The sequence below is a fragment of the Aquarana catesbeiana genome, linkage group LG01, assembly GCF_042186555.1.
Source record: "Aquarana catesbeiana isolate 2022-GZ linkage group LG01, ASM4218655v1, whole genome shotgun sequence".
Lineage (NCBI taxonomy): Eukaryota > Metazoa > Chordata > Amphibia > Anura > Ranidae > Aquarana > Aquarana catesbeiana.
In genome coordinates this window covers 27,622,643-27,694,731 of record NC_133324.1, presented here as the reverse complement: position 1 = coordinate 27,694,731, position 72,089 = coordinate 27,622,643, and the positions used below count along the sequence as shown (strand labels likewise).

The 72,089-nt window shown below is 41.3% G+C and overlaps 1 protein-coding gene across 1 annotated transcript; it reads right to left on the bottom strand.

The window, feature by feature from the left end:
- Positions 1-20,422: 20,422 nt before the first annotated feature.
- Positions 20,423-60,869, bottom strand: LOC141137215 (vomeronasal type-2 receptor 26-like). Its single transcript, XM_073624570.1, has 5 exons — positions 60,576-60,869; positions 55,240-55,329; positions 40,032-40,253; positions 29,699-29,822; positions 20,423-21,315 (listed from the first exon to the last, which is right to left on the bottom strand). The coding sequence occupies exons 1-5, from the start codon at positions 60,867-60,869 to the stop codon at positions 20,423-20,425; spliced, it is 1,623 nt and encodes a 540-aa protein (XP_073480671.1).
- Between the last annotated feature and the right edge of the window lie 11,220 nt (positions 60,870-72,089).

Here is a 72,089-nt window from a genome sequence, read left to right as displayed (position 1 = left end):
TCATGGCCCATAATTCACTGCGCCATCACAGTGCATTGCTGGCTGATGGTTGGCCAAGCATGCACTATGACCCGCATGCTTGGCCAATCACATCGCCGTCTGTACAGAGAGCTGTAATTGGCCAAAGCTAGGGTGGCTTTGGCCAATTATGGCTCAGGGGGTTTAGTACATGCCCCACACTATATAAGGCCACCTGCGTGGCGGCCTTGTGTAGTGTGTTTCGGTGGAGAGAGATAGACATATATATATATATATATATATATATATATATATATATATATATATTGTATTCAGTTTAGCTAGATATGTTCCTGTTATTCTCTTCCTACTGACAGGCAGGCAGGTGTTTTTACAGTATTTACAGTTAGTGTAGTGCGTCCTCTTCACAGTGTGCACCTAAAGCTACCTGAAGAAAATTGGTGGTGTTCTTCTGGTCCTATTAGTACCACAGGCAGGCAGCTACAGTATTTTAAGTTAGTGTACTGTGTCCTCTGCACAGTGTGCACCTAAAGCTACTTGAAGAAAATTGCTGGTGTTCTTCTGATCCTATTAGTATGACAGGCAGGCAGCTATAGTATTTACAGTTAGTGTACTGTGTCCTCTGCACAGTGTGCACCTAAAGCTTCCTGAAGAAAATTGGTGGTATTCTTCTGATCCTAATAGTACCACAGGCAGGCAGCTACAGTATTTACAGTTAGTGTACTGTGTCCTCTGCACAGTGTGCACCTAAAGCTACCTGAAGAAAATTGGTGGTGTTCTTCTGATCCTATTAGTACCACAGGCAGGCAGCTACAGTATTTATAGTTAGGGTACTGTGTTCTCTGCACAGTGTGCACCTAAAGCTACCTGAAGAAAATTGGTGGTGTTCTTCTGATCCTATTAGTACCACAGGCAGGCAGCTGCAGTATTTACAGTTAGGGTACTGTGTTCTCTGCACAGTGTGCACCTAAAGCTACCTGAAGAAAATTGGTGGTGTTCTTCTGATCCTATTACTACCACAGGCAGGCAGCTGCAGTATTTACAGTTAGTATACTGTGTCCTCTGCACAGTGTGCACCTAAAGCTACCTGAAGACAATTGCTGTTGTTCTTATCCTATTAATACCACAGGCAGGCAGCTGCAGTATTTACAGTTAGTGTACTGTGTCCTCTGCACAGTGTGCACCTAAAGCTACCTGAAGACAATTGCTGGTGTTCTCATACTAATAATACTACAGGCAGGCAGTTGATTCTACTAGTTGCAGGTTCAGTATAGATATATACATCCCAGCTTTGTGCAGCTACATCTCACTGCAGGCCATTAGTAGGTCTGGAAGGCCAACAAGGAGAGGCAGACAGTCACAAGCCAATAAAACAGGGCAAGCAGGCTCTATGTCTAGAGGCAACAGTGCTGGTCGTGGAGACGGTGCATCCTCATCAGCATGTGGCCGTGGGACACACTTTAGATAAAATAAGTGCAGCGCAAAAGAATATTAATAATCGTGGAGTATTGAATAATCTAATAAATCCTAAGAGATAACAAAAGTCCTTAAATATGAAATGGTGAAAGTAGCAGATAACTCTCTTCTGGGGAAACTGGTAACAAACTTAAATCCATGCGGTAAATGTGGAAAGCGCTTACCAGATCCAATTGACCCCTTGATTATAGGGGGTCCGAAACAGCCTGTGTATTGATGTTTGGTTGTGGTATGATCCTTGGCGGTACATGTGTCTAAGCCCAGCAGTCTGCCACGGACCCATTTATGCTGTTTCGGACCCCCTATAATCAAGGGGTCAATTGGATCTGGTAAGCGCAATCTCTTTCCACATTTACCGCATGGATTTAAGTTTGTTACCAGTTTCCCCAGAAGAGAGTTATCTGCTACTTTCACCATTTCATATTTAAGGACTTTTGTTATCTCTTAGGATTTATTAGATTATTCAATACTCCATGATTATTAATATTCTTTTGCGCTGCACTTATTTTATCTATTGTATGTCACTGAGGTTGGTGTTATCCTCCTAGTGTTCAGCCTGCATATTGTTCTTTCACATTTGGTTTGCGCTGATTGTTTTTTCATTTTATCGTGGGACACACTTGCCCTTTTTTTCCGCAGCTGAACGTGTTGAACCGCAACATGCGGAAGACTTGGTAAAGTGGATGACCAAGCCATCCTCATCCTCCTCATCCTCTCTCATCCAGGCTCAGGGTACTTTGTCTGGCAAAGCAGCTGCCAACGCGGCCTCTTCCCTTGGCTCAATGGCATCAGTTACTCCTTTCCTAGCCCCACCATATCCTCCTGAGGAGTCCCCCAAACTGTTTAACCACAGTGTTGGGTACATGCTCCAGGAGGATGGCCAGGATTTTGAAGGCTCCAATGATGGTACCCAGCTAGAGGAAGGCAGTAATGTGAGCCCAGACAGAGGGGGTGCCCAAGAAGGACACCAATCTGGCAGTCATGTTCCCCCAGCTACAGCATACTGCCAGCTTTGCTCCAGTGATGAGGGAGGGGATGATGAGGTCACTGACTCCACGTGGGTGATTGATAGGAGAGAGGAGGAAGAGGAGGCACATCTCCAATGAGGCAAGATGCCCTCCAGGGGCCAGCTTAAGGGCAGCACACCGACTGCATGTGCAGGGCTCTCCATTCTCTGCGCGTTATTCCAAAAGATCTTTGGTGTGGTCCTTTTTTGAGACGAGTGCATCAGATCCCACTGCTGCTATTTGCTACATATGTCTCAAGCATATCTTGCGTCACCAAAACATCACCCGCTCTGGCACCACATGCTTGGCCAGACATATGTCGACCTGCCTTGCAGTTCGTTGGCAAGTGTACCTAAAAGACCCACACTACACAGAACACAGAACAAAGTGGACCTCTCCTTGCTCCTCAGCTGGGATCTCCAACCCCACTATACCTTCAGTCCTCTCTGAAACCTGCACTGAGAGGAATGAAGGTGTAGAATTAGGTGTGTAACAGCCAAGTACTTGTGGGCAATCTGCTTTCGGTACACCGACATCAGATTGTACCTGGCAAATTTCCCTGCCCCAGCTGCTGCACCACCAAAGAAGTTTGCTCCCAGCAATACACATGCCAAGCGGTTGAATGCTAGCTTGGCAAAATTGCTAGCACTTCAACTGCTGCCTTTTCAGTTGGTAGACTCTGCCCCCTTCCATGAGTTTGTGGAATGTGCGGTTCCTCAGTGGCAGGTTCCCAAACGCCACTTTTTCCGGCTCTCTACCAACATGTGGAAGGCAATGTCTTGGCCTTTCACCGTGCACTGGGTGACTCTTCTGGCAACTGGGAAGGATGCAGGACAGGGTGCAGTAGTGTTGGAGGTTGTTCCGCCACCATGCCTCCAAAATTCTACTAGTGGTGATTCTGCCACACCTCTCTCCTCCACCCCCTCCTCTTCTTCTTCCTCCATGGCCTCTTCCTGTGCTGATTTGCCCTTGGAACCAGAGGTGCTCCGTAGGCGTTCAAGGGGCTACGCAAGCATGCAGGCAAAAAGATGCCATGCGGTGCTTGAGCTGGTGTGCTTGGGGGACAGAAGCCACACTGAGGCAGAGATTCTGTCAGCTCTGCAGGGGCAGGTTCAGAGGTGGTTGATGCCATGCCAGCTTAAGCCAGGTAAGGTGTTTTGTGACAATGGCAGAAACCTCCTCTCCGCCCTTCGACAGGGACAACTAACCCATGTGCCCTGTTTGGATCACGCTCTTAACTTGGTGGTGCAGCGGTTCTTGGGCAGGTACCCGGGCTTACAGGATGTCCTGAGGCAGGCCAGGAAAGTCTGTGTGCATTTCCGCAGGTCGTATAATGCCAGTGCTCGGCTGGCTGACCTCCAAAAGAAATTTAACCTGCCCAAGAACCGCCTAATCTATGACATGCCCACCAGGTGGAACTCAACGTTGGCCATGCTGCAGCAGCTGCACATGCAGCAGAGGGCCATCGATGTGTACTTATGCCACTATGGCACCAGGACAGGGTCAGGGGAGCTTGTTTTTTCCCCATGCCAGTGGGCTATGATCAGGGATGCATGCACTGTCCTGTCACTATTTTAATGGAGGCCACGAGGACGGTGAGCAGTGACAGTGCATGCATCAGTGACACTGTCCCTCTTGTCTTCCTGTTGGAGCACACATTGCTTGGAATAATGGACAGGGCACTTGAGGCAGAACAGAGGGAGGAAGAGGAGGACTTCCTTACCTCTCAAGGACCCCTTTATCCAGGGGATCATTTACAGTCCGAAGAAACATATGGACTTGTACGTGGCTGGGAGGAGGTGGCTGGGGATCATGTCGTCCTTAGTGACACAGAGAACTCTGAACCAAATGCCTCAGCAAACCTACGTTGCATGGCCTCCCTGATCCTGCAAAGCCTGCAGAAGGATCCTCGTATTCGTGGTATCAAGGGGAGGGATGATTACTGGCTGACAACCCTCCTCGATCCACTTTACCTCAATTTTCATGCTGATGGCTTGTAAGAACATTTTTGGTTCTGGGAATCGCCACCAGTGGCCAAGGCCCAATTTTTCTGCCCCTGTTTAATGGGAGCGTGTAATTTCAATTTTTGCTGCAGTACTTTGCATCAGGGCTCATTCCTGCGCTCCAACTATAGCATCTGTGAGAGGTTGCAGTGTTGTGGCACCTGTGCCTTAGGCCCAATTTTTCTGCCCCTGTTCAACAGGGACATGTAATTACAACTCTTGATCTAATATTTCACAGCAAGGCCCATTCCTGCGCCCATCAAAAGTAACTGTGAGGGCTTACAGTGTTGTGGCAACACCAACACCTAAGGCCCCAATTTCTGCAGAGTATATAGGGCAGGCCCCTACTTTCAAACATTCAACTTACAAACTACTCCTACTTGCAAATGGAAGGAGACAACAGGAAGTGAGATGAAATCTACCTCTAGGAAGGGAAATTCTCTCCTGTAATGCCCCGTACACACGGTCGGACTTTGTTCAGACATTCCGACAACAAAATCCTAGGATTTTTTTCGACGGATGTTGGCTCAAACTTGTCTTGCATACACATGGTCACACAAAGTTGTTGGAAAATCCGATCGTTCTGAACGCTGTGACGTAAAACACGTACGTCGGGACTATAAACGGGGCAGTGGCCAATAGCTTTCATCTCTTTATTTATTCTGAGCATGCGTGGCACTTTGTCCGTCGGATTTGTGTACACACGATCGGAAAATTTTATAGCCTGCTCTCAAACTTTGTGTGTCGGAAAATCCGATGATGTCTGATGGAGCCCACACACGGTCGGAATTTCCGACAACACGCTCCGATCGGACATTTTCCAACGGAAATTCCGACCGTGTGTATGGGGCATTAGAGTTAATATGGGAAAGATGTGTCTTCTCTTCACTGATGCTTTATCACCAATCCTTGTTTCACTAAAACCCCCAAATTTTCCAAAAACATTTGTTATTGGGACAGAAAGTGAGGTGAAATCTTCTGAAGAGGTGCACAGACAGCAAAATAAATGTTACAGGGGTGATAACTCTTCCCTGTGTTTTCCAAAAAGCTTAAAAATAGATTTTTTGGCTGGAGCTACACTTTAAAAATGTACCAGTTCAAAATTAGAAACAGATTCTACTTTTACTGTTTAGAGTATATAGGGCCTGGGGGCCCCTCGCCTTTCCTCTTTTTAATTTGGGTGCGGGGTTTCCCTTAATATCCATACAAGACCCAAAGGGCCTGGTAAAGGACTGGGGGGGTACCCATGCCGTTTGTCTCACTGATTTTCATCCATATTGCCGGGACCCGACATTACATTAAAGCCGCAAGCAGTTTTAAATTACTTTTATGCCTTTAAAAATGTAATTTTGTGCAGGGACTGTTCTAAGCACGGGAAACACGCGCCACTTTACAGGCATACTATAGACACCCCCCAGGTATGATATTTAAAGGAATATTTCACTTTTTTTTCACTTTAAGCATCATTAAATACACTGCTCCCGAAAAAACAGCTGTTTTAAAAACTTTTTTTGCATTGATACATGTCCCCTGGGGCAGGACCCGGGTCCCCAAACCCTTTTTAAGACAATAACTTGCATATTAGCCTTTAAAATTAGCACTATTGATTTTGAATGTTCGAGTTTCATAGACTATAATGGAGTTCTAAAGTTCGTGCGAACTTTCGGTCTATTCACAGGTTCCGGTGCGAACCGAACTGGGGGGTGTTCAGCTCATCCCTACTAATAACTATAGAACATGTAAAGGCTGCCATTAAGGATTTAAAAATAAATAAAAGGCCAGGCCCAGATGGATATACAGCACTATATTATCGCACTTTTGTAGACGTTATTTCCCCTATGTTGGCAGATGCATTTAATAATATACTGGACAAAAAATCTTTTAGACAAGAATCCTTGATGGTAATCATTTGTATTATTATGAAACCCAACTCAGATGAGACTTCCTGTTCTAATTACCGTCCAATTTCTATGTTAAATACTGATATCAAAATTTTAGCAAAAATTTTAGGGTCCCGTCTTAATAAAATTATTGGATCATTGATACTTCGTGACCAAGTGGGCTTTATGCCTAAACGTCACTCAGGAGATAATGTGCGCAGAGCAACCCTTCTAGCTTATATTGCAAAAACATGGCGCATTCCCACATGCTTTCTATCATTAGACATCAAAAAAGCATTTGATTCCATTTCTTGACCATATCTGAATTACACATTAAAAAATGGGGTTTTGGTCCTAATTATATAAATTGGATTATGGCATTATATAACAAACCACAGGCTTCTGTCAAATATGCAGGATATAAGTCAGATTCGTTTAACATCGAAAGAGGCACAGGACAGGGATGCCCACTTTTCCCTCTATTATTTGCATTTCTAATTGAACCACTTGCACAAACAATAAGATCTAATCCTACCATAACAGGTATTGAAGTAGGTGGTTACCAACACAAAATTTGTTTGCAGATGATATGTAATTATTTCTCTCTTCCCCACAGATTTCGGGCCCCAACCTTATTCCAATACTTAATGAATTTGCTACTTTTTCTGGCCTCTCCATCAACCCTAAAAAATACCTAGCCTTAAATATACCCCTTTCAGACTTGGAATTAACCTCAGCAAAACAGGGACTCCCATTTACTTGGAACGAAAAGTCAATCCCATATTTAGGAATTAATCTTTCAGCATCCCTATCAGATCTTTTCTCACTCAATTACCCCTCAATTTTAAAATCTATAACAAATTTGTTGAAATCTTGGTCCTACCTTCCGTTATCGTGGTTTAGAAGAATAAATGCCATCAAATTGACAATACTTCCCAAAATATTATATTTATTTAGAGTTTTGCCAATTCCAATCCCTGCATATTTCTTGAGAATTATACAGAAAAGAACATTGTCATTTGTGTGGGATACTTCTAAACCACGAATACAACAATACATAGTTAGTCAGGTTGAAAAAAGACACAAGTCCATCCAGTTCAACCTTAAAAACAATAAATAAATAAAATAAAAAAATATCTTACAATCCAATATACCCAATTTTATACCCTCAGTTGATCCAGAGGAAGGCAAAAAACCCCAGCAGAGCATGCTCCAATTTGCTACAGCAGGGGGAAAAAAAAATCCTTCCTGATCCCCCAAGAGGCAATCAGATTTTCCCTGGATCAACTTTACCTATAAATGTTAGTACCCAGTTATATTATGTACGGTACATTTAGGAAAGTATCCAGGCCTTTCTTAAAGCAATCTACTGAGCTGGCCAGAACCACCTCTGGCGGGAGTCTATTCCACATTTTCACAGCTCTTACTGTGAAGAAACCTTTCCATATTTGGAGATGAAATCTCTTTTGCTCTTGATGTAAAGAGTGCCCCCGTGTTCACTGTGTTGACCGTAAAGAGAATAACTCAACACCAAGTTCACTATATGGACTCCTTATATATTTGAACATGTTGATCATATCCCTCCTTATTCTCCTCTTCTCAAGAGTGAATACATTTAGTTCCTCTAATCTTTCCTCATAGCTGAGCTCCTCCATGCTTCTTATCAGTTTCTCTGCACGTTGTCCAGTTCCCCGGTATCCTATTTGAGAACTGGTGCCAAAAACTGAACTGCATATTCCAGATGAGGCCTTACTAATGATTTGAACAGGAGCATAATTATATCTCTCTCTCTGGAGTCCATAACTCTCTTAATACAAGAAAGGACTTTGCTCGCTTTGGAAACCGCAGCTTGGCATTGCATGCTATTATTGAGCTTATGATCTAACAAAACCCCCAGATCCTTCTCCACTACGGATTCCCCCAGTTGTACTCCCCCTAGCATGTATGATGCATGCATATTCTTAGCCCCCAAGTGCATAACTTTACATTTCTCAACATTAAACCTCATCTGCCACATAGTTGCCCAATTAGACAGTGCATTGAGGTCGGCTTGTAAATTGGAGACATCCTGTAAGGACGTTATGCCACTGCATAGCTTGGTGTCATCTGCAAAGACAGAAATGTTAGTTTTGATCCCAGACCCTATATCATTTATAAAGGTATTAAAAAGTAAGGGTCCCAGCACTGAACCTCTGGGTATACCACTGATAAACTTAGACCATTCAGAGTACGAATCATTAACCACTACTCTCTGAATTCTGTCTTTTAGCCAGTTTTCTATCTATTTACAAACTGATATTTCCAAGCCTGTAGACTTTACCTTACATATGAGCCGCATGTGGGGAACTGTGTCAAACGCTTTTGCAAAATCCAAGTATACCACATTCACAGCCACCCCTCTGTCCAAGGTTTTACTTACCTCTTCATAAAAAGAAATCAGGTTTGTCTGACAACTTCTGTCTTTCATGAACCCATGCTGTCTGTTGCTTAAAATGTTTTTTTTTCCAGCAAGAACTTGTCTATGTGGTATTTTATTAAACGCTCCAGTATCTTCCCAACTATAGAAGTTAAACTAATGGGTCTATAGTTACTTGGTAAAGACTTTGATCCCTTTTTAAATATAGGCACCTCGTTCGCCCTGCACCAATCCAGTGGTACTATTCCCGTCATTAATGAGTCCCTAAAAATTAGATACAATGGCTTTGAAATTACAGAGCTCAATTCTTTTAGGATTTGTGGGTGGATGCCATCAGATCTAGGTGCTTTATCCACCTTTATTCTGTCTAAATATTTCTGGACCATATCACTTTTGAGCTATTGTGGGTCATTCAGGGCTGTGTCACTACCACCCCCATTATGGACATAAGCTCCCCCATGCTCCTTTGTATGCACAGAGCTGAAGAAAGTATTTAATAAATTTGCCTTCTCTTTGTCCCCAGTCACCCACTCTAGATTATTTTGTAAAGGGCCTACATGCTCAGACCTGGCCTTTTTACTATTAATATATTTGAATAATTTTTTGGGGTGTGTCCTACTACCTTTTGCAATCTGTCATTCGTTTTGAATTTTTGCATCCTTGATTTCCTTTTTACATATTCTGTTAAATTCTTTGTAACATTTAAATGACACTAGTGTTCCTTCATTTTTATATTTTTTAAAAATGAAGGAACACGGGAATACACGTTATTTCTCCCCAAAATAAACAATTAATTAATTAATATTAATAATTTGGGATTTCCTAATTTTGCAAATTATTATAAGGCAGCTCATTTAGCCAGCCTTACTAAATATCAAGCAAACTATGAAATTCCTTTATGAGTGCTTATCGAAGCAGCAGATTGTGACCCACTTTCAATATCTAATATACTTTGGATCTCTCCAAAAGATTGTAAAGAACTACAAAATGCTATTACTAAGCATTATCTCTCTCTTTGGGATAAAATCAAAACTGTTAGCCACCTACAATCACTACACAATCCTTTTCTTTCATTTTATAAAAACCCAGCTTTTTATCCAGCATGGGTTTCACCTAAATCTTTCAAAGAGTGGGTATCCCTTGATCTCTTGACGATGCATACATTCGTAAATTCTTCAACCTTTATCCTTTTTCTTTCTTTTTTTTTTAATCCTCTGGCCTGCCCCAATCAGAGTTATTTAGGTATTTACAAAAAAAACATTTTTTCACACCCTTTCTAAATTCGGATACCCCCCTTAATGGATTGACTAGCTTTGAAAATATTTGTAAAAATGCCCCACATTCCAGAGATATAATATCACTATTATATTCTCAGATATTAGTGCATCCCAATTCAGAAAAACCTTCATATGTACAGAAATAGGAGATAGACCTGGAAGTACCATTCGAAAATACAGATTGGAATCAAATCTGGTCGGTAACTGAGGCAACCTCCCCCAATGTATTGGCGGAAGAGACAAATTATAAAGTTTTAACTAGATGGTACCTTGTACCTACTAGAGTAGCCAAATATACACAAAATTTTTCTGCTCATTGTTTACGTGGTTGTTCGGATTTGGGCACATACTTTCACACATGGTGAATATGCCCTAAAGCTCAAATCTTTTGGAAGAAATATTTAATATGGCGTAAAAATTATTTAAAAGTGAAATCCCTCTAGATCCAGTAATGGCTCTTCTTAATCTGAAACTGGAAATTTTAACACATTCTCAATTCAATTTATTGATTCAGCTTTTTACAGCAGCCAATTAAACACTGGCAAAGGCTTGGAGAACTCCGGATTTGGTAATTGATGAAACAGTGATTAGAATGAACAATACTATGTCTCATGCTAAATTAATAGCTCTTGAAACAAACATGATTCCTAATTTTGAAAAAATTTGGCAGCCATGGACAGATCATTTTTTACCCCTAACATTTGATAAACAAATGCCATTGCCATGGCAGTTGATTATGAAGATATCATCCTGAATGCCTTTGTTTCAGTAATAGTGATGACTCTTGGCTCGATCTCGCAGATTCCTTTTTCTCCTCTTTTCTCTCTTCTCTTTTCCTTTTCTTTTTTCTTTTCTTTTTTCTTTTTTTCTCTCTACTACTATACTCACATTTAATTATTAAAACATATGTACAATTTGTTTTTTACATATATTGCGTTATTAAGATCACACTTGGTAACGTAAGATCTTTAATTAGAATATCCTTTAAGATATTTAGGTATTATTAATTAAGGTTTTATTAATAACTCAGCATTTGTTTTTTTTATTTTTTATTTGAACTTAGACTGTAATAGTACTGCTTTTGGATATATGTGAGTGAACTTTATCACTCTGACTGTATATTCTTTATTCTGTCTAAATTGTCTAACAACTGAATACATAATAAAATATTTTGACAAGGAAAAAAAAAAAAAAAGAATTTCAAAGGGAGAATAACTTTTCTTGTTAATTGGGGTCATTCCTACCTCTGCTAGAATTGCAGGCAGCACCCTTTTCCAGTTGGTATAAGTTCCACCTGTAGCCATCCTGACCATATCTTTTATTGTTCTATTCATTCTTTCTACAATTCCTGAACTTTAGCAGGGCCATTGTCTGAGTTGATCCGTAGTGGGCATCCCCATCGAGGAATGATCTCCTGAATGAGGATTGTTACCACTGTTTGAGCGTCTTCTCTTGTAGTTATAAATGTTTCTATCCATCTTGAGAACATATCTACTATTACAAGTAAATATTACTGCCTTTTACCTAATTTTTGCATGTGGGTGAAATTAATCTGTAAATGAGTAAATGGTGTAGATGGATACAGTGGGAACGGAAAGTATTCAGACCCCCTTACATTTTTCACTATTTGTTATATTGCAGCCATTTGCTAAAATCATTTAAGTTCATTTTTTTCCTCATTAATGTACACACAGCACCCCATATTGACATAAAAACACAGAATGGTTGACATGTTTTCAGATTTATTAAAAAAGAAAAACTGAAATATCACATGGTCCTAAGTATTCACACCCTTTGCTCAGTATTTAGTAGAAGCACCCTTTTGATCTAATACAGCCATGAGTCTTTTTGGGAAAGATGCAACAAATATTTCACACCTGGATTTGTGGATCCTCTGCCATTCCTCCTTGCAGATCCTCTCCAGTTCTGTCAGTAATTTGATGCTCAATTGGGTTTAAGTCAGGGATCTGGCTGGGCCATTCAAGAACAGCCACAGAGTTGTTGTGAAGCCACTCCTTCATTATAGCTGTGTGCTTAGGGTCCTTGTCTTGTTGGAAGGTAAACCTTCGGCCCAGTCTGAGGTCCTGAGCACTCTGGAGAAGGTTTTCGTCCAAGATATCCCTGTACTTGGCCACATTCGTCTTTCCCTCAATTGCAACCAGTCGTCCTGTCCCTGCAGCTGAAAAACACCCCCACAGCATGATGCTGCCACCACCATGCTTCACTGTTGGGACTGTATTATACAGGTGATGAGCAGTGCCTGGTTTTCTCCACTCATACCGCTTAGAATTAAGGCCAAAAAAGTTCTATCTTGGTCTCATCAGACCAAAGAATCTTATTTCTCACCATCTTGGAGTCCTTCAGGTGTTTTTAGCAAACTCCATGCTGGCTTTCATGTGTATTGCACTGAGGAGAGGCTTCTGTCGGACCACTCTGCCATAAGGCCCTGACTGGTGGAGGGCTGCAGTGATGGTTGACTTTCTACAACTTTCTCCCATCTCCCGACTGCATCTCTGGAGCTAAGCCACAGTGATCTTTGGGTTCTTCTTTACCTCTCTCACCAAGGCTCTTCTCCCCCGATAGGTCAGTTTGGCCAGACAGCCAGCTCTAGGAAGGGTTCTGGTTGTCCCAAACATCTTCCATTTAAGGATTATGGAGGCCACTGTGCTCTTAGGAACCTTAAGTGCAGCAGAATTTTTTTGTAACCTTGGCCAGATCTGTCTCTGAGCTCTTCAGGCAGTTCCTTTTACCTCATAATTCTCATTTGCTCTGACATGCACTGTCAGCTGTAAAGTCTTATATAGACAGGTGTGTGGCTTTCCTAATCAAGTCCAATCAGTATAATCAAACACAGCTGGACTCAAATGAAGGTGTAGAACCATCTCAAGGATGATCAGAAGAAATGGACAGCACCTGAGTTAAATATATGAGTGTCATAGCAAAGGGTCTGAATACTTAGGACCATGTGATATTTCAGTTTCTCTTTTTTTATTAATCTGCAAAAATGTCAACAATTCTGTGTTTTTCTGTCAATATTGGCTGCTGTGTGTGCAAAAATGAGGAAAAAAAATGAACTTAAATGATTTCAGCAAATTGCTGCAATATAACAAAGAGTGAAAAATTTAAGAGGGTCTGTTCATGTTTTGCCTTGTGTGGATTTATCGGGTTGTTCTGGATGGATGTGATGCATCTAGAGACATATGATTTTACAAGAGAGGAAAGACCTGAGATGAAAAAATCTTTATCCAGTAATTCACATGTCATTTGCCAGCCTCTGTGTCCCACCCCATGATATTGTGAAATGAATAATGGGGCACTAGCTACAGATATACATGGTCTCCCCTCTTGGCAGACAAGCCCAAACTCTGGACTTTTCTGCACACCTGCAATATTCCATTGTTTTATGTCAGTTTCAGTGGCATATGCTTGTAAGTTTGAGAGTGTTTGGTCAAGTAAAGGTATTTCAGGGGCTAGAGTAGGCATTTGGAGGGTAGCTACATGTTGAAAATCCACTTCCTTAGTCACTTTGTCTGCAAGGGCATTTCCTTTTGCAATAATATCCTGCTAGCCCATATGTGCCTTACAATGCAATATTGCAATAGCTTTTGGTAACTGAATAGCTTCCAGTAGACTAGATTCAAGTGTAGAATGGGAAATTGATTCCCCATCAGCTGCAATGTATCCCCTTCTCTTCCATATGACTCCAAAATCGTGGGCAACACCGAATGTGTATTTGGAGTCTGTGTAAATGTTTACATCTTGGCTCTCAAAAAGTTGGCATGCTCTGGTGAGGGCAATTATTTCAACTGAAATGGGACTGGATTTGCCTCGAGTACAATTGCAGGGAGCTGGACCACAGCATATCCAGCATGATAAGTATGGTCATTTGGTCTTGAGCAAGACCCATCTACAAACACATTTTGAGCTCCCAGAATTGCACATATCTTCCCTGGGTGAGCTTTATAGCTTCAATACATTCATGTTGTGGGACTACCTCATCCTCCCCATTTTTAAGTCCTAAGAGAGCATTCAAGATTGGGTCTGAGCCTGAGGTGGGGAGGCATATTTTATTTCCAAATTTGGGTTTGAGAGCAAAATTACCCCATACCCACTTAGCCTCTGTGTGGACATATGTTGAGTGTGGATGTTTTTTAGGAGGACGGACACATTATGGGTGGTGTGTAGAGTAGTTGGGTGAACTAAAGTGAAAGATGTGGCCATTTCCACAACCATAGCACAGGATGCAAGAGCTCTTAGACACACATACCCTGAACCGTCATAGGCAACACTCTTGAGAAAAAGGCGATAGGGCGCAGTTTGCCCCATGTTCTTGTGCTAGGACTCCCGCCATGGTTTTACAGTTGTCCCTGGCAAATCGGTGAAACCCTTTGCTATACTCAGTGAGGCCAAGACCAGGAGCTGTTATCACAGATGTTTTAAGGTATACAAAGGCATTGTACATGCCTTTGTACATTGTACAATCTGGCATGTCAGTACCTGTGGTTTGTCTCAAAATGTTATCATAGTAGGAACAGTCAGGTATCCATTGGCAACAGTAACCAATCATGTCAAGGAAGGACAGCATATCCTTCTTGGTCTGTGGGTGGGCTAGACCCACAAGAGCCGTAGCTCTCTTGTGACTGACTTTCCTTTCACCTTTTGTGGTTGTAAAACCAAGGTATTCAACAGTTTCTTAACACCATTGAAGTTTCTTTTTGGAAACTTTATGACCATTATCTGCCAACCAATGTAGCAGATCTAGATCATCCTCCTTGTAGGCTACTTGGCTTGGGCTACATAACAATAAATCAGCAACATATTGGAGTAGGACATAACCATGAAGGGGAGTCCGGGACCGCAATGTGGCCTGGAGCACAGTTGAGTAGACTACAGGAAAGTCAACATAACATAACCCTGGGACATCCTACACCATGTCATTTGGAGATTTCAAAAACAAAAAGCGAGAATGGGCTATGTCTCTCTTCGTCCACAGGAATGGAAAAAAATGCATTTGTAAGGTCAATAACAAAAAATATTCTGCATCAGATGGTATGGAGGTAAGGAGGGATGGCACATCAGGCACTATAGGAGCTATGGGGACAATTAAATTGTTAACGGCCCTAAGATCTTGTACAAATCTATAGGAGCCTTCCGGCTTCTTTACAGGGTCAATTGGTGTATTCCATTTACATCCAATCATTTCCTTCACTACCCCTTGTTTCAGGAAGTCTTCTATCGTGGGAACAATCCCATATTCTTTTTCTTTAGAAAATGGATATTGTTTATGATTGGTTGGGCCCCAGGTTTTAATGTGGCTTTGTAGGGGGTACATGAGATGAGCCCAACATCTAGGCTATTTATAGACCGAACTTTATGATTGGGACCAGGCAGGTCACCATCATCAGATTCTGAAAAGAAAAATTGCCTTTGAATGGAAATCTTTTTAGAATGCATTATGATTCCTCCTTCCTCTGTCATTTTCATAACTATTCTAAGTTTGCTCAAAAGGTCTCTTCCCAAAAGATTAACAGGGCAATTTGGGATAATTCTGAAAGAGTGTTTAAATACTGTTTGGTCACCATATGAGGGATCTATGACTGTTAAGTTTGGTGTTTTCCAGGTTTTGGTAAATATCCCATTAATTCCCATTGAAGGCTCAGCATTTGTGGTTTCACCATTATAAAACTCCTCACTCAGGGTGCTCCTTGTGGCCCCTGAATCTAGGAGAAATGGTACTTCCATTCCATTCACATGCAACATGATGATTGGCTGTTCTGCATTGTATCATTACCAGGGTTGGTTTGCTGTTGTTGAACTCCTCCCTGGAAATGTGTACCGGAATCTTCGGTATCTCAAAACATCCACTGCATCCTTCTCTGTGACTGTTTTCTGGAATTCTGGTATGGTCTTTGTAGGCCAATCAGAAATCATTTGTTTAACCATTAGAAAAAGGGGGGACACAGGGAAGAAGGAAAGATGCTGCTCACCCCTGATGATTGAAGCCAAAAAAGAAAAAGACAAATTCCCCACTTGGGGTTTTTAGGCAGCGAAATGAGAAGGTAAAAAGCCAATTTATAAAAATGTATCTTTATTGTACAAAAAACTTAACACACTGGTTAAAAAAATGAGCTCCCATGGGGTATATAAAAATGCATGACACTCAACACAATACACTGTCTATAAAGTTTATGACAACATGACATGTGCGTTGACTAGGCAATAATAGAGTGGATCTGACGCGTTTCGACCTGTTGAAGGTCTTCTTCAAAGGTCAATTTGCTAAAATTATATCAAAAAATGCATGTGTCAGAAGAAGTCAGTGATCATTGGAAACAAATACATAACATATCAATACAGCATATTTACCCAGTAATGAGTGTTCTAGGCCCAGGAGCTTCTTGTTGGGTAGATCCCTTTAAAATCAGAAGATTGTCTGCTCGCCTTCCCCCAAAGGCCTCGTGGCATCACCCGCCACAGCCCCCGCCACCAGGGGAGGAAATCCCAAAGGGATGTGGCTTACAAGAGGTCACACTGGGGGTGATTCACAGTGTGACCTCTTGTAAGCCACATCCCTTTGGGATTTCCTCCCCTGGTGGCGGGGGCTGTGGCGGGTGATGCCACGAGGCCTTTGGGGGAAGGCGAGCAGACAATCTTCTGATTTTAAAGGGATCTACCCAACAAGAAGCTCCTGGGCCTAGAACACTCATTACTGGGTAAATATGCTGTATTGATATGTTATGTATTTGTTTCCAATGATCACTGACTTCTTCTGACACATGCATTTTTTGATATAATTTTAGCAAATTGACCTTTGAAGAAGACCTTCAACAGGTCGAAACGCGTCAGGTCCACTCTATTATTGCCTAGTCAACGCACATGTCATGTTGTCATAAACTTTATAGACAGTGTATTGTGTTGAGTGTCATGCATTTTTATATACCCCATGGGAGCTCATTTTTTTAACCAGTGTGTTAAGTTTTTTGTACAATAAAGATACATTTTTATAAATTGGCTTTTTACCTTCTCATTTCGCTGCCTAAAAACCCCAAGTGGGGAATTTGTCTTTTTCTTTTTTGGCTTCAATCATCAGGGGTGAGCAGCATCTTTCCTTCTTCCCTGTGTCCCCCCTTTTTCTAATGGTTAAACAAATGATTTCTGATTGGCCTACAAAGACCATACCAGAATTCCAGAAAACAGTCACAGAGAAGGATGCAGTGGATGTTTTGAGATACCGAAGATTCCGGTACACATTTCCAGGGAGGAGTTCAACAACAGCAAACCAACCCTGGTAATGATACAATGCAGAACAGCCAATCATCATGTTGCATGTGAATGGAATGGAAGTACCATTTCTCCTAGATTCAGGGGCCACAAGGAGCACCCTGAGTGAGGAGTTTTATAATGGTGAAACCACAAATGCTGAGCCTTCAATGGGAATTAATGGGATATTTACCAAAACCTGGAAAACACCAAACTTAACAGTCATAGATCCCTCATATGTATTGATATGTTATGTATTTGTTTCCAATGATCACTGACTTCTTCTGACACATGCATTTTTTGATATAATTTTAGCAAATTGACCTTTGAAGAAGACCTTGAACAGGTCGAAACGCGTCAGTTCCACTCTATTATTGCCTAGTCAACGCACATGTCATGTTGTCATAAACTTTATAGACAGTGTATTGTGTTGAGTGTCATGCATTTTTATATACCCCATGGGAGCTCATTTTTTTAACCAGTGTGTTAAGTTTTTTGTACAATAAAGATACATTTTTATAAATTGGCTTTTTACCTTCTCATTTCGCTGCCTAAAAACCCCAAGTGGGGAATTTGTCTTTTTCTTATTTGTTTAACCATTAACCCATGTTGTGGTTTTAGGCTACTAATGAAAGTCTGAATCATCAAACTATGCATATCTGGTAGTATTGATAATCCGGCTTCCTGCATCCACACATTCATAAATCTCTTCCAAAATTCTAAAACACTTCCCCCTGACTTTTGTTTACAAGCTATGGCAGTAGGAAGGGAAGTTCTGTTTTTAAAGGCATTTTTTAATTCCGCTTCTAATTTATTCCACATGGTAGTTCTCCCTTGTTCAGTATTAAGCTAGTACGTATCGGCTTTTACTGTCTGTGGGTCTTAGATATAATTTATGGATGCTACTTTAGGCCAATCAAATGTGGATGTGTATCCAATGACACCATCTACAATTAATCGCATATCTTCCTGTGTATAATTTCTTCCTTTACAAACCTTTTTCAAATAGGACAAGGTTGCAGAGGCAGACTGAGTTGGTTTTGGACAATGTTTAACAATGCAGTTGATATCTTCAATATCAATCACCTTTTTTAACGTCATTTCCTATAGTCATAAAAGGATGGTACTAAGTTCCTTCTATCTCATCATCATCTAGACTCCTCTGTCTATTTGGTCAATTTCTTAGTTACATTTGGCTACCCTGTGGGTGTGCAAGTGGGGTATTCATGATAGCAGATCCTACAAGTGTTAATCCTCATGGAAATATTTCTCTTACAGGGCTATCCACTTGTTCCTCCTGACCAGAACTTTGGATCCAGGTGGAAAGGTAGTTGATGAAGAAACAGGGAATCAGAACCTCACGAAGCACCGCCTTGAGGTGAGCCTCCAGGAGTTCCCAAAACAGGACTTTGTGATACGGGATCTGGTTGGGTGACCACAGGAGCTCTCTGAGGTGGTGTGCCAGATGTGGGCGCTCCGCCTACTGGTACTCCTCCTCCCTGAGGAGGTGGTTGTGGTGGGGCTTGGGTTATTTGTTGTACAGCATAATGTCTGGCCAGTAAGTCTATTTCCTCTTTAGTTAAACTGGGGTATGCTTTATTATAAGCTGGGGGAGGAGGGTGAGGAGGACCCTGAACAGTAGCAGACATAGGTACATAGGGAAAAAGGGGTGCTGTAGGACTGGGTCTTCTGACCTTCGCCTCTTGGGAGTGCTTCAGGTCGCATTCCTCTTTGGTTATACAATTTTTGGCCTTTTTTTGTTTCTTATTGTCCCTCTGGAACAAATAAGGTGCATATTGTAGCCAATTTTCACCACCCTTACTTATGTATTTCATGTCCCACTGTGGGTCTCCCTCAAACCATGGAAAAGCTTTCTTATCTCAAATACATAAACCTTTTGCCATATCCATGTGAAACTTATTATTTACACCATCTCTGGGGAAAGGGTCTGTACTAACCAAAGCTTCTGTCCACCCCGCCAAATTAGAAACCCAAGGATTTATGAATTCATAATAAGTACCAAAAATTCTAGCAACGTAATCTTTACAATTTTCCCCGGGATTGGGAGGTTCTTTACTATGTTCTTGACCCATATTAAAACAGTGACAGTGAGAAAATGTCTGTCTTACCTTACAGATCTACTGACAATTAGAGCATGTCTGTCTTGCCTTACAGACTTACTGACAATGAGAGTATGTCTGTCTTACCTTACAGACCTCTTTCTACCACATAAACAAATTCTCGTATACTTCTTATATTTCTTATACTTTATGCAAAAGAAAAAAAAGTGAAAGTAGGTTGGGTCACTGAAGTATAATCTTTATTAATTATTTCAGCTCCTTCCCAAAAGGACTGCACAGTACTGTATTATTAATTTTAAAAGACCTCCTAAAAAATCCCCTATACACCAAGGCGTAGTTCGTATCCCTCTTCTATATAAATTTAGTTTGAGGTGAAGGCAAAAAGAAACAGTGTGTCTAAAAGACAAAAGGATCCTTCTTACCAAAGGTGATTATTTCATGCCACCGCTGCCACCATCTGAAGAGGAAACAGTCAATATAACCACCCAGGTGTACTCTTTAGGTAATGCAGGAATAACTTTTCAGTGACCCATCAGATCTGAGAGAGACTTAATGATTACACATGGAGAGTTTGCTGAATGTTGATCAGAGTGTCTCTAGTTTATTGAACACAAAATGCAGAGTATTTATGTAGATGCAAAAGGAAAAAGGTAGGGGCTAGGAGGGACTTCCCGTATGTTATCAGAATAAGACACAAGTCATCTCTAGCAAACATCTGTTTCCATTCTGATCATGCATATTCTCAATAACGTATTTTACAGTTAGGACAGGAAACTTATTCTTAGGCTCTGTCTTAAACCACAAACCACAAGTCTCTTGTAAGTGAGAAACAGATGTTTGTCTACAGATAAGGACATATGTCTTCACAGAAACAGGAAGCTTGTTCCAGGAGATGGCTTAACCACAAATAACTGACAAAATCTTACTTCTATGTAAACCAAAGATGAGTCTTGCTAAAAACTCATATATACATATTTATAAAAACATAGTGAAATCTTTCTAAAGAAAAAGAATTGTGTTATACATTCTCTTACACATACATATTAGCGAATAACTATTTTTGTGTTCAGGTCGGGTCTGAACAGAATTATGTAACATTTTGGGAAAAATATACAGCAAAGAAGTCCAGAACTTGATGCTATTATAGCAAAAACCTCCACAGCCACCATGTATTTCCCTCTGGTGCTCAGATAGGCTGGGATCATGGAAATCCAGACACTACAGAACACCAGCATGCTGAAGGTGATGTACTGGGCCTCATTAAAATTGTCTGGTAATTTCCTGGCTAAAAAAGCGATATTGAAACTCACAGCTGCCAGAAGCCCCATATATCCCAGGACAGAGTAGAAGCTGATAACTGAACCCTCATTACACTGAATGATGATCTTTCCCTGGTAAGAGTGAGTGTCCTGATCCTGGAAGGGAGGAGAGATAGACAACCAAGTGACACAGATTATTACTTGAACCAGTGAGAAGACACAAATGATAAAACTGGGCAGTTTGGATCCCATCCATTTCCTCCAGGTACTTCCAGGTTTGGTGGCTTTAAAAGCAATACACACCATGATACTTTTGGCAAGTAGAGAAGAGATGGCAACTGAAAAGAAGACACCAAAAGTGGTTACACGAAACATGCAGGTTACATCTACTGGATGGCCGAGGAACAAGAAAACACAGAGGAAGCTCAGCATGATGGAGACCAGGAGAAGATAGCTCAGGTCCCGGTTATTAGCTTTAACAATGGGGGTGTCCTGGTAATGTATAAATATTGCCAATATTAAACCAGTCAGGAGACAACAGAAGATGGAGACAGCTGAAAATAGTGCAACAATGGTATCATCAGTGTAGGAGAGAAATTCCACCACTCTTGGAACACACCGATCCTTCTTCTCATTTAGCCATTCATCATCAGGACATTTCATGCAGTTTTCACTGTCTGCAGGAAGCATAATACAAAAACAATATGCATCTATATCAGAGCTTCTGAGAAGATTAATTGTCCTGTGTTGTCTCACTGCTAGCAATAGGATTTCCATTAGTGCATTGGGGGAGACTTAAGCCTAGTACACACTGAAAGAAACCTGAAGAGCTCCGGAGGATCTGCTGTACTAACAATGCAATGTTAGTGCAGTGATCTCCCCTGCTGAGCATTTGTGTTCTGACAGGTAGACAGCCCCCTGCCAGAACACTCCGGTCAGTGCTCTCATCCATTACGGTCATGCCTGTTCTACAGAAACTGGCCAAATAGCAGCCTTCTGTTGCACTTGCTGCCTTACATATGGCCAAATGCTGGACAGTTTTTATTGGACCGGCTGATGCCACCTGACATGCGGCCTGTATAAATTGGCCTTAAAGAAAATATAATACATTTTATTAACCTATCATGCAGTTGAACTCCTATATGTAGAGACTTTCCATTGGCAAGTGCAAAAAATAAAAAAAATAAATGTTGGTGCCATGAGGATACAATAAAGAGTGAAAAGAAAAGGAAAGCACAAGAAATGTGTTATAGGCAGAAATGCGATAATGCAGTTTCAGTTTAAATTACCTGAAAACCCTGACAATGCTTTGCTACTTTTTGGTATGTTAAATATTCCATCTGGAAACATTTAGTTGTATTTGTTCAATAAGTGCAAAAAAAATCTGTTAATCATGATCCTGTGTAATCACAGCACAGTCTACAGTAATTAGCCCTCCTAGTTCTTATCTTGAATCTACCGAGTTATTCGTTTAGAATAGTTTAGCAAAAGAGAACTGGACAGAGCTGACACCATTAAATCCACAAAGTGTGGTGTGTTGTCAGCCCACAACAGGAATTAAAGTGGTTCTAAAGGCAGAATCCTCATTGTGGGAGCCATTGGCTATTGGGGGCACTCAGCACTTCGGTGTGTCAAATTTTGGCAACCGATTGAATGTTCTCTTTTTATCATCAGTTGATGTTTGGCCCTATGTTCAGAAGTACAGTATATGTTATAATGAACCTATGGGATGCTATATGATGCAGTGAAATAAGTAAGATTTATGTGTTGAATGTGTGAGAATTGGCATCAAATGGTAGAGCTTTACAGGACACCACCACTCGCTTTTCTTGCCCAATTTTATTAAAAGAAAGTTCAGCGTTCCAGAAAAACAAAACAACAAGTTTCCCTCACAGGGATTTTCAGAAATTCACTCTTGCAAAGAAATAGACAACACCGCCTCTCTGGCCTTCCATGTCAGGCCCTCGTCTGGCTCCTACAGACTGTCTCACAGTACCCCTCAGTACCTTGATCCATAAACTTGCTGCTCTGGCTTCCATCTGTAATCCTGCATGGAGACCTCCTCTGTCTGCCTGGTGGAGCCCAGAACCACAGTCAGGTCACTACTAAAAGCCCAGCACATGCCTCACCAATTAATGTGCTGGCTGTACATAAAACCTGGGCACAGGATTGTAGATTTCATCCCACCGGATTACTTCGGAGTTCCAAGGCTCCAGGTCCCAAAATGGACTTTAACAAACACTGAGAAAACTGAAAAGCCAGTTTCCTTTGCTTGACAAAAGCTCCTTGGAGCCCCTCAACCCGCCTGGTTGAGAATCCTGGGTCATAATCTCTTTCTAGACAATGGCAATGCTCTGCCACAAATGTTACAATTGAGAATCTGCTATTTGTATTAGAGATTTTTTTTTAGTGGAGGAGTCCCTGATAGTCTTCATATGCAGTTCACATGAATGCCAGGAAAGACCTATAATAAGAGTCCTGTATGTAAATATATTTATATCTGACAAAGTTCATCTGTTGAACCTGAACACCCATTGAAATCAATAGGAGCTGAATCTGTCAAGTCAAACATGCCCATTTTCTAGGATTATAGGCTAGGGCTTGTCAACAAAATAGCATGGGGGTGGGCAATGCCTTGGGGGGCATGTACCGTGTTTAACCTCTTGCCGACCAGACGCTGCCCTTATACTGTGGCAGGTCGGCTCTCCTGTGCAAAACGACGTACCCGTACATGTGAGATTGCTGGCACATGCACACCCTGCTGGGGGGGCAAAACTCCTTTTTAACCACTTGCTTACTGGGCATCTATAACCCCTTCCTTCCCAAGCCAATTTTAAGCTTTCAGTGCTCTCACACTTTGAATGACAATTGCGCGGTCATGCCACACTGTACCCAAATTAAATTGTCAACATTTTTTTCACATAAATAGAGTTTTCTTTTGGTGGTATTTAATCACCACTGGGGTTTTTATTTTTTGCTAAACAAACAAAAAAAGACCGTAAATTAAAAAAGAAAAAAAAAATTTCAGATTTTGTTATAAAATTTTGCAAACAGGTAATTTTTCTCCTTCACTGATGGGCACTGATGAGGTGGTACTTATGGGCACTGATGGGCTGCACTGATGGGAACTGATGGGTGGCACTGATGGGCACTGATGAGGCGGCACTGGTGAGCACTGATCAGGAGACACTGATGAGGCTGCACTGATGGGTGGCACTGATGAGCACTGTTAGGCATCACTGATGAGTACTGATAGGTGGCACTTGTGGGCACTAATAGGTAGCACTGCACTGGTGGACACTAATTAGCAGTACTGATGGGCACTGATTTGCAGAAGTTGGTTAAAGGTTTGCCTCTTTTCTTCATGCTGACAGCATGAAGAAAAAAAAAGACCGGCTTCTGTTTACTACAGTGGTCAGCTGTCATTGGCTAAAGGGGCCCACTGTGATTGGACACTTATGCGCTCCTGGCATTTAAAGCCCATGCTGTAGCCGTCTTTTGGCTATAGCACAGGCCCAATGTGGAGCTTCTTCTTTTATGGGGATTACAGCCATACCTGGATATTATCATGAATTATCAAGAATTACACCCCATGTCTTTAATCTGGAGTGGAGCTTGCGGGAGAGCCCTGAGAATAACTTGGCCAGGGTGTGAGGCCACATGCCTAATTGACCTCTCTTTAATTAGAGTGTCCACCAAATCTGGTAAGCCCGCATCTTATTTAAGGTGGTGATGGCACGATCTGGAGACCCTATTGGTTATTTTATGCTTTCTATCTTCATTTGATTACTTATGAAGAGGCCATGGCTACCTGGAGGAGAGGGAGAGGAAAGGGAAAACTGATGTGGTTACTGGATTTGGAAATGTTTACCTCATTGTCGCCATCTCCCTTTTGTCTCTACACATGTTGGGAGTGAGGATTGGGGAGCACCATCCATCTAACATTGTGGGATCACGCCATTAATTGGGATTGGAGTCTCCTTCTTGCTGCTGATTTTCGAATTATACCTCAAGCGAGTGTGATCTCTATGATCTGAGATCATATCAGTCCCGTAAGAGTCGTGTGTTTTATGTGATGGAAGATTTTTTCTAAAAGCACCCATTTCTTGTCTTGTCCAAGACACGTTTTGAACACTGCATATTTACTTCAAAAATGAATCCTTTGGGTTTGGATACCAAGAAGTTTTTTTGAAACTGTCACATATTCCATGGACTTCATCTGTTTGTATATATATATATATATTTTTTTTTTGCTGGATCATGATTTTCTTACATTGAATTGTTGCTAATATTGATTCGGATACACTGTTTAAGTATTGTGTATACACATATTGGTACTTCAGAGGAGCGCCCCAGCTTTTTATCTTTATTTTGTATTGAGCCTTCTGATCGGACTCACTGGGTTGCAACCTTCTTTATCCTTTGAATCATGAGTTGTTTTGTTAATAATTTGTATTATTCACTTTTTGAGAGGTGATGGGATCAGCGTAGGGTTTCTTTATTATATAAATATATATACAGAGGATTTGTTTCAATCTTACGCAAACTGTCCTTTTTCTTTGAGAACTTTATCAGCATATCAGCAAAGAATAGTTGAATGTGAGTGGGGGGAGGTATAGATTAAAGTTGTGTACAGTTGGAGGGTATCATCCTTGTTTTAAATATATTGGGAACAGAAAGAGCAAGTAGGACTTTAAGTATCCCTCCAAAGTACACACAAGTACAAAATTATATATAAAAATACAAAATATTTTATCAGTTATTTGACAATAAAAAATGTATCAAAACATAAAACATATGAAAAATGAGCTTGCATATTGACTCTACCAAATATAGCCACCATGAAGTTGCATGGTATATGATCGAGAAATAGGATAGAGGTCTATTCATTTCGCGGAGTACCGCTTCTTCGGGACCACCTAGCTCTTGAGGATCCATAGAGGTTGTTTCTTTTCAGTGTTTGTGAAAGTGCAAGGGCAAATGCACATATGAGTCTCACCGGCCCGTGGCAGAGTGATCTACCCCAGAGAGGGCACCAAAGGGAGCATACAACTGCTGTCTAGAAGATCGTCAAAGACAAACAATACCACTTCAATCTGTAATGTCCAAAGTCAGAATGAACAAAAAATGAAATGGATTGGATAGGGATAACCCTATCCCTCTTTAACCAGCAGCATAAAGGGGTCCACATGGTATGGTAAATCTATTTATCATATCACGTTGACCACTTTATGCTGCAGTACTTCCACGAAACAAGTAGACCTCTATCCTATTTCTAAATCATATACCATGCAACACCATGGTGCCTATATTTGGTAGAATCAATATGCAAGCTAATTTTTCATATGTTGTATGTTTTTATACTTATTTATTGTCAAATAACTAATAAAATATTTTGCACTTGTGTGTACTTTGGAGGGTAATTTAAAGTCCTATTTGCTCTTTCTGTTCCTTATATAATTATCAGGATATCAGTGTACTTGCACATGGACTTTGATACACATGGGTGTTACACCCTTGTTCACAGACTATATACAGAATGTGGTCGTTAGAATCATTTTTATATTTTTTGATGTTTTGATATATGTATATTTCATATCACTTGTATATAGCTTCTTTTTCTTTGATTTACTAGTTTTTGTTTGTGAAAATATTTCCTAACATACTTTTTGTTTGTAATACACAATCCTTTCACTATCATTTACTGTTTTCCAAGTGTAGTTTTTGTATTGGGATAGTGCACAGAAAGAATCTAGAAGATATCTATCTCATCTTATTAATGACAGCCCCAGAACCTGTATACCTCTAACACACCTGATCCATTGGCAGAGGCTTTCTTTTTCTGCTAGAGAAGTATAGTTATAGAGCTAGTCTGTTGGAAAGACTCAATTTAGGTGCCACATCCCTTATTTGCAAAGATAACAGAAAAGGAGGAATTGGGACTTTTCAAGCGCAAACATAAACAAAAATGAGAAAAATAGAAAATATTTATTTAGATTAAAATACATAAGTGAAAAAAGTAAAACCACAGTACATCAGTAACAAATATCAACAGACGTATAATTGTATCTCCACATGTTTCGCCATTCACGGCTTCTTCAGGAGATTCTGTTACAGTAAACTCTGTATGTATAGACTGATCACTATAATAGAAAAATATACAAATCAGAGAAAACCACAATTTAGAAAAAAACATATAATACAAAACAACAAACAATAATCCTAAATTTTAGTATCATGAACTGATAAACAGTGAACAGTAAGCATGTTCTGACCACGGCACCAACCTTCAACCTTCAACCTCCAAATTAATCTTTACCTATTGTTATCTGGAGCCCTAGGCAGCATGTCTCCTTCCATGGACCGAACCTAACAGTGACTGAAGATTATTTCCTTTTATACCCCCCTCCAGACCGTTTGAAGGTTGGTGCCGTGGTCAGAACATGCTTACTGTTCACTGTTTATCAGTTCATGATACTAAAATTTAGGATTGTTGTTTGTTGTTTTTGATTGTATGTTTTTTCTAAATTGTGGTTTTCTCTGATTTGTATATTTTTCTATTATAGTGATCAGTCTATGCATACAGAGTTTATTGTAACAGAATCTCCTAAAGAAGCCATGAATGGCAAAACATGTAGAGATACAATTATACTTCAGTTGATTTTTGTTACTGATGTACTGTGGTTTTACTTTTTTCACTTATGTATTTTTAATCTAAATAAATGTTTTCTATTTTTTCTAATTTTTGTTTATGTTTGCGCTTGAAAAGTCCCAATTCCTCCTTTTCTATGATATCTTTCTTTTTCTGCTATTGTCTTCTACAAACATTACGTTGTAAAAGCAAAAAGAACTTAAAGTAGTGATAGTTTAAAGTTATTTGCACATTAAAAAAAGCATTTAAAAAAAAAAAAAATAGCCGGATTCATGGAGGATGGGCGTTAAAGAGGCTGTAAACCTCAGACAAGAAATATGAACAAAGCATATCCCTCTATAGTGTGTACTTGTCTCACTCCAGAGCACTCAGTGGCATTTCTATCTACTGTTTCTTTCTTCTGCCATCTGTCACTAATGACAGACAAGTTTTCCTGACACCAACACAAAAAAGGTGACAGGAGAGGGACCTTTAGTACACAGCCTGTGATTGACAGTCTCAATTCTGTTTCTTAGAGCTGTGTGAAGGGGGTGTCCCTTCCCTCCAATTAGCTCTCAGAGCTCTCCTCACTGAGCTCTGCAGAGTTTAAAGTGGAGTTCCACCCAAAAATGGAACTTCCATTTTTTGGATCCCCCCCCCCTCCGGTGTCACATTTGGCACCTTTCAGGGGGGAGGAGGGAGCAGATACCTGTCTAATACAGGTATTTGCTCTCATTTCCTGGCATAGATCACCGCAGCGCATGCGGTGACCTACGCCACTTCCGGCGCCTACCCCGTCCTCCCCTGCTGTATTCTGGGAGACACACAGGTCCTAGAACGCAGCAGGGACCTGAGAGGACGTGCAGCGTGACTCGCACATGCGCAGTAGGGAACCAGGAAGTGTAGCCGCATGGCTTCACTTCCTTATTCCCTTACCGAGGATGGCGGCAGCAGCACCTGAGAGCCGAAGGACGGATCAGCTTCGGCTGCCGACATCGCGGGCTCCCTGGACAGGTAAGTGTCCATATATTAAAAGTCAGAAGCTACAGTATTTGTAGCTGCTGGCTTTTAATACTTTTTTTTCAGTGGACCTCCGCTTTAACTTCAGTTCTCCACCCCCAGACCTGGGAGATCCTGTGTAAAATCTGGGCTTTCAAAGAATGTAGAGAAGGCTGTAGATAAACAGGTACGACTTATGTATGAGGATTTGTTTCATCTCTGCGTATCACTTGAGTTACTATACTGGGGATATGGGGTTCACTGGGGTTTACAACAACTCTAAAGTAAAAGTTTCATTAACTTTATTAATGTTACAGAGGATAGAATTAAGAACTCAAGCTACAAAGTTACAATTATGCAGTTTGATCACTTATGGAGAGGAGACTGGGGAAATGCTTCCTCCTGCCTGAGGCAGACTGATAACAGCATCTTAACCTAAGCAAAGTCACTGACTGGAGCTCAAGGATGGCTTGTTTATGATAAATGTAGAACTTTAGGGGGGGACGATTCTGTTGCTGTAAATTTTAGGAACTGATTCATGGAGACTTGTAGGGCTATGAGAGGTCAACTTTAAATATAATGTGTATATAGTAGTAGCAAAATAGAGCTGGACAGGGCTGACACCATTTCTTGTAATTTCAGTTCAAAAACTCCTGTGTGTGTCAGCTTACAATTATGAGCTGAGGGCATTTCTGGCAGGATCAACAGGTATACTTTGGTACTTGCTGGGTCTTTAAAAGGATAAACCATGGGGAAATGTGCAGTGTGCAGGCATTACAGAGATTTACTTCATTTGTCTTATTCCCTGACATACAGTTGTGCTTAAAAATTTGCATACCCTGGCAGAAATTGTGTAATTTTGGCATTTATATTGAAAATATGACTGATCATGCCAAAATACTGTCTTTTATTCAAAGATTGTAAAGTTTCATTACCTTGTTACACAGGTCTTTTAAATGTTCTTTTCTGTTTCCCATGGCTTACTATTTAGCTTGCTTAGCGCATCCATGTGAGAGCTAACAAACTCATTGACAACACAGACACTAATTGTGATTTAAAAAGCCACAAATGTGGGAAATTAACCTTTAATTGCCGTTTTAACCTGTGTGTGCCACCTTCTGTGTCTGTACCAAGGCCAAACATTCCAGGGTATGCAAACTTTTGATTGGGGCCATTTGGGTGATTTCTGTTATCATTATGATTTAAAAAGGATCCAAAAAACAACGTGATAATAAATGGCTTCATGTGATCACTATCCTTAAATAAAAGACAGTTTTTTTGACATGATCAGTCATTTTTTTCAATATTAATGCCAACATTTCGCAATTTCTGCCAGGGCATGCAAACCTTTGAGCTCAGGTGTACACTTTAACCACAGCAGTACCCTCTACCCAGTCTAACAATAACTTACTAACAAAAACAAACTCTACCAGAAATGTTGGATATCTCTCCTTCTGGACATGAGACACACTCATAGCAGCATTTATGAAAGGAAGAGCCAAACTTTTTTCTGCTGCCAGGTAAACAGGGATCTGAGCATCGAGATACCGGAATCTGAAATAAGATATTATTATTATTATGTTTTTGTTTTTTTTAAAAGGTCCGCCTCTCATGAAGCTATACGCAGTAGGTGGTACAAATACAAATGAGGTTTATGTTTGTCTCTTTCTTGAGTTCACGGTGAATTCTTCAGGTTTGAAATCCTTTTGGGGCACTATTTGGGGTTTTCATTAATTTGGGGTGTTTATTGATTTCTATTGCATGCTGATAGGGCCTCTATTTTAGGTTAAGCTACTTTTTTTTTGTTGGTGCAAGGCTTCTCTTTAAAATTAGATGGCTTTGGTTCAGGGGTGTTTCATGGTTTTCCTAATTTCATTTCTTATTTTTGTCTTTTATGTTGGTAGGGTTTTAGGTTTAGGGTGCTCATAGCACACATCATTCACTTGTTTCTGACCTGATCTATTTTTGGCCTGACCTGTTCTTGGGGCTGCTTTTTTTCACAGCACATGGCTGCATTGCTTAACTAAAGGAGAAAATACTCATGGGACTTTTGTTATGCAGCGTACACACGGTCGGACTTTTTGACCGGACTTATCCGATGGACGCCGACGGACCAAATCCGGCGGACAATCCAATCGTGTGTGGGCTTCACCGGACCTTCAGCGGACTTTTCCCGTCGCAAATCTGACGGACTTTAGATTTGGAACAAGCTTCAAATCTTTACGTCGTAACCGGACCCAGAAATCCGCTCGTCTGTATGCTAGTCCAACGGACAAAAACCGACGCTAGGGCAGCTATTGGCTACTGGCTATCAACTTCCTTATTTTAGTCCAGTGTACGTCATCACGTACGAATCCATCGGACTTTGGTGTGATCGTGTATAGGCAAGTCATTTATATGTTGTAGAGGACAGAGACAGTTAACCAATGGCACCACATCCCATAAATGTATACAAAAAAGGAAAAGGGGAGATGGGGTATAATTACCCCAGGGACTTTTAGGGTGCGTGGATCTATAAATGGTTAGAGTAAAGAAATATGTATGCAAAGTCTATCCATATAGAAACATTTGTTTATTTAGTATATAGTAGCAAAAAGTTCATTCATTAAAAACACATTTCACAATAACCATAGTTGGCTTTAACAAAATTATTAGCAGAAACTACCACTTAATTGATACAACTCAACATATTTCGCTCTTTTTGAGCTTCATCAGGAGTTCTGGTATATATGTGGTCTACTGAAAGTGAGAAACAAAGATACATGTCATATATTATGAATTATGAAATTCGAGATAAAATTTAAAATAACAGTTCTAGGGATAGAATATTATTGCATACATCTGTAACAACAACAACAACTAAGGATTACATTAGAGTAATGGAGGTATATCCAATTAATCAATGAATAATAAGTAACAAAAAATAATAAAGTGAATACATTCCACATATAACAATTATATAATCAGGACTGTCTTACCAAGCCAAATAGGTACATATAGATGAATCAGGTGGAGTAGTTTAGGTGATGGAAAACATTCACATTAGATTGGATGAAACTCCCATGCCTCGGCCTCCCAGATATGTGGTCATAAAGGAACAAAGTATGTGTATATCCGTACTTTAAACTGGAGATAGCAAATATGAGATGAAGTTACAAACAGTAACCTGCTAAATATTCAGGATTAGAAATCCAAAAATCAAACAAATAATAATACCTTGAGTTGAATCAAATGTAAATTACTGGACGGCTAATAGTAGCCTGAATTAGCAGAGTGAACACGCACACTTTCCATCTCACCAAGTGAAAGGTTTGATAGGGGTTGATTGTTTGCCAATAGTATATAAAGTACAGGTGTAATGAACGATATATGTATGCTGTAAAAGAAAAACAATTCTATGTAAGTAAATGTGCTGACCCACAGAGGTGAATCGCTCTGTCCATGAGCAGACACACTAGTGTGGAGACACGATTACCTGGAAGTAGAGTATATACTGGCATGTAGTGGAGGGGAGAGAGATGTCCAACCTCCCTTATCCCTGAGGGAGCTACCGACAGAAAGTGGCGACTGATTGCCGCATACTTATAGTTCCTCCATCCCGGCGGCGTCTGACGTCACCGCCGGGATGCGGATGTGTGTTGAGGTGTTCCGAGCGCCGGGGAGCAAGGCGGGGCCGGAGTATGACAGTGGAACGTGAATTATGTCCGCTAGTGTATTGCGCATGCGCCAGGATATCTGACGCTGGTTACAGCAAGTATCTACAGTGCGCCTGTGTCAAACGAAGGAATGTAAATAAAGAACATTATTAGCGGCCCAAGGCCGGTGTCGCCATCTTTGAAGAAGGAACAGAGAGAGATAATAGCCCATAAGTTCGCCCATCTTCAGAATTATCCCCTAACAGGGGAGAGAGGGGGAAACAAAGAAGAAAAAATTATTTCCCCCTGGATCCCCGCACTCCATCCATAAGGAGATGATATGTTGATCCTCAATTTATATGGGGAATAAAAATAAATAAATTTAGAGAAACGATTTGGTAAAATCAAATAGGATTAAAGAGAAGTAAAATAAATAAAATAAAATAGGAAATAAAAAAATAAAAGAAAAAAGAAAAAATGAAAATAAATAAAAATATGAGCAATATACAACCAGATTTATTGAGAAAATAAATAAAAATAAATATAATAATGAAAATAAAAGAAAATAAAATAAATTAAAATAAAATAAATTAAAGAAAGGGGCCCCGTTTGCTATAATGCCCCTCAAGGAGCTGGCACCCCTAGGGCTCCCATGGGTGAGCGATTGATTACTCACACATCCCAAGGGTGCCCCTGGCGTCCGTATGAACCAAAGAAGGAAGCCTGTGCAATGGAAGCATCCAATTTATATTACTTGTCTATTACTTATTATTCATTGATTAATTGGATATACCTCCATTACTCTAATGTAATACTTAGTTGTTGTTGTTGTTACAGATGTATGCAATAATATTCTATCCCTAGAACTGTTATTTTAAATTTTATCTCGAATTTCATAATTCATAATATATGACATGTATCTTTGTTTCTCACTTTCAGTAGACCACATATATACCAGAACTCCTGATGAAGCTCAAAAAGAGTGAAACATGTTGATTGGTATCAATTAAGTGGTAGTTTCTGCTAGTAATTTTGTTAAAGCCAACTATGGTTATTGTGAAATGTGTTTTTAATGAATTAACTTTTTGATACTATATACTAAACAAATGTTTTTATATGGATAGACTTTGCATACATATTTCTTTACTCTAACCATTTATAGATCCACGCACCCTAAAAGTCCCTGGGGTAATTATACCCCATCCCCACTTTCCCTTTTGTGTAGGCAAGTCAGTTCATTAAAAAGTCAGTCGGAAGTCCTTCAAAAGTCCGTCGATAGTCCGCTGGAAAGTCTGTCGGACCAGTCCGGTCGAAAAGTCCGCCTGTGTGTATGCGTCCTTAGAGTTGAAAAAATTGAATACCTCATTGCATAAAATTGTTTATCTTTTTATTCCATATTCAAGTTAAAAATAGACAATAAGAGCAGTACATACTGTAGGTTATGGTATAAAAATGAGAAAAAAAACATATCATTGATGTATATTTCCACATATAGGCAAAATTACACAAAAAGACAGGTAGGTAAATGCTGGAATATATCTTGACGTGTTTCGTGAAGTGATGTTCACTTCATCAGAGGACAATAAAATCCAATGTATACACTAACATTGGAGGCTAAAGAGTACCAGGAACCAGAAGAATGTTCACAAATAGGCCAATGACATATGGGGCACCAAAGGACATGCTCAGTCTGGGAGCTGAAGGTAAGTTGGACCATTCAGCAGGGGCACACAGGGGGATCCAGAAGGATAGGACAAAAATGTATATAAGGCTGTATAAGGACCTGTGGTACAAGTAACATATGAAAAACAGCATCCATGTGGTGTGTCAGCAGCCCAAAGAAAGTCAAATTGCCCTGCTTATGAAACGGGTGTTACCCTTCTCACCTATTATATTTTCTATAATAATGGAATCATTCATTACCATAAGTATTCACAGCACATATGGGGTTATTATACATAAAAATGGGGGATAGGGAACATACAATGTGGTTGTTTTCTGATGATAGAATCTTCAAGCGACAGAATACACCCAGGGAACACACTTAACCCCTTGATCGCCCCCTAGCTTTAACCCCTTCCCTGCCAGTGTCATTTTTACATTGATCAGTGCATTTTTATAGCATTGATCAATGTAATAATGTCACTGATCCCCAAAAAGTGTCATTTGGGGTCAGATTTGTCCGCTGCAATGTTGCAGTCCTGCTAAAAATCGCAGATCGCCACCATTACCAGTAAAGACAATACATTTTTTATAAAAGTATCTAAATCTATCCCTTAGTTTGTAGACGCGATAACTTTTGTGCAAACCAATCATTGGGCAGCACAGTGGTGTAGTGGTTAGCACTCTAACCTAGTAGCAATAGGGTCGCTGGTTCAAATCCCGACCATGACACCATCTGCCTGGAGTTTGCATGTTCTCCCTGTGCCTGAGTGGGTTTCCTCTGGTTTCCTCGCACACTCCAAAACCATGCTGGTAGGTGAATCAGATCCTGTGTACAAAATTGGCCCTAGTTTGTGCATATGTGTATGTGTTTGTAAGCGGGTCGGGACCCTGCTGGGTAAAGGTCCGCGCTATATCAAGATGCAACTCGACCTCAATATATGCCTATTGCTTACCAAAAATATGTGGAAGAATATATATAGGCTTAAACTGATGAATACATTTGGATATGTATTATAGCAAAAAGTAAAAAAAAAGTTTTTTTTCAAAATTGACGGTCTTTTTTTACTTATAGCGCAAAAATAAAAACCGCAGAGGTGATCAAATACCACCAAAAGAAATCTATATTTGTGGGTAAAAAGGGACACCAATTTTGTTTGGGTACAGGGTCGCACGACCGGGCCATTGTCAGTTAAAGTGACGCAGTTCTGTATCGCAAAAAATGACCTGGTCATAAAGGGGGCAAATCCTTCTGGGGCTGAATTGGTTAAACGTGTTCTCAAGGGCAGTGCCCAGCCTCCATGCCATTTGTTTGACAATACCTTGCCTATTAGCCTGGAAAATTACCATTGATGTTTTTTAACATACAGCTCTCAGTGAGTTCAGAGGGGATCATATTTGGCCACTGAATTTCAGTAATGTTTGCCGAATCCACCTGAAACTGAACGCAGGTACATTTAGCTCAACCTTACCAGTAGGCGAGCTTTACTGCCAGTGTCTGCAGAGGAGGTGCTGGAGTGTATAACTAAGATTTCCTCTTCCTCCTCCTCCTCCTCCTCCTCTTTTCTCCCAGGTGCAGAGCAGTGTAATGTCATCTGCAGATACTGTACATCCCATTCTTATTTTAGCCTTGCTTTAGTCACCTGCTGCAAGAGGATGAGCAGCAATTAATTTATCTGGTATTGAGGGGGAGAGCAATGGGATTATAGAGGGAGGGGATAATAGGCATAGAAAACTAATTGCCACTGATTTTTCTGTAGCTGCAGCTTACTGCCAATTTGGCTCCAGTGATGTGAAGGGTGGGGGTATTGATAACTGCACCTGGGTGCAAGATATAGTTAAGGAAAATTTAAGAAAGAAGATGAAAGAAAGGAAGGATGTCATCAGGGATCAACTTAGAGGAAGTAGCCACCATATTCCACTGGATGGCACTGAGAGCAGACTATCGGTATACTCACCCAGGACCGGTCCCCATAGGTCAGTTATATGGGCCTTTTGACACATATATGCTGCAGACTGCATCCTAGTGATTTTGTAGCCTCTGCCAGAAGTGTATCAAGCATGATAAATCTATCGGTCAGTTGGGTACCACATGCATGAAGAGACATGTGACTTCTCATGTGTATTGGGATATGCAGAGAAGGAACAAGTGTGGAATGTGGAATGCAAGCTCACCTCCAACTGTATCATTTAGCAGACATGGGTCTCTTCCCCAAATGCCAGAAAATATGTACCCAATCTTCCCCTTGTCCAGCATCAAAGAAAAAGCTGGGAAAAATTGCTGCCTGTACAGCTGCTCTGAAGTTGGTGGCTTCTCAGCCTGTGCTGTACCAGAGTGGTAAATTCCCGGCTGCCATTTTTTCGCATAAGGCCATCTATACTCTTTTTCATTATGTGGAAGTTAATGTCCCCATTTTACTGGACCATATAGTTAGTGGCAGGGTCTGCATGATGTAGCAGTGGGACCATGTGCTACTCAGAAAATTACATAGTTACATAGTAGGTGAGGTTGAAAAAAGACATACGTCCATCAAGTCCAACCTATGTGTGTGATTATGTGTCAAAAAATTGCTGGTTTATGCCAAATTTTTGGAGAGGCAGGCACTCTGATTGCACAGCTGTGTGCTGGGCTATTAGTTGTGACCTGCTATGGCTCAGGGCTCCACCCAACAGACAGGAGGTCTGTGAAGGGGAGTCAGGTTGACTCCCAACCTCTCCAGGAGTTAGAGAGGCTTCATGAGGCAGATTTAGTCTGTAACAAAACAGCAAGGTGCGGCTCATGAATAAGCTATGAGAGAGCTTGACTCTAAGGAAGTCTTTTGGTCTGAGGAGAAGGCCTAAGGCCTCCACTTGAGGCCTGAAGCAGCCATGTGGCAAGAGAGTAAGCCAGGAGGCAGAAGAATTCTGCTTGTGCAAGTTACAGTAATGGTGGAACCCCCTACATGGGCTATTGATGTATTTTGTGAACTTTTCCATTCCTTTAAATAAAAGTGGGCTACCGTGCCCTTAAAAAAACAAAGTTTTGGACTGGCGCACTCATTGTAAATGCACCTACCACTTGAATCAGATCACCCCAATCTTACAATGACCCCCCGCAAGGATCCATCAACCTTAGGGACCTTATATCTCCTTCGAGGCCCACTTGGTAACTTTGATGATGGCCCAGGAAGGATGCAGGGCAGCACTATCATCTTCAGAGTTGTGCCTTGTCCTGCATCCTTCCTGGGCCATCATCAATCCTGAAACTTGATGATGGTGACAGATCAGTCAACTCCACTCAGTGACCAATGGGAATCCAATCTTTAAAGACAGTTCTGGCTAATTAGCAAGGGGTTGTCAAACACATACCATGTGGGATGGGCACTGCCCTGAGGGATGTGTAATATTAACATATTTCAAAATACCGGTGGTGGCTCTCTTAATGATCCTTAAACTAACACTTTAACAAAGAACAATTTGCTTTGGGGATGTCCTGAACCTGCCCGTGAAATGACAGACTTGTACAATGTATAACAATGTACTACAGGAAAGTAACATCTACAAGGAAAAATACCATTAAAATCAATGATAAATTGCATCTCTTTGACAGTTTTTTTTTTCTTATAAAAAATAACAATGGGTGCCCCCAAAATACACACCAAACCCTTACATGAGGACCCCCCCCCCCCAAAAAAAAAAAAAAATACTAGACCCTTAAAGGTTCGTTGTCACTATACCATGTTTTAAAAAAAATCTAACAGTAAAATGTAATTTACTGGCAAAAGCCAGCAATAGTTTTTTTTCCTTTCTAAATGTCAATTATGCTATATTCTACATACTAAAAAACAGATGAAAAACAAACTGGTATGGATTCCCCCAATATCCATGCCAGACTCTTATTAGAACATACAGCCTGGTTGGCCAGAAAAAGAGAATAATGAATGTGTGCCCCCCTCTGGAAACATACCAGGACACATGCCCTCAACATGATGAGAAAACCTTCCCAGGGGGAATCTCTGGTAAAGCATTTTGTCCCAATGTACCACAATGATGACAAGGGTCCCTTCCGAACATCCCTGAATTATCAAAAATTACTCAAAGCTGTGCTACAACTTTGGACAATTTTTCTGCCCTCAATCTCTGAAAAGGACACTCATTTGTTTATTTCCATATGAAATCTGCTTGATTTCTGCCTCAGAAATTTAATTAATGCAGAATGGGAAGTATTTATTACAAAAAGAGTAAAAAGGACACAGATAAAAAACATGGATAATTGTTCTCACACATAATGTCAAAACCATAACAGACACCCCTGAAGGTAGAGTTTCTATCCTGCATGTAGTATCATATGTATAGAAAATAATGATATAAATTTAGAATTCAATGTAGATTACAGCGGGGAATGAAAACTTGTCTTACTGACGCCTGTATTGGCTTCTTCAAAGGATTCAAGGAATATGTGTGGTTTAGAACAACATTTATATGAAAACAAAATATTTAGTGATGTCGAGAGAGATGCATATACTCTCCACTCCGATGCCAGTCTAATAGGTGTGCAGATGCAGACAGATGGATCGGGTCAAAACTGACCCTACCTCCCAGACCCAGACAACCCCAGAAGACAGGGAGCAGATGCCAGGAACTATAGGCTCATTTAGTGAAAAGCCCAAGATTTGTGATTATCTCCTAAGTGTATCCGCAACACATGCATGCAACACCTCAAATAGCAAATCACCCCTTTGTATGTAGGTAGCCATGAGGTTCAAAAAATAATCTGCGGCAAGAAGGGACAAACTCTGAGGGGTCACCACATTAGCACAAGGTCCAGAAAGATATTCCTCCATGTGAATTGCCTATTCAGCAAATCTTCACAATTTTTTGTCACCCATCTCAGAAAAAAAGACAGAAATATTTAATTTCCAGAATAAAAACTGCTCTCTTCCTCTGGAATTGCATCCTAGTAAAAGTAACTACATACTGTGCAACAATTTTGCAAAATGTTCCTTTTTTTTATTTCCAGGTGAAATCTGCCTGCTCTCTGCTGTCTTTATTCTCTGATCACTCATTATCCCTGGTCAGTTGGTTAACATAAAGCAGCTGGCTGGAATTTGTTATTTTGCAGTGGTACTGCAATGGGTTAACTCAGAATACTATAGGTTTACTCAAATGACCCATTGTCTGCTTCATACCCCACTCCTGCATAGGTCTATACACAGGCTAGCTTGAAAGTACCTGTCGGACAACACCACTTCTATGAAAGGTATCACACTTTTTTACAGTCTACTACATGACAAAAGTACCTTTTGCAAACTATCTTCCTTTGAGAAATGGGAAGTAGAGCTTGGCTGTTCCATTACCGATTCCTAGTGGCAGGCAGCGCAAAAGGCTCCTTTCAAGGCCTCTCGCTCAACCAACCTCTGGGAACTCACTCATAAAATGAATCCTCATTGGTATGTTACCCCTACCCTTCTACATAAAATATATTCTAATGCTTCACCTCTGTGTTGGAGGGATTGTGGGAAAACAGGCAACCTGTATGATATTTTATGAAAATGTACTAAGGTGACAGACTTTTGGAAGGACATCTCTCATCTAGCATCTGACATCTTACAGTTGCCTATAACCTTTTCACCTGAACTGGCTCTACTTAATATTTTTATTGACACTATCCTGCCCGATTTTGCCCGTTGCCTTCTAACGCATATTTTGCTGGCTGCTAGGCTAGTATTGGTATGCCATTCTAAAGCCTTGTACACACAGTCAGATTATTGGACAAATTTTCGACAGTTTTTTGTTTGATGCTAGTCTCAAATCGAAAGTGAAGAAGGCACTCACCATCAGAAAATTTTCTGACAACAGAATTCAATATCAGAAGTGACGTAATGTGTTGAATTGTTTTGTATGTGTTCTTTCATTTCTGAGCATGCCTAGTCTTGCTCTTCAGATTTTTTGTGTCAGAAAACCATACTAATGAAAAGAAAATTGGACGTTGTGGTCACATCAGACAAAAATTTTAAAGCCTGCACATCCAGATTTTGTCTGCCAAAAATTCGTAATCGGCTGTCAAAAGCAGCATACTAACGATCAGAAAATCGGCAGATCGTTCATCAGATGAAGTTTATCTTCAGATTTTCTGAATCTTCTGATTCTTTAGCCAGAGCTGAGGGTAGTCACCTTGGTACACACTCATGGGATGTATGAACGCATGCTAGCATCCATGTTGCTACACGTGTACTTGTAATTTGCTATTTTTCTCCTTGTTATGTTTGCTAAGACTTTGCCAACCTTATCTTGTTCCCTGTTTCATACATTTTTCCTTTACTAAAATTATTAAAACATTAAACCATCAACAGCTCCAAAAATGACCCCATTCATGGAGAGGCAGATTGGCTTGTATATCTTAAAATTAGACTAGAAAATCCCTATAAATCCTGATTATGAACCTCCTCAGCAAATTATATAAACAGAAAATAAAGTGATTTCTTACTTTGCCTCCTTTCCAGAAGGATGGATCACTCATGTTGGGAAATGGTTCAAGCACATAATCTGGACTTTGAATAGTGGAAATTGTTCTATATGAATAATATTTATTTTTAAACATAGACCAGCTTTGAAAATTAAGATTGGTTGTAATTTCTCTTCTCTCATTAAAGTAGATCTCACTGCTATCTGGGTTGGTGTAATGAACATTTTTCACATATTTGTGCAGCTTTTCATGGAAGACAGAGGACACACATTACTATATACAAATATAGGAGATCTAGAATTATAGTTTGCTTAAAAAATACAAAATTGTATCTCCTACTTGGGTATTAACTTTACAGCCAACCCTCTGGAGCTATATGCAACAAATTACCCACCTATGCTTTCACAACTTAATAAACTTCTCAATAATTGGTCAAAAATACCATTGGCCTGGTTAGGAAGAATTACAGTGATAAAGATGTCCATCCTCTCAAAACTCTTATATCTTTTTCCAGTACTCCCCATATCTATACCATCACACTTCTTACACATCATACAACGTAAGACCTTACATTTTATTTTGGGTAAGACAAAACCTCAAATTGCTAAACATACCCTATGTGCTCCTAAAATTCAGGGTGGTCTGGGTGTGCCAGATTTTACAAAATATTATTATGCAGCCCAATTATCAAACTTTCCAAATACCACGCTAAGACAGAAATCCCACTTTGGGTAGTGGTAGAATCGGACGATTGTAACCCTCTATCCAACGCAAATCTTCTTTGGCTAAACCCAACGCAGCACCGAACAGTAATGAATTCCATTACCAAACACAGCCTATCCATTTGGGATAGGTTAAAAACGCAATTTGGCCTACAATCTAGACATAATCCACTTCTCTCCTTCCTCCATAATCCCTCATTCTACCCGGCTTGGTCCTCCCCAAACTCATTCTCGGCATGGTCAAGAGCTGGTTTGACCTGCGCTCATCATTTCTATAAATCTTCTTTAATCACACCATTTCCTATTCTTCATGAAAACTAATATCTCCCACATACAGAAACTTTCAGATATCTTCAAATAAAAAACTTTTTTCACAACAATGCACCCTCTGATACGATATCACCAAGCATCACTATATTCAAACAAGCCAGTAAATCAGTTCCACATAAACGTGGTCTCATTTCCAACCTATACACCCATTTACTATCACACATTACCTCTATGCCCCCAAAATATATTACCAAATGGAAAAAAGATCTCCAATTACAATCTGCAGACATAAATTGGTCTCAAATCTGGCAAACAACAAAGTCTGCCTCCCCGAATGAAGAGGCTCTCAAAACCAATTATAAGGTACTCACAAGATGGTACTTAGTCCCAGACAGAATTTCTAAATTCTCACCACAATATCCTTCCCATTGCATTTGTGGCTGCTCTACTCCAGGTACTCAGGTACATATCTGGTGGGAATGTAATATTGTCAGATCATTTTGGTCAGAAGTATTTAATATTCTTTCCACAATGTTCAAAATTATATTACTGCCTGACGCACCTATTGCACTCCTGAATAGTAAACCACATGCCTTGTCAAACCGCCAATTTAAACTCATGCTTTTTGTAACAACAGCAGCAAAACAGGTCATAGCAAAAGCTTGGAAAACAGATTCACTTGATATATCATTAGTCAAACAAAGAGTTTCCTAATCCCTAATCCATGATAAAACAGAAGCTATCTATCTTGATAATATATCTAAATTTGAAGCTCTGTTAACACCATGGATTGAACATTTCCTACCCCCGGGCTTTGACACCTCTTTACTACTCCCTTGAGGGCTTAAGATCTATAATCTGTCATGTGATTTAATTATTTCATTAATTTTTTTACCTCCCGAGTCTACTGACCCCCTCTGGTGACATACCCCATTTCACATCCCAATGTCTCTTTGTCATAACATTATCTAAGTTTCCCCTTCTCTTTACACTAGCTATTTTTACTCTAATACGAGTATTGTGGGATAATCTGAAATATTACTCATATTTCCAGATAATGCCAAGCCAATTTGCAGGAACTTGGCCCTGGAAAACTTACCTATTTCTCTCTATTGCCCTGTAACACTCCTAATGTACCTTCTCATACATATTTTAACTATCTGGCTCTTCACTGAAAACCATAGGTACAATATTCTATTGAATTATTTCTATTCTCCATACTCATTCCTGAAATAAGAAGTATCCTACTTTCAGTCATATATGTTACAAGTAACTTTGTATCATCTACTAATTTTTACCTTATTTTAATGCTTATTACTAATGAAACTTCATTTCTATTATTTTCTGTTCCATCAAATATTATATTTCCACATATGATATTACTGTACATCTGTTGTTTAAAACTAATGAAAACATAATAAAAATGTTTAAAACATAAAAAAAAAATACAAAATGTGATAAAGTTATAATCCAGTTACTAGGCAGACTAGGCAATTAGAACAGGAATGAATGAATCAGAAGAATCCCATTAATCCAAGAAAAACAGAAATATCTGGCAGATACACATCAAATACATCATTACCTATTAGAGATTGCATTGTCATATATTTAACATAATGAGCCTGTGGCTCTGCAATGAATCCTTCCATAATCTCACAACTGTGCTTCTGTGGGTCGTCTTTAAAGAGGATCTTCAGTCAAATGTTAAACAATTAAAAGTCAGTAGCTACAAAAAACTACCCGGCAGCAGCAAAATCAGAAGGTTTGAATATGCTTTTGCTCTTTTTTTTTTTTTTTTTTTTCATAATTGTATTTTTATTAAAGTTTTACAAAATGTACAAAATAAATCATATACATAAACATCACAATTGCAGGAAAGAGTGGTATCCCCCGACATACTCTATCAGTCAGGGCAGGGAGGGGAAACAAATTTGTAGGAATCCCAAGCAGGGGTGGCCCGTCCATTAAGGGTGCATGGGTGCCACACCCCCATCCATGCATCTGGCCCCTTTCAGGACACCCGGAGCATGAAATCCAATGCGGGGTGGGTGTTTTTTTGAAGCACCGATTAGAGCCAGAGGCTCTAATAGTGTCAGGGCTGGGCTCAGCCCTTCCTTCTCTGGGCTGGCCGCAAATCTGTCGGCTAATTGCCAGCTCCCATCTCTCTCAACAGTTACTCAGCTGTTGATGATCCTGCTCGTCAGTCCTGCCTACTTAAGCCATCCAGTCCAGAGAAGCTCTGCCTTCGCCTTGGTCACATCACAAGAAACTCCTGTGTTCGTATTTCAAGAATGGCTTTGCTGACATCCCTTCTGGCTCCAGATCCTGCTTGCTAATCCACTACTTTGATCCCTGACTTCTGGCTTGGCTGACTATCCATTCCGGTTACTGAACTTTGGCTATGTTTTGACTACGTTTGTTCTTTTTACTTTTATTATTAAACAAGTGTGATTTAACTGTTCTTCTGTCTCAGTCTGATTTCATGGTTTCTGACAAATAGGCTTCAAAATAGGGTGGGCCCAGGGTGCAGAGAATGCGTTCAAAGCCCACCCATGTGTGTGAGAATAGTGAAAGACTATTCACTATTCTGACACTGAATCTCCTCTCTGCCAATCAGGAAGCGGGTTTGAGACCCGTTTCCTGGTTGGCCGCAAGGAGAAGTATTTTGATTGCTGCCAAGGAAAAGACGGAAGCTGCCGATCAGGGGAAGATGAAGCAGATTGTGATGCCCACCGCTGTGATGCCCGAGGAGGAAAGCAGGGTAAGCTGTTGTGATTGCCTGCCATGGATAGGGTAAGTGCACCAACAGACCAACCCGACCAGAGGGGGGGCAGCTCCTGCAGGTGCACTGTTTGCCACCACTGATCCCAAGCATCCCATATCTTGTTAAACTGAGTAACAGCATCTCCCACCTGAGCCATCAAATACTCCATTCTGCGTATTTCTGAAATCACCTTTAGGAGCTTAACATGAGAGGGGGGGTAGGAGAGCCAATGTAGTGGTATAATTCTCTTGGCCGCTAGTAGAATAAAGGAAGCAAGCTTGTTTATAATATATATTATATAAAATAAAATAATATAATAATATAAGAGAAGGTGAAAATGTGGAGAGATTTAATTTGGAGGTAGAAAAATAAATATGTCTAGGGATGTGGTATGTAGTCTGGATATCTTCGAATGCACGTAATCTGTGGGTAACTGGAGAGACAAATTGGCGGAGCTGAAACAAGCTGGCCTCGGCCCAGGAGGATTCAAGGGCATAGGATAAGCTATCAGGGATGATGGGACTGAAGAGTACATTAGATAAAGGAGGGCAAGGTAAAGAGAGAGAGAACCTAGTGGTGCAGGTACGCCAAATCCTCAAAGTAAAAAGCATCGAGGCTAAACATAACCCCAACAATTTAGGATTTTGGAGTAAAGAAGGGGACCAAAGCAGGGAGCAGAGATGGGCAGGGTAGAGGGAGACCATTTTAATTTCTGACCATCTATTCGGTGCCCTTTGGGAGGACCAAGACGAGACCGATCAAAGATGAGAGGCAAAATAATATTTAAACAACATCTGGTGCACCACTGTGTTTTGGATAGAAAACCATAGAACTGGCCACCCGATGTCCATTATTGCTCCTGTCAAAATTGAGAAACCATCATTTGAGCACCTCTAATTGAGACATAGGGACAGGCATTGGCAGTGTTTCAAACTTTTGCTCTTTTCTGTACAGTAACCCACTTGGGAAGATTTGACCTTTCACTTCCTGTTCTCTTGATAACCATACAAGAAATGTGGGGCGTTGTCGCTGGGATAAGAAGTCACAGACATCAGTTAAACCCTATTAGATGTTCTAAGCCTTCACCGCTCTGCTAAAAAAAAAATTGTCTGTGTCCCCTGACAGAGAAACTTGACATCACTTCCTGTTCTGACAACAGAGATGCAGATGGCTATAAAATTCAGACAAAGCCTCTAACGCTTTCCTGCTCTGCCCAGCATGAACTAAGAAGCTGGGAGAGAGCTTTTGGGCAATACATGCATTACTGTGCCTGCATGTGTCGCACCAGGTGGTGCCTTAATGAGTGGTCAGACAGTGAGAGGGAGGGTGGAGATAGTTTACATTTTTATTATATAATATAGGATAGGATCATAGTAATATTAACACTTAGTATCCAACTTACTCTGTGCCGGAATTTATGTTGTTCTGATTTATTTTTCTTCATGTACATTCCATGTAGAGCATGGGCCAGAATATATACGGCCCTGTATACATTGGAGAGCAGAGCTGTATAAGAAGACAATATGGATGAAACATGTTTTACATCTGTACAAGGTTCTGCATAATAATTACAGAACTTTTGAAAATAGTAATTTTTGATTTGGTTTGGGGAAAAACATTGAAACCAACGAATCCCAATATCTTCCAGTATGGGGTCATTTAAGCAGCTTGAGAAGTTGACACCATCGGTATAAACATCCAGGTTTAAGTTTTTTTCTTGCGGCCACACAAATATAAAGCTGCAGTTAATTGATACATAAGTCTTAAAATGTAACTTTTTTAACCCAATCCATGATGGTGGGAAAATAAATGTGACATTTTCTACACCAGAGGAAAAACGATCAGAAAAATAAAGAAAGCTTAATGTGGAAGTTCCACAGACTATGACAACCTTAGCTGTTGATTCACTAATAATTTTCCATGTCCGTTTATCAACTAACATCTTTGGAGTGAGTGGAATGATATATTCTGTGCAGATCCCATGTTGTCTCATCATCTTACTCAGTTGTTGGGACTCCTCATCACCGCTGCCATCATATGATGTTATTATTCCAACCCAGTTCCATCCAAAATGCTGCAAAAATTGAATAATAGCTATAAATCGGACCCGATCGTCTGGTGTCATACAGAATAAGGTTGAATACATTTTCCCATCACTCAGGCGAGGGTCAGTGACTTGATAGCTGATCTGGATGATATGTTGGGAAATATTTTAATGGGATGTTATTATTCAAACAATACAAATATGAGAAATGTAATATATTAATGGCACAAAAAGATCTCGTTATCATATTTCTCTTTTCTGTTCTTATAAAAATAAACTTGTCAAAATTGATATCATGGAGATCTAAGTGTATGACAGCACACATTGGGGTTGATTTACTAAAACTGGAGAGTGCAAAATCTGGTGCAGCTGTGCATGGTAGCCAATCAGTTTATAACTTCAGCATGTTCTGTTAAAGTGGTTGTAAACCCTTTTAAGTGACTTTTACCTATAGGGAAGCCTAGAATAAGGCTTCCCTATAGGTAGTGAAAATATCTCCTAAACATGCGCCATTTAGGAGATGTTTCACTTGTAGAGCACCAATGTCGTCATTTGCGCATGTGCTGTGAAGAAACGGACCACCGTGTCATTTCTTCCCCAGCGTGTGCCGTGACTGACAGCTCCCGCACGCATGCACGAGAGTGACGTCATGCGACTCCAGCCAGTCACAGAGCCGGAGTCCGCGGCCCCAGAATGAACAGGGGCAAAGATAGACGTAGCCTGCACAGGGGACAGCGTGGGCTTCGTTTGCAGGTACAGTGCCTTGAAAGGTATTCACCCCCCTTGGCTTTTTGCCTATTTTGTTACATTACAGCCTTTAGTTCTATGTTTTTTTTAATCTGAATTCTATGTGATGGATCAGAACACAATAGTCTAAGTTGGTGAAGCAAAATTAGAAAAATATATACATAAAACTATTTTTCAGAAATGAAAAACTGATAATTGGCATGTGCGTATTGTAACATCTGGGGTTGGTTTATCTTAAAGGTAGAGCTTACCAGTGAGCTGAGTGCACGCCAAATACGCAGTTTTAAGGGCTTGTAGGCCCACTTTTATTAAAGAAAGAAAATGTCCGATAACAGAAGTGTTGCCCACACAGGGGTTTCAGCTTTCCACAGCAACAATGTAAGTTCAATCAAAAATACCAAGCCACCTGGCTCTCTTTAGTAGCACGGCTGCTCAGACTTATGCTTCAGCCCTCTCGCCTCTATAACAGAGTTCCTGTAAACCCAGTACCTCAGCACTCTTTTCCAGCTTCCTTTTCCAGCCCACAGGCTTGGACCCTCTGTCTACTCTGACAGACCTGTGCAGACATGCACACTTCTCCCTTGCTTGCCTGGACTCCTCAGAAGGGTGGATCCCAGAACTATGGTCAGGTGTCTACAAATAGCCCAACACACACCTGACCAGTCAATATGATGGTGGATCTCAAAATCTGGACCCAGGACTGGGGATTTCATCCCACCTAAGACACTATGGAATCTCCAAACTACAGAGCCCCATGACCGAATACCAAAACCTGGAGAAAGCTGCGAAAGCAGTTTTCTCCAGTCCACATCTATGCTCTGTAGCCTTGCACCAAGCAAATGTGCATACTCTGTGTCCACTTTCACATGGACTCTCACTATTACAGTATGTATTCACCACCTTTGTTATGAAGCCCATAAAAAGCTCTGGTGCAACCAATTACCTTCAGAAGTCACATAATTAGTGAAATGATGTCCACCTGTGTGCAATCTAAGTGTCACATGATCTGTCATTACATATACACACCTTTTTGAAAGGCCCCAGATGCTGCAACACCTAAGCAAGAGGCACCACTAACCAAACACTGCCATGAAGACCAAAGAACTCTCCAAACAAGTAAGAGACAATGTTGTTGAGAAGTACAAGTCAGGGTTGAGTTATAAAAACATATCCAAATCTTTGATGATCCCTAGGAGCACCATGAAATTTATCATAACCAAATGGAAAGAACATGGCACAACAGCAAACCTGCCAAGAGACGGCCACACACCAAAACTCACGGACCGGGCAAGGAGGGCATTAATCAGAGAGGCAGCACAGAGACCTAAGGTAACCCTGGAGGAGCTGTAGACTTCCACAGCAGAGACTGGAGTATCTGTACATAGGACGACAATAAGCTGTATGCTCCATAGAGTTGGGCTTTATGGTAGAGTGGCCAGAAGAAACCCATTACTTTCAGCAAAAAACAAAATGGCACATTTTGAGTTTGTGAAAAGGCATGTGGGAGACTCCCAAAATGTATAGAGGAAGGTGCTCTGGTCTGATGAGACTAAAATTGAACTTTTTGGCCATCAAAGAAAACGCTATGTCTGGTGCAAACCCAACACATCACATCACCCAAAGAACACCATCCCCACTGTGAAACATGGTGGTGGCAGCATCATGCTGTGGGGATGTTTTTCAGCAGTCAGGACTGGGAAACTGGTCAGAGTTGAGGGAAAGATGGATGGTGCTAAATACAGTGATATTCTTGAGCAAAACCTGTACCACTCTGTGTGTGATTTGAGGCTAGGACGGAGGTTCACCTTCCAGCAGAACAATGACCCCAAACACACTGCTAAAGCAACACTTGAGTGGTTTAAGGGGAAACATGTAAATGTGTTGGAATGGTCTAGTCAAAGCCCAGACTTCAATCCAATAGAAAATCTTTGGTCAGACTTAAAGATTGCTGTTCACAAGCGCAAACCACACAACTTGAAGGAGCTGGAGCAGTTTTGCAAGGAGGAATGGGCAAAAATCCCAGTGGTAAGATGTGACAAGCTCATAGAGACTTATCCAAAGCGACTTGGAGCTGTAATTGCCACAAAAGGTGGCTCTACAAAGTATTGACATTAGGAGGGTGAATAGTTATGCACATTGACCTTCTTTTTCTTTTAATTTGTCCTATTTGTTGTTTGCTTCACAATAAAAAAAAAAAAAAAATTCAAAGTTGTGGGCATGCTCTGTAAATTAAATGGTGCAAATCCTCAAACAATCCATGTTAATTTCAGGTTGTGAGGCAACAAAACACGAAAAATGCCAAGGGGGATGAATACTTTTGCAAGGCACTGTAAGTTTCACATAATGGACTAGTATGCGATGCATACTAGCCCATTATGCTTTTAATTTGCTGGCCTTGCGGGGAGAGAAAGAGGAAGTAAAGCCCACCAGGGTTTACTTCCTCTTTATGCCTTGACAAAAAAAAAACTGAGTGGTTAATTGGTTTCTATTCGACGCTGCACCGGACTTTGCACTCTCCAATTTCAGTAAATCAACCCCAATGTCTATTACTAGGGATGAGCCAAACACCCCCCGGTTCGGTTTGCAGCAGAACATGCGAACAGGCAAAAAATTTGGCAGGACACACGAACACCCCTAAAGTCTATGGGACACGAACATGAAAATATTTTTTTTTTTTAAAACGGATGTTTTTTTCAGGAGCAGTGATTTTTTTAATGCTTAAAGTGAAACAATAAAAATGAAATATTCCTTTAGATATTGTGCCTGGGGGGTGTCTATAGTATGCCTGCAAAGTGGCGCATTTTTCCCGTGTTTAGAACAGTACTGCAGCAAAATGACATTTCTAAAGGAAAAATTGTCATTTAAAGCTGATCGCGGCTGTAATGAATTTTGGTCCATCGGCGATGTGATAGAAGAAGATGAATGGACATCGCTGGACATTTTTATTTTTTAATAAAGGACTTGTCCCGAGCTGTCTCTTGTCTTTTTTACCATTTTTTACACATTTTTGTGAAATGGCAGGGGTACGATGTACCCCATTACCAATTCACACAGAGGGGGAGGCTGGGATCTGGGGGTCCCCTTGTTAAAGAGGAACCCGAATGCATTCCTAAATGCACAACATATAGCAGACCCCTCTTATGTGTAAGTTACCCTGAGTCTATTAGGGGTACAGGGTGACCAAGAAAAGGATGGACAACTACTTAATGGACACTGAGCATATGGTTTGGATTACTTCAGATGGGACAGTGATATTTATCAACAATATCCCTCAAGAAATATATGAAGACTATTCCTGGTTTGTTGATTCTGAACTATACATGTTCATTGAAAGAGCTGGTCACATTGACCTCTGTTCCATGCAGGAGCCAGACAGTCTGTTACTGGGGTCTCCTGCTATTGTCTGAAGGTGTTCTGTGTTTATTCTTATGATAATGTGTATTGTATTGTTTTGAGCTCGGTGACAGCAAGTCTGACCTGAAGTGGAGATCTCTGATTAATCACAACATTGTCCAGGTGGCTAGTTAACGTAATGTTTATAGTATAGTATATATCAGTGGTTGCAATTGTATTCCTGTGTGCAGTTTGTATTGTTAGGGTAATATGATCAGGAGGGGGGTGTCCCTGTGTATAAATCCTCTGTAAGTTTTCAAATAAACAGTTCTTATTCTGGTTTTCTCCAAACTGATATTGCCTAGTTCTTGGGGTAACTAAAACCAGATTCACTGGTCTCGTGTTCCAGAGCTTGGGAAGCAGCTTCTTGGTGGAGATACCTAGTCAGGGTGCCCGGAGTCCATCACAGTGATCACATGTATAAATACATAAGGGGGATATGATAACCATGTATAAACCATGTATAAATACATGAGGGGGGTGTGATCTCCATGTACAGTGGGGACGGAAAGTATTCAGACCTCCTTAAATTTTTCACTCTTTGTTATATTGCAGCCATTTGCTAAAATCAATCAATTTTTTCCTCATTAATGTACAGCACCCCATATTGACAGAAAAACAAAGAATTGTTAACATTTTTGCAGATTTATTAAAAAATAAAAACTGAAATATCACATGGTCCTAAGTATTCAGACCCTTTGCTCAGTATTTAGTAGAAGCCCCTTTTGATCTAAAACAGCCATGATTCTTTTTGGGAAAGATACAACAAGTTTTTCACACCTGGATTTGGGGATCCTTTGCCATTCCTCCTTGCAAATTCTCTCCAGTTCTGTCAGGTTGGATGGTAAACGTTGGTGGACAGCCATTTTTAGGTCTCTCCAGAGATGCTCAATTGGGTTTAAGTCAGGGCTCTGGCTGGGCCATTCAAGAACAGTCACAGAGTTGTTGTGAAGCCACTCCTTTGTTATTTTAGCTGTGTGCTTAGGGTCATTGTCTTGTTGGAAGGCAAACCTTCGGCCCAGGCTGAGGTCCTGAGCACTCTGGAGAAGGTTTTCACCCAGGATATCCCTGTACTTGGCCGCATTCATCTTTCCCTCGATTGCAACCAGTCGTCCTGTCCCTGCAGCTGAAAAACACCCCCACAGCATGATGCTGCCACCACCATGCTTCACTGTTGAGACTGTAATGGACAGGTGATGAGCAGTGCCTGGTTTTCTCCACACATACAGCTTAGAATTAAGGCCAAAAAGTTCTATCTTGGTCTCATCAGACCAGAGTATCTTATTTCTCACCATCTTGGAGTTCTTCAGGTGTTTTTGTAGCAAACTCCATGTGGGCTTTCATGTGTCTTGCACTGTGGAGAGGCTTCCGTCAGGCCATTCTGCCATAAGGCCCCGACTGGTGGAGGGCTGCAGTGATGGTTGACTTTCTACAACTTTCTCCCATCTCCCGACTGCATCTCTGGAGCTCAGCCATAGTGATCTTTGGGTTCTTCTTTACCTCTCTCACCAAGGCTCTTCTCCCCCGATAGCTCAGTTTGGCCAGACGGCCAGCTCTAGGAAGGGTTCTGGTCATCCCAAATGTTTTCCATTTAAGGATTATGGAGGCTACTGTGCTCTTAGGAACCTTAAGTGCAGCAGAAATTTTTTGTAACCTTGGCCAGATCTGTGCCTTGCCACAATTCTGTCTCTGAGCTCTTCAGGCAGTTCCTTTGACCTCATGATTCTCATTTGCTCTGACATGCACTGTGAGCTGTAAGGTCTTATATAGACAGGTGTGTGGCTTTCCTAATCAAGTCCAATCAGTATAATCAAACACAGCTGGACTCAAATAAAGGTGTAGAACCATCTCAAGGATGATCAGAAGAAATGGACAGCACCTGAGTTAAATATATGAGTGTCACAGCAAAGAGTCTGAATACTTAGGACTATGTGATATTTCAGTTTTTCTTTTTTAATAAATCTGCAAAAATGTCAACAACTCTGTATTTTTCTGTCAATATGGGCTGCTGTGTGTACATTAATGAGGATAAAAATGAACTTAAATGATTTTAGCAAATGGCTGCAATATAACAAAGAGTGAAAAATTTAAGGGGGTCTGAATACTTTCCGTCCCCACTGTATAAATACATAAGGGGTGTATGATCTCCATGAATAAATACTTAAGGGGGATATGATCTCCATGTAAAAATACATAAGGGGGTGGGATCTCCATGTATAAATACATAGGGGGGATATGAGCTCCATGTATAAATACATAGGGTGGATATGATCTTCATGTATAAATGCATAAGGGGTATATGATCTCCATGTATAAATACATAAGGGGGATATAATCGCCATGTATAAATACATAAAGGGGCATATGATCTCCATGCATAAATACATAAGGGGGATATGATAGCCATGTGTAAATACATGTAATGGGGATATGATCTCCATGTATAAATACATAAGGGGGGATATGATCTCCATGTATCATATCCCCCCTTATGTATTTATACATGGTGATCATATCCCCTTATGCATTTATACATGGTGATCATATCCCCCTTATATATTTATACATGGTGATCATATCCCCCCCTATGTATTTATACATGGTGATCATATTCCCCTTATGTATTTATACATGGAGATCATATCAACCTTATTTATTTATTCAGGGTGGTACATGGTGGTAATGGAATGGGGGGGGGAACCCACGCTCTTTTTTTCAATGCGTTTTATCTACATTGCCGGGACCCGACAATTCATTACAGCCGCAATCAGTTTTTTTTTTGTTTTTTTTTTATATTATATATTTTTATATTCTAAAAAAGAAGGTCAATAAAAGCTATCACAAATGCACATAAATGAAAATAAAAATTGCATAAATGATTAAAGTAAAAAATGTCATAAATTACACAAATAATACTTTCTAAGATTAGCACTAAGTTGACTATATGGACCTTTTACTGTAAGTATTTATAAAAGGTGATAATATCCCCCCCAGCCCCCCCTCGATCACCTCTTCTTATGAGTGAATACATTTAGTTCTTTCCTCTGCACTCTTCTCAGTTCAGTGACATCCTTTTTGTGAACTGGTACCCAAAACTAAACTACATATTCTTTTTTTTTTAATCTCTTTCCTTTTTATTGAAATCCATAAGAAAAATACACGTAAACACAGTTTGTGGTACATATGTAGACATTATAACAGCATTTCACTGCTTCACTCACTATTAAATCCATTTTATTCCCCCTTTTCTTTCCCTCTCCCTTCCCTTCTATTACTATCCCTTACTTACCACCCCCTCCCTGCTAACAATTACCCCCCCTCCCCCCCCCCACTTAAATAAAAATTATTTGCACTGAATCATATTGTGCCTTAATTCCAGCCAGTATCTCAGGTAGGTTTACTCATTCTCTTCAAGTCCAACTGTAATATACTTTATTCCCCGTGCCACGAAAAACACTTTCTTATGTCTACAGAAATTTCGGAAAAAGATGGCGGGTGCTCAGCCCTTGCAGCCAAGGCCTCCATATCTTAATAAACTTATTGTAGCTATTCTTTCTAGTATATATGGTCTTTTCTGTCCAGACCAAGGAATCCATTGTCCTGAGCCATTCCTCCGGAGTTGGGGGTGTTGCTGAAAGCCAGGATTGCGCTATCAGTTTTCTGGCCTGATATAAGCACCTTACTATGGCAGTAGTTGTATTAGTGTTCCCTATATTTTCCCCTACTAGGCCCAGAATACACGTCTTAGCCTCTAGATCTAGTTTAACTTTAAACCTGGATTCTATAGCTTTTACAACCTCAGGCCAGTATCTTGCTAATTTTGGACATCTCCACATCACGTGTATAAGATCTCCTGTCTCCAAACATCTGGGGAACTTGCCATCTGGTCTTCGACCAAACCTATACAGCCTCACGGGGGTATAATACGCTCTATGCAACAGGAAGAGATGTGAAGCCTGCTGTGACGGAGAAACAGACACCAGCGGGCCAGATTCCAATATTCTTTTCTACTGGTCATCCGACAACTCCCCCACCTCCGCCTCCCACCTCTCCCTGGTGCCCGGAGTCACTTGTAAGTTTATCAATCTATCCATTATTTGCATATATGTTTTTGCAATCAGTCCTTTAGCAGTTTTTGTTTTAACAATTTTATTAAGGAGTGGTGCCTTGCACCATTCCAATGGGTGAGTCCTAAATTGGGTGTCTAGTGCGTGCCTAATCTGTAAGTAACTATAAAATGTATTATTTGGAATCCCGTATTCTGTTCTCAACTCGGTAAAGGATTTCAGACTGTTATCATTGAACAACTGAGCTAACCTGTGTATACCATGGCGCTCCCATATGGTATTCTTTTCTATGGTTAATAATTCTCGCAAGGACTTATTGTACCATATAGGTGAGAACTCGGTGGTGCCCTTATACCCCATGGTCCCCTTGACTGTCTGCCAGACTTTGGTAGCCAACTTGCATGTTGGAAGCTTTTGCTGAAGTGATCCTGCCTCTAATGCTTCCGCTAGGGATTTATGCGGGCTGCCCTCTAACATGATTTTACTACTGGCACACATTTCACCCGGGGACTCGCTTCCCCCGATATGCTGTAATTGCGCAGCCAAATAATAACCATAAGGGTGGGGAACTGCCATTCCCCCCTTCCCAGCAGGTCCAATCCAGACCGGGGAGTTATGGAGAATATACAATAATTGTGGCAGCCATATCATTCTAATCAAATTTGTTCGACCTGCCATAGACAGGGGGAGTCGGCACCAAATATCACATTTCCTTTTAAATTTTGCAAGCAAGGGGACTAGATTATCTCGGATGTAATGATTAGGATCTTTAGACATTTCTATTCCCAGATATCTCATCTTGTCTGTTATATTTAACCGGGGCATACCGTCAGGGAGAATACCACTAGTTGAATCAAGCTGTAAAAGCGTTCACTTCTCCCAGTTGATTACTAGGCCTGAAAGCCTACCAAACCCCTCCACCAATTGCATCATTTTTTCTAAAGATGGCCCCGTATCCCCCAGAAAAAACAAGACATCATCGACGTATAACACGATCCTTTCCTCCCCATTTCTCCTTCTGAGTCCCTGTAATCCAGTCAAGTTCCTCACAACCTCAGCGAGTGGCTCCATTGCCAAGGCGAACAGCAGGGGTGATAACGGGCACCCCTGCCTCGTACCCCTCTCAATACTCATTATTAATTTTTAATCTAGCACTTGGATGGTTATATAGAATTTTTAGCCAATTAATGAATAGGGGGCCAAAACCAAATCTCTCCATTACCTCCCAGAGGTATCCCCATTCCAGGCTGTCAAACGTCTTGGCAATGTCCAAGGACATGACAGCTCTGGAACCCTTATTCTCTGCCAGGGCCTGAAAATTCAGATATGCCCTTTTATTATTTACACAGGTAGACCTGTTAGTGATAAATCCTGCCTGATCAGGATGTACCAGTTTTGCAATACATTTGCTTAACCTGGTTGCCATTACTTTTGCCAAAATTTTAATGTCAGAACAAAGCAATGAAATCGGCCTATATGAGGACACGTCAAGCTGGTCCTTCCCCTCTTTTCGTATGAGTACAATATTAGCTTCTGGCATCGAAACAGGCAATCTACCCCCTGCGACCGCCCAGTTCAGTGTCTTCAGAAGAGTAGGGAGCAACACCTCCCCATAGTACTTATAGATCTCGACGGGCAACCCATTTGGACAGGGGATTTATGGTTAGGCATATCAGTCACTGCGCGTTTCAATTCCTCTAAGGTTATTAGGGATTCTAGATTAGACTTGTCAGTTACAGAAAGGGTCGGCAATTCTACACCCTCTAGAAATCTGTCTAGTTCTCCCCTTTCTATATGTCATTTTGATTTATATAGTGCTCTATAAAAATCAAAAAATGTCTCCTTGATCATCAAAGGGTCAGATGAAATTTCCCCACCTGGGGTTTTAATCATAGAGATTGTTGAGGAAGGAGAATTAGTACTAGCTAATAAGGCTAGCATTCGGCCCACTCTTTCCCCCTCTCCAAAACACCTCTGTCTCTGGAAGAGTCTCCTATTCTCTGCATTTCTAGTTATTACCGTCTTATACTCCTGCTGCTTCTTGGCCCATAGCTCCTGTTTCCCTGGGCTAGGATCCAACACATATTGTCTCTCTAATTCCATAACCTCCTTTCTAATATATTCTCCCTCTATCCTTGATTTCTTCTTTACCCTTGATATATGTTGAATTAGGAGCCCCCTAAGGAAAGCTTTTAAGGAATCCCAGACCACCCCGGCCGATGCTGATCCTGAGTTATAGCCTATAAACTCTTTTAATCTTGCGGATATTTCCTCCGTTCCCCCTATTACCTCTAACCATATTTGGTTTACTGCCCACAATCTCTGCGTATGTCTATCATGAATATCCACTAATAGTTTCAAGGGTGAATGGTCTGATATCCCTCTTGGCCAATATTCTATCTTATTCACTAGAGGATGTACTTCTTTATTACCTATGGCCAAATCTATACGAGAGAGTGTACGGTGTGTCCCTGAGTAGCAAGAATATTGCCGGACATTCGTATTACGAATTCTCCAGAGGTCACACCATCCAATCTCCTCTAGAAACTGGGCAAACCTCCCCTCCATCGCCCTTTCCGCCCGAGCCCTAGGTGGGAACCTATCTTGGCAACTATCGAGGACCGCATTAAAATCCCCCACAACTATCATCGGAGTGTCACTTTTATTCTCCATATATTCTAACAGGCAATACAGAATCTCCAACTTATAATATCTTTTTTATTGAAGGTTTTTCAAGAAAATAATTCACAATATTATACCATGCAAGGTATTTTCAAAAAATATTATCACAGTTCTGCAAGATTATTAACATATCTCCATAAGCTTTTAAAGTAAAACCACAGCTTATGTCTAAACAATCGTAGATTGATTATAATCAAACAACCATATTAACACTCAATGTAGTAATAGATTGGAGACTATTTATCTCAAATTATATATGAAAAATAATAAAAAAAAATAAAAGGGATAACAGAAAAGAATACAATATTAACAAAGGAGGTTAGGACTCTGGCTCCTGTTGCATAGTCGTGAAAAAAAAAAAAAAAAAAGAGCAAGGGGAAAGGGAGTACACATAGACTTTTTCTATGTAATTTTCCTGAAACTAATCCAAGGATCCCATTGTTTGTAAAAACGGTTTGTGTTTCCCTGTGTATTTGCCATAATTTGTTCGTATTTGAAAGCCTCATCAATTTTCCTAGTAACATCACTAATATTCGGTGAGCTGTTAGATTTCCATTTGCTAGTGATTGTCAATCTAGCTGCCATCAGAATTTGTATCACTATTGGTCTGAGAGCAGGAGGGTATTGGTCTATGTGTATGCTTAAAATGGCTAATTCTGCTTCACCTTTCCTTATAAAGCCTGTAATTTTTGATATTAATTTGAATATTGCTCTCCAGAAGCTCCGCAAGTTTGGGCATTCCCATATCATGTGAAGAAGGGTACCCACTCTACCGCATCCTCTCCAGCATTCGTTGGAGCCGATATTGGAGAATTTTGCAGTTAGATAGGGGGTGTAGTACCATCTAAGTAGTAGTTTTTGGGTTGTCTCCCAGTATGCTGTAGATCTCGTGAAACTGTTATTGGATTTAATAGCTTCTAGCCATTGTTTTTCTGAGAAGGACATAGAGAGTTCTGACTCCCATTTTTGATGTGCTGGCAATTTAATGTATGATTCTTTTTGTTGTATTAAAGTATAGAATAAGGAAATTCCTTTTCTTGGGATAGATTTGTCGTTCCAGTATGCCCATGCCTTATGTGGAATTTTAATAGGTTGCATCTGGTGAGATTTTAGGAATGTTGTGATTCTTATGTACATGTAATAGTCAGATGTAGGAAGAGAGTATTTTTGGGCTAGAGTGTTGAAGGGAATTAATTTTTCTCGGTCGTACATATCTGAGATTAGGGTTATTCCTTTATGTTCCCATTGTTTTGTATTTAAATCTGTAATATGTGTGCATAATGAGTTAAGCGGGGTGGGAATTTCTGTAAGGTCTGTATTGTGTCTTACTTCAGAACAGAATTTCTTCCATGTATTTAGTACTAATTGTATGGTAGGGTAATTAGATTTGAGGCAAGTGTTTGAAAAAGAGTATGCTAGTAATGTGGATCTCAGAGAATTTGGGTTCATCCAGGCTTGTTCTATAGTGGCCCAATGTTTAGAGGACTGTGTTTGAAACCAATATTTTGTTTGATCTAGTATGGAAGCAGCGAAGTAGTCTCTTAAAATTGGGAGTCCCATTCCACCTGCCTTTTTATGTTTCGAAAGAGAAGACCGCGAGCATCTCGGTTTTTTGTCTGCCCATACAAATTTATGTAGTTGCGATTGGGCTGTTGTAAAGAATTTTGCTGGTATAGAGATTGGAAGAGCTCTAAAATAATACAGTATTCTTGGTAGAATAAGCATTTTATATGCTGCCAGTCTTCCCATCCAAGACAAACAAAAGGACTTTAATCTATTTAGTTCTGGTTGGATGGAGGAAATGAATGGAGCTAGATTCACTTTAAATAGGTTGCTGCTTGGTGTCGTCAATTGGATCCCTAAGTATTGGATAGGTTTGTCTGCCCATGGATACGGAAAGCGTGATGATAGGGAATTACGTAGTTTCTCTTCTATGTTCATGGCAAGTAGGTTGGATTTGGAAGCGTTAACTTTGTAGTATGAAATTTGATTAAAGTGGTTTAAAATATTGTGTACTGTTTGTAAAGAGGTGCTGGGATTAGAAAGAGATAGAATCACATCATCCGCGAAAAGTGATATGGTGTGCGCCTCTTTGGAGATTTTGATACCTGAAATTTCTGGGTGTGATCTAATTTTTTCGGCTAGGGGTTCCATTAATAAAGCAAAAATGAGGGGGGATAAAGGGCAGCCCTGTCTTGTCCCGTTGGTGATATTAAAACTATCTGAGAACATTCCTTCTGTGTATACCATCGCAGAGGGGTTGGTATATAGTGCTAGAATGGCTGAATTTATTTCCCCTGAGAAGCCAAACTTGTCCAAAACAAGTCTCAGATATCCCCAGTGGATCCTATCAAAGGCCTTCTCTGCATCTAATGATAGAAGCAGAGAAGGCGTACCCGAGGATTCCGCTGCGTGAAGTAGGTTAATAATTCTGCGTGTTGCATCTGGTGCCTGACGGCCTGGGATAAACCCAACTTGATCATGTTTAACTAATGTGGGCAGGAATTGTGCCAATCTGTTGGCTATGATCTTTGCGTATATCTTCAGGTCTACATTTAGCAAGGATATAGGCCTGAAGTTTTGTGGGGTGTCAAGAGATTTCCCAGGTTTGGGTAGAGTCACAATTGTGGCGGTTAACATTTCTGGGGGGAATGAGGATGTAGAAATGGCTGTTGCATATATATTAATTAGGTGTGGGCCTAGTATGGAGTGAAATGTCCGATAATATTCTGCTGAAAAACCGTCTGGGCCTGGCGATTTGTTGTTAGGGAGGGATAGAATTGTTTTATTTAATTCGGACATAGAGATTGGTGCGTTAATATATTGTAATTGGTCTAAATTCAATTTGGGCAATGATATAGAATCCAAAAATTTCTGGATCATCTCAGGGGATGGTTGGTGGTTTGTAGTGTCGTCTTTCAGATTGTATAGATTATTATAGTAATCTCTAAAAGCATTAGCAATATCTTTTGGATTGGATAACCTAATGCCTGTGTTTGGGTGGAAGATAAATGGAATTTTTTGTTTGATGGTTTTTTCCTTTACTTGATTTGCTAGTAATTTACCTGCTTTATTTCCCTGACTGTAATAATTTGCTTTCCATTTTTTAACTATATGTTTGTGTTGGGAGATAAGTAGTATTCTGAGATCATGTCTGAGTTGGTCTAATTGTGAGCTGGTTTTGGGATCTGGAGCTTTTTTGTTTATTGACTCTAGGTTTTTTATTTGAAGGAGTAGGTCATTTAATTTTTTGTTTCTTTGCTTTTTAGCTACACTGCTCATTTTCATGAGGATGCCTCTTATGTAGGCTTTATGACAATTCCAGACCGTAAAGGGATCTGGCACTGAACCGGTGTTATTTTTGAAGAACTCGTGTAGTTCTTTATTAATTGTATGTTTGTGGTCTGGATGTGAAAAAAGAAAGGTATCATTTCTCCATCTATTTGCTCTTGTCTCAGTGCGAGATCCCTCCACCATAATGGAAACCGGAGCATGGTCTGACCATGTAATATTGTGTACGCTGGACATACTAATATTTTGTAACAGAAATTTATCCACCAAAAAGAAATCAATTCTTGAGTATGTGCGATGTACACTCGAGAAGTAGGAATAATCCCGCTCTGTCGAGTGTTGACATCTCCACACGTCATGTAGACTTTCTGAGGCCATGAAGCGCGAAAGGGTCACTCTTTCCCGACTTTTCGGGGTCTCGGCCGAGACATCTAGAGTTTTGTTTGGAATAGCATTGAAGTCTCCACAAATTATGGTGTACCCCTCTCGCACCTCACGTACCCGTTTCCAAATTCTGTTCAACAAGGAAATTTGTTTCACATTAGGTAAGTAGACATTTACTATAGTGTATATTGTGTTGTTTACCTCACCAACCAATATAATATATCTACCCATTACATCTACATCCTTGTAGATCTGACGAAAGGAAATAGTGTCTTTGATGAGGATTGCCACTCCTCTCTTCTTCTTTGGGGCATTGGAGCAGATGATAGTGGGAAAGTTCTGATGGGAGAATTTCGGAGGTTTGGATGCCGAGAAGTGGGTCTCTTGAAGACAAAGAATGTCACTCTGTAGGAGTCGGGCTTCTTTCCAAAGCATTGATCTCTTTTGAGGGCTGTTCAGTCCGCGAACGTTAAACGAGGAGATTTTAAATCCCATGATGTTAATCTTGAGAAGTGGGTTTAGGAAATCCTTTTGGGTTGTTTGTCCTGTTGAAATGTGTATTGCAGTAAGATTGCTTGTGCGAAAGTTCTTTTAATAGTGAGCCAGAGTCCAAATGCTGTGAAGCTGTGAATGTATTCTTTCAGAGATTAATACGGCAAAATTGAAAAATCTCCAATTAAAATTAAAAAGAAAGAATAGTTCTTAACAAAGAAAAACTGTAACGATTCAACTGAATCTGGTGGGATATTATCCCGTAACTTCTCAGGAGCGAAAGGAGAACTGAATAACGTTCCACGGGCGCACCGGAGCACAACTTCGTAAATTGGTGGTTACTTGTAATTTTAGCCTCAGTCAGTTGCATCTTGTGGCCAGGTGGGAGAATGTAGACGTGGAGATGAGGCACTTGATGGTGGATCCTCCGCCTTGTCCAGGATGTTCCAGTCTTTCAGTAACCATATGCCATCTTCCACTGTCTGGATAGGGAACGTTTTCCCATCTTTTGTAATGAGCAGCTTTGCTGGATAGGCCCATCTATAAGCGATGTGGTGATTCCTTAACGGTTTGGTGATAGTGGCCAGATTCTTCCTTCTTTGCATTGTATATGCCGATAGATCAGTAAAGAAGGAGAGGCCTTGGATGCATGGTAGTGCGTTGTCAGAATTTCTCATGCATTGAAGAAACTTCTCTTTAGTTTGATAGAAGTGAATCCTTGCTATTGTGTCTCTTGGTAGATGATCAGGTAGATGTTTAGGTTTCGGCAGTCTATGAATCCTGTCTATAGATAGATCTGTCATTGTAGCGTCAGGAAGCATTTCTTGCAGGATATTCTGAAAGTAAGCGTTTAGGTCTGGTGGTTTTACCGTCTCGGGTATCCCCCTGATTTTTATATTATTTCTCCTCGAACGATCTTCGAGGTCGGCCATTTTGGACTTTAGTTGGTGTATTTCTTCGTCTTTTTCATTATGAGCATCAATCACTTCATTTATAGCACCCGCAAATTCTCCCATTTTGTGTTCTATATGAGTAACCCTATTGTTGACAGCTTTTAATTCTGTCTTAAAATGGCTTGTAAGGGTTAATATGTCCGCATGGAGGGTGCTACGGAGGGACACTAACATGTCCTTTAAGGTTGTGTCAATGACCGGCTGGTTTTTGGTAGGAAATTCCAGGATGGAGTCCTGGAGCTCCCTGGTGTCATTAAGAGATGTGTCTGTTTCTTCTTCAGCCATGTTATCTCCCTGCAGGTGTTGTTGTTTTGCTTTGACTGGGCTGGACGAAGAGGAAGATGTCTGGGAGTTAGTGTATTTCTCCTTGTGTCCCTTGTGAGAATGGGGTATGGAGCGCTGTGAGTTGCTGTTGTTGTAGCTGGAGAGCCTGCCACGCTCTCCGCCGTTATGCTTACCGGCGCCATCTTGGGACTGTGTGCTGTGGGGAAGCATGTAAAAGTCCGTCATTCTGCTGATCTTCCCGGTATCTTTTCGCTTCCTGGACATGTTCCCAGTGTGTGCCCGACCTGGTAGAGGCGAAAATCGCTGCTTTTAGAGGCTCTAGAGTCGCTCTATGAGCTCCGGTGTGCCCGCGGGTATCAGAGCTCTCTCACACTGCGGCCATTCACCTCGGCTGCTGGCCACGCCCCCTCCCAGAATCTCCAACTTAAATGGGGGAGGGATATACAAATTTGCTATAACAAATGCTCTGCCTTCTATCAAAAAATGCAAAAAAATATAACAGCCCAGAGTATCAATCCTGACATCCCTGCAGGACTCTACTCCTTTTTTAACCAATATACTCACTCCCCTTGAGTAGGAGGAGTGTACTGAATGGAATTGAGCTTGAAATTTTTTATTCCTAATTGATGATTTAGTCTCATTAGTCAAGTGTGTTTCCTGCAGGCATATCAGCCCAGTACCGTGGGACTCCAATTCTAAGAATACAGTGGCTCTTTTAACAGGGTCTCCCATGCCCCTAATATTCCATGAACTTTTTCCTACTTTTCTAGACATCAACGAGTACCAAGAAAAGGAAAAGAATATATAAAAAAAAAGAAACAAAAACAGAACCAAAAAGAAGTTAGGTCGCCTACTCCACCCTGATAAGCGTATCAAACTTTCTACCGTGCACCATATCTTTTGATTTAACTCAACTGTGGCTTCAAAAACAACAATCCGTGCAATTACTACAAAAAGGGGTGGGAGGAGCGGGGGAGGGAAACCCCCATCTCCTCCCCCCAGCTCCCCCCACCTTCCAGAATTACTTTTCTTTTCTTATATGTGAATGAGTAGCTCAAACAATGCTGTGTCATCTTTCTCTTTCCCTGTTCCAGTGCAAAACAACAATTTACTATTACATGAAATATAGTTGACCCCTCACCCTTAAGTGATCCCCCCCTCCTCCCTCCCTGCCTATTTTGGCCAGCCCTGGGGGCAAATCTTGTGACCCGTGTGATCCCTTCACCCCACTCTATCCAATACTTCCACAACCACCCTGACAATAAGTCTTCTCCTTCAAGTTTCCCAACTTGCCCTCCTCCCCCTCCCCCCACCCTCCTTAGACCAATTCCCCTAAAGCAACATATCATCAAAGCATCAACAAAAAACAAGAACTCAACCCACAACCATATACCATCTCTCATTGAGATCATTCAACCGCCAACCTCCTCTCCCTCCAGCCCATGCTGAAAAAAAAAAAAAACCCAGCCCCAATTTAACATTCAATAATTCAAACTTTCTATACTCCAGCTCTACAAATTCTTTTTGTTGTCTTCAAGCCACTTTGTGGCCTTGTCGACTGAATCAAAAAAATGAATTGTCCCCAGAGCCTCCACACGCAGACGTGTTGGATATAACAGCGCGTATGGAATTTTGTGAGTCCGCAGGCTGCGCTTGATATCCACGAATCCTGCCCTTCTTTTTTGCAGATCTGGAGAGTAATCGGGATATAATGAAATCCTGGTACCGTTGTAAAAAATGTCCCCTTTTTCTCTAGATTTCTGCATCAGTACCACCTTGTCTTTATAATTAAGCAATTTCACAATCATAGGTCTAGGGCGACCTCCAGACATGGCTGACCTGATGGGAATTCGGTGCGCTCTCTCAATAGCAAAGAGATGTGAAAATGTTTCTGTCCCAAAAACCTCCCTGAGCCACTTTTCCATGAACGCTTCAGGACAGGAACCCTCACTTCTCTCTGGGAGGCCCATCACCCTCACATTAGATCTGCCCAGCCTGTTTTCCATTTGGTCCATTTTAAATTTATGTGCGTCAAGCTGGGTTTGCATAATCTTGAACTCTTGTCGTATTGGATGTAACACATCCTCAACTTGACTCAACCTTTCCTCCAAAATGGAGGTCCTCTCTGCAACTTTCTGTAGTTCCTGACTCATGGAACGCAGTTCTTCCTTGAGACCCCTTAATTGATTACATAGATCACTCAAAGATCCTTTACAGGAATTTACTGCAGACAGTACCTCTTTTAATGTGGGCTCGGGTTCACTAATTACACTTAGATCAGGAGAGGCTCCAACTTGTATTTTTTTCCAAAAGGTCTCTCTCAGGGCTTTTTGTGTTCACTGTTTTAGTGTTAGCTGGTAATGAGACTGAGGCTGCTGACATTCTGCCTAGGCTCTTTCTATCCCCGGTGGACCCCGCCTGTGTCTTCTCATTGGGCGGCTGACTACCTTTGGCTGGAGAGTGCAAGGGGGTGTGTGCGTATTTTTCTAACTTGACTGCCGCTGCACTTGCCGTTGCTGCTTGATTCCCCTTTTCCTTGGAGGAGCGAGTAGCCTGTGTTGCTAAACTCTCCTGGGGCTGTTGCTGATGCTCCTCGCCTTTCTTTCTAGTCATGGTATAGGTGTACAGCAGTGCAGAATAATATGTATGAGAAAGTTTCCAAAAAGAAAGTTCCTTTGTAGGTTAGAGTATCGCTGATCATTAACACTTCTGCCCCTCTTTATAAGTATTCACCGCACAGAACAACAGTCTGTAATTTAATACAGTCCTACAACTGTTACCTCTTGCCTCCTGTCTTCTCCTGAGCTGGAGCCAAAGAGCCGCACACCTGTCCTAGGTCACACAGAGACAGCGTTTCCCCCTCCACTCCCTCGGCGTCTGCCGTTTACCACACAGTGTGTCTGTCGAGGCCGGCCTCGATCTCGCCGCTGAGTCCCATGGGATCTTCCCGGCTCTTGCAAGAGCTCTGTTCATTGCCGGGCAACCGAGCGGGGCAGAGGCGAGCAGTTATGTGCGACCCGGGTTTAGTCCGGCCGCTCAGTAATCCGTCAACAGGACCTCCTTCACTCTACAAGGACTCCAGGCGATCACAGCTCCACGCTGCTTCACAAGAGGTAAAAAGCTGGCAGGGACAGGCTCCAGGTGAACCGGGGTATACAAAGCTGAACTAGGCTACAAGCTGGGTTAAGCTACCAGGGCTGGCAGCATGAAGGCTGGAGCAAGGAGAGAGCTCTCACACCACCGCTCACGCCGACATCCGGTCACTCCCCCAAACTACATCACAGCCGCAATCAGTTTTAAATGACTTTTTTTCCTTTATAAATATCATTTTGCTGAGGTACTGTTCTAAACACAGGAAAACTGTGCCACTTTACAGGCATACTATAGACACCACCCAGGCATGATATTTAAAGGAATATTTCATTTTTATTGTTTCACTTTAAGCATTAAAAAAATCACTGCTCCTGAAAAAATGGACGTTTAAGAAAAAAAATTTTGCATTGATACATGTCCCCTGGGGCAGGACCCAGGACATGAGTTTGACTCGAACATCGGCTGTTCGATCGTTCGAAGTAGGTCGAACATTATGGGCCGTTCGCACCAAATTTGAGCGGCGCAAACGGCCCATAATGTACTGTGTCATCGCAGTGCTTTTCTGGCTGATGATTGGCCAAGCATGCACTATGACCTGCATGCTTTGGCCAATAACAGCGCCCTAAGCAAACAGAGCCATAATTAGCCACAGGCAGGATGCCTGTGGCCAATTATGGCTCAGGGGGTAAAGTACACACACCACACTATATAAGGCCACCTGCACGTCGGCCCTGTGTAGTGTGTTGCTGCCGTTATAGATAGAGAGAGAGAGTGTGTGTCATTCCATTTACTTTGAGCAGGCAGTTTATTCAGTTAGCTAGATCTCACTGCGGATCATTCCTGCTGCACTATTTCTAATCTACTTCAGGCAGGCAGTTGATTCTGTTTAGCTATATCTTTCTGCAGACCTTTCCTGCTCTACTGTTTCAGGCAGTTTGTTGATTTAGTTAGCTGCAGTGTATTTCATATATATATATATATATATATATATATATATATATATATACACACTGTATACAGTTTAGCTAGATCTCACTGCAGACTGTTCCTGGTGGACTGTTGCTAATATACTTCAGGCAGGCAGTTGATTCAGCTAGCTGCAGTGCATTTAATATATATATATATATATATATACAGACTTGTATATATATAGTCTAGCCAAGCCTATACCTGACTGTAGGCCATTCCTGGAGCATGTGTTCAAAGTCACTTTCAGGCAGGTGACTCAGTGACGTGCAGTTCATAAAATATATATCCACTGCATTGTAGTCCAGCCAAGCCTATACCTATATAGGCCATTCCTGGAGTACGCAGGTGACTCAGTGAGCTGCACTTCATTTAATATATATATATATATATATATATATATATATATATATATATACACAGGCCTGTATATATTTATAGTTTAGCCAAGCCTATACCTGACAGTAGGCCATTCCTGGTGTACTGTTTTTAGTAAACCTCAGGCGTTGTTTTGCTAGTCTAATAGTACAGTATGTCTGGAAGGCCACCAAGGAGAGGCAGATGCTCACAGGTCACTAAAAGAGAGCAAGCAGGCTCTGTGCCTACAGCCAACAGTGCTGGTCATGGACACGGTGCATCCTCAGCACGTGGCCATGGGCTTGTCCTTTTTTTTCGGCAGCTGGCCGTGTTGAGCCACAACATGCAGAAGAGTTGGTAGAGTGGATGACCAAGCTGTCCTCATCCTCCTTATCCTCTGTCACCCAGGCTCAGGGTACTTTGCCAATGCAGCTGCCAAAGCGGCCCCTTCCGGCTCAATGTCATCAGTCACTCCTTCCCTAGCCCCGCTATCATGCCCTGAGGAGTCCCCCAAACTGTTTGACCACAGTATAGGGTACATGCTGCAGGAGGATGCACAGCATTTTGAAGGCTCTGATGATGGTACCCAGGTTGAGGATGAAGGCAGTAATGTAAGCCCAGAGAAAGGGGGTGCCCAAGAATGACAAGAAACTGGCAGTCATGTTCCCCCAGCTGCAGCATACTGCCAGTTTTGCTCCAGTGGTGAGGAGGGAGGGGATAACGAGGTCACTGACTCTACGTGGGTGCCAGATAGAAGAGAGGAGGAAGAGGCACATCTCCAATGAGGCAGGATGCCCTCCAGGGGCCATCTTAAGGGCAGCCGACCGACTGCATCACACCACAGAGCTCTGCATGTGCAGGGCGGTGCTGACTCAGCACGTTTTTCCAAAAGTTCTTTGGTGTGGGCCTTTTTTGAGACGTGTGCAGCAGATCGCACCATTGCTGTTTGCAACATATGTCTGAAGCATATCAAGCGTGGCCAAAACGTCAGCCACTTGGGCACCACATGCTTGACCAGACATATGTCAAGCTGCCATGCAGTCCATTGGCAACAGTACTTAAAAGACCCACACCAAAGAACAAGGCGGACCTCTCCTTACTCCTCATCAGCTGGGATCTCCAACCCCACTATACCTTCAGTCCTCTCAGAGACCTGCACTGAGAGGAATGAAGGTGTAGAATTAGGTGTCCCAAGCACTTCCAGGCAAATTGCTAGCGGTACACCAACATCCGATTGTAGCAGGCAAATTTCCCTACCCCAGTTGCTAAACTGCCAAAAGAAATTTGGTCCCAGCCATCCACATGCTCAGCAGCTGAATGCTAGTTTGGCTAAATTGCTAGCACTCCAACTGCTGCCTTTTCAGCTGGTAGACTCTGCCCCCTTTCGAGAATTTGTGGAATGTGCGGTACTTCAGTGGCAGGTTCCCAAACACCAATTTTTTTCTCGGAAGGCCATTCCGGCTCTCTACCGACATGTGGAAGGCAATTTCTTGGCCTCGTTGGACAGGGCGGTCAGCAGTAAGGTGCATATTACCGCTGACTCATGGTCCAGCAGGCATGGACAGGGATGTTACCTTTCTTTCACGGCGCACTATGTAACCCTGCTGCAGCTGGGAAGGATGCAGGACAGGGTGCAGTATTGTTGGAGCTTGTTCCACCACCATGCCTCCAAAATGCTGGTAGTGGTAATTCTGCCACACCTCTCTTCCTGTGCAGATTTGTCCTTGGAACCCTTTGGTGCTCCGTAAGCGTTCTAGGGGCTACGCAAGCACTCAGGCAAAAAGGTGCCATGTGGTGCTTGAGTTGGTCTGCTTAGGGGACAGGAGCCACACTGGGACAGAGATTCTGGCAGCTCTGAAGGGGCAGAGGTGGTTGATGCCATGCCAGCTTCAGCCAGGAATGGTGGTTTGCGGCAATGGCACCAACCTCTTCTCCGCCCTCCGACAGGCACAATTCACCCATGTTCCCTGTTTGGTTCACATCCCTAATTTGGTGGCACAGCAGTTCTTGTGCAGGTACCCGGTACAAGGGATCGTTTTCAGGCCCCAGAAACCCATGGACTTGTATGTGGCTGGGAGGAGGTGGCTGCGGATAATGTCGTCCTTAGTGACCTAGAGGACTCTGGACCGAATGCCTCAGCAAACCTACACTGCATGGCCTCCCTGATCCTGCAAAGCCTGCAAAAGGACCCTCGGATTTGTGGTATCAAGGAGAGGGATCAGTACTGGCTGGCAAACCTTCTTGATCCACGTTACAAGGGTAAGGTGGCGGAACTTATTCAGCCATCGCAGAGGGAGCAGAGGATGAAACATCTTCAGGAGAAAGGTTTGTGCAATGCGTTTCCAGAGCCTGAGAGGTTACAATTTCCTGGTCCTCCTGGACAACATGTTGCTGAGGCTCCGGTCAGTCACAGAAGAAGCGGTGGAGAAGGTGGCTGTCTGACCGATGGGTTCAGACAATTTTTTGGTCCGCAGCCCAGAGGTCTGATCGGTTCCAGCAACGTCTATTGTACATGGTGCAGGAATACCTAGGGGCAAGATCAGACTTGGAGACCTTTCCAACCGAAAATCCACTGGGTTACTGGGTCTTGAGGATGGGTCACTGGCCAGAGCTTGCACAGTATGCAATTGAGCTTCCGGCCTGTCCTGCATCCAGGGCGCCTGTCCACCGACTCGGTTGATCGACTCACCTTCATAAAAATGAATCAGTCTTGGATCACCGGCTACCAAGCGCCTGATGCTCATGTAACCGATTAATTTTTTATGAATATGAGATCCCTTGAAGACTGCCTATGCTGATGCTGAGTGACTATCCTATTAAGCTCAGTGACTATCCTATTCCTTCTCAATGTTCATGTTGATAGCTTTTAAGAACATTTTTGGTTCTGGGCACCACCACCACTGCCTAAGGCCCAATTTTTCAGCCCCTGTTCAGCAGGGGCATGTAATTACAATTCTTGATTAGGGATGAGCTTTGAGGTCGAGTTGAACTCATGTTCGACCCGAACATCGGCTGTTCGCCTGTTCGCTGAAGTTTTTAAAACTTTTTTTTGCATTGATACATGTACCCTGGGGCAGGACCCAGGTCCCCAAACACTTTTTATGACAATAACTTGCATATAAGCCTTTAAAATTAGCACTTTTGATTATTCATGTTCGTGTCCCATAGACTTTAATGGTGTTCGCATGTTCCAACAAATTTTTTGCCTGTTCGCATGTTCTGGTGCGAACCAAACAGGGGAGTGTTCGGCTCATCCCTATTCTTGATATAATATTTCACAGCAGGGCCCATTCCTGCGCCCAGCAAGAGTAACTGTGAGGGCTTATAGTGTTCTGGTAACACCAACACCTAAGGCCCAATTTTCCACAGAGTGTATAGGGCAGGCCATATAATATATACAGGCGGTCCCCTATTTTCAAAAATCCGACTTACAAACCACGCCTACTTACAAACGGAGGGACACAACAGGAAGTGAGAGGAAATCTACCCCTAGGAAAAGAAATTCTCTCCTGTAAGAGTTAATATGGGAAAAAGGTGTCTCCTCCACTGATTTATCACCAATCCTTGTTTCCCTTAAAAACCACAAATTTTTAAAATCCAATTGTCATTGGGAAAGAAAGTGAGGTGAAATCTTCTGAACAGGGGCACAGACAGCAAAACAAATGTTACAGAGGTGATAACCCTTCCCTATGTTTTCCAAAAAGCTTTAAAATAGATTTTTTGGCTAGAGCTACACTTACAAAATGTACCTGTTCCAAATTACAAACAGATTCTACCTACATAAGAACAAACCTACAGTCCCTGTCTTGTTTGCACCGCCTGTATACTGCTGTTCAGAGTATATAGGGCCTGGGGGGCCCAACGCCTTTTCTTTTTTTTAATATTGGTGTGGGGTTCCCCCTTAATATCCATACAAGACCCAAAGGGCCTGGTAATGGACTGGGGGGGGGTACCCATGCAGTTTGTCTCACTGATTTTCATCCATATTGCCAGGACCCGACATTACATTAAAGCCTCAGGCAGTTTTAAATGACTTTTATTCCTTTAGAAATGTAATTTTGTTCAGGGACTGTTCTAAGCATGGGAAACACGCGCCACTTTACAGGCATACTATAGACACCCTCCCAGGTACAATATTTAAAGGAATATTTCACTTTTATTTTTTTCACTTTAAGCATCATTAAAATTACTTCTCCTGAAAAAACATCCGTTTTTAAAACTTTCTTTTCCATTGATACATGTCCCCTGGGGCAGCACCCGGGTACCCAAACCCTTTTTAGGTCAATAACTTGCATATTAGTCTTTAAAATTCCCACTTTTGATTTCTAACATTCAAGTCCCATATACTTTAACGGTGTTCGAATGTTTGCGCAAACTTTTGGTCCGTTCGCATGTTCTGGATGTGAACCGAACTAGGGGGTGTTCGGCCCATCCCTAGTCAACACCTCCAGACAGCCCCACCACATGCAGCCCTACTAAAAGCACACAAAGAAAGCAAGGAGAAGAGGAAGCCCTCTCACCTCTTGCTTCCAACCCAGAGTCAGCTTATCCTCCCTCCATGCCATTACTAGAGGATTTTTACAGCATCCTCCCAGCCTGCCTCCCTGACTGATCTAAAGGACATGCTATTATCCCTGCGTAATTATTTCCATAAATAAATAAAGGTATGAAAAAACCGCGCTAGAAAATATGACTATAAAACCAAAAAACTGTAGCTGCACAAACAAACACCAATATCAGTGTAAACATAAATAAGAAATCAAAAAATAAGTGCACTTACAGCTTATATGTAAAAATTAGTGACATAAATTAATTAAAAAATATTGTATAGTGGTGAAATCAAAAATATATCATAAACCGTGATGCAGTGATAAGTAACTGTGAAAAAGGTACAAAAATATCAGATGTTAAATGATTAATCACATCAAACTACCACTTGACCGAGTGAACTTCCTCAGTAGTGAAAACCAAAAACAATATATATATATAAGTGATGTAAGTCCATAAACTTAGAAAAAAAGGGAAAAAATACAAAAAAAACCACAAAAAAGTTCATGAATGTAAATCAGAATCAACTTCATGCAGGTAGGGAGACACATCCACGTTCCGTCCCACCGTAGCCCGTATAGGTGTAGGAAAAGGAAAAGGGTATACAGATGTAACTCTCTGTTGAGATGACTCCAGAAATAATGTTAAAATTGAACCCTTACCGCAAACGGTGGACCTCCCTTATAGCAAGGTCTTTCGAGCAAGCAGATCTAACCCTCTGCAGGGACCTTGAAGCGTAGCCATCCAACCCCGTAGCTGTGTCCAGCGTCTCCAGCCTGGCGCAGGGAGCAAACATACATGTGAGGTCCATTCTCTGCATGGTGACTGGAAGGTACATGGTCAGCAAAGCATTTGAAGATTTGAATTCATTAAAGCTTCTCGATTTCCTCAGCCTCCTGCTCAAACAAGCACATTCCCAACTAATCAAGTGCTAAGCCCCTTTTGATGACAAGTGAGCGCTTCCCCCCCTATACCAGGTGGACTACTTGGACTGCGCCAGGCTGGAGATGCTGGACACAGC

Coding starts and splice junctions, on each gene's coding strand:
- LOC141137215 (XM_073624570.1), bottom strand. CDS start 60,869: ATGGGATTTAAAATCTCCTCGTTTAACGTTCGCGGACTGAACAGCCCT. Junction 55,330..60,575: donor ATATTATATTGGTTGGTGAG/GTAAACAACACA, acceptor CTGAATTTTCAG/GCCCTGGCAGAGAATAAGGG. Junction 40,254..55,239: donor AATGGGGATACCTCTGGGAG/GTAATGGAGAGA, acceptor TTCCATGAAAAG/CTGCACAAATATGTGAAAAA.